At 38.0% G+C, this 72,089-nt stretch overlaps 2 protein-coding genes across 2 annotated transcripts; both read left to right on the top strand.

Moving 5' to 3' along the window:
- The first annotated feature begins 22,774 nt into the window (after positions 1–22,774).
- LOC129757217 (zinc finger TRAF-type-containing protein 1 homolog) lies at positions 22,775–58,889 on the top strand. Its single transcript, XM_055754360.1, has 6 exons — positions 22,775–24,068; positions 46,427–46,485; positions 46,587–46,978; positions 47,089–47,249; positions 47,326–47,528; positions 57,008–58,889. The coding sequence occupies exons 1-6, from the start codon at positions 23,562–23,564 to the stop codon at positions 57,033–57,035; spliced, it is 1,350 nt and encodes a 449-aa protein (XP_055610335.1). The 5' UTR covers positions 22,775–23,561; the 3' UTR covers positions 57,036–58,889.
- Positions 58,890–65,407: 6,518 nt separating this feature from the next.
- On the top strand, positions 65,408–70,246 carry LOC129753468 (uncharacterized). The gene is made up of 2 exons (XM_055749287.1): positions 65,408–66,693; positions 69,886–70,246. The coding sequence occupies exons 1-2, from the start codon at positions 65,408–65,410 to the stop codon at positions 70,244–70,246; spliced, it is 1,647 nt and encodes a 548-aa protein (XP_055605262.1).
- The last annotated feature ends 1,843 nt before the right edge of the window (positions 70,247–72,089 follow it).

Genomic DNA, 72,089 nt, shown 5'->3' with positions numbered 1-72,089 from the left:
TGCTATTGTATTGCCAGTCAATTTTTAGACCAATTCTAGTTAATTTTTATTGTAAATTTTCAAATAATCTTCGAAATTTAACATTTTTGCCAAAATTTTTTAAAATAAATAATTTTTATCCAATTTTTAAAGAAAGCCTAATACATCTAAACCTCAAAAAGTAAAATTTCAGGTTTTTATCGTATTAACCACTCTGTAGGGGGTCCCAATTCGAGAAGGGTGGTCCGATAAACTCGAAACTTTGATATTTTTCTTATATATATATTACAATGAGTCATTCTACTGATTTTTTGTCAAATCGAAGAGTCATTTTCACGGTCACTTGGTATGAAATGACACACATTTGACATTTGGATTGTTCCTTTCTATGTCGAAATCAGCAATCACAAATAAACTGGTTGCTTATCAAATGATTTTTTTTGGCCAACTTGAAATGTTTGTTACCGAAAATTAAACGACAAGTTTCTTTTCCCGTCACCTGATTCCAAGTCATATGATTCCCTCCAGTACATAAGGTATTCACGACTGCAATCATAAAACTTCTCCACATGCATCCAACTTATTTACGATCACCGTTTTTGCAAATGAGCTCTGTTGTGTTAAGATATACTCAAGTAGTATCTGTACGGCGGAAACCGGTTAAGTTGTTCCTCTCATCATCAGCTGTTGTGAGCACAACGATTCAGCACAACTTTTAGCAGAAACATAAAATTATAACCGTTCCACATGCACCAGCGCAGTCAGCGAACAGCAGAAGCTGTCGTCGACCCTTCGTTTTCCAAGATTTATTTTTCCCCCTTGATGCCGTAAGCTTCAGAGTGGCCTTTTTTCTTTCCTCCGTTTCGCATGTTGTTTACTTGGGGTTCTTCAGGTTGCTTGCAAGAAGGCACTTATTTATGTCGTTGCTGTTGTGCCTTTCGTCCCTCACAACCATATGATTCACCTTTTTTATTTGCTTTGCTGCTTCGTCGCAGGTTCTTCGACTGATGACGATGCAAACATTTATTTCCCCCATCCAGTCGAATGTGTGCGGTTTTGGTTTTACATAGCATGTATTTTCCGTTTTCCTTTGGTGCTTTGGTCCTGATGGGCTCTTCTAACTTCTGTCTGTAACTGTGACTAGGTCTCCGGTTTATTACGCAGTTAGAAATCCTCAGCCTCGGCGACGTTTGGCATTAACTTGGTGGAACATGCGACGAACATGAATTTGTCCGAGACTTGTCTGGTCTTCCTAAGGGTTGACTCATTGCGACGTCATAGTTCAGCAACTCGTACCACCTTCCATGAGCCGTACGCTCGTATGGCCGTGCCCTTGTTGAGTTTAACGTTTCGGGAGTCAAATTTGCTAATGAGTTTTGTATCTATTGGAAACTAATCAGGCTCATTAACATTTGTGTCATTAGTCTAGCGTGAGCACGATATCAGACATTAACAAACTGCTACCCATTTACGATTTGACGGTGAAATTGTAGACATTTGACGTTCGTTATAGTTTTTCCTAAAATCAATGTTTAGAATTGAAGTTAAAATAGTAAAACAATTCCTGTTTATGTTCGACAATCATACTTGACAAGACCTTGTCAAAGAATTTGTATCAATTAATCCAGTCCCTGACTTTCGAATGCTTTGTTGAAAGGCTTGCCTTGCGCCTTGTAACATGTCAGAGAATGATTCAGACGCGCATCGACAGAAAAAAAAGGTTATTAGACCAAGGTCTGGCTAACTAATGCTGAATCTGACTCTGTGTTGTTTGTTTTCATTGGTTGGCTTTTTTTGTTGGCTAAACGAAAGTTTAACATCGCAGTTTCGATCGCGGAAAGGCGGAATTCTAATTTACATAGGAATTTCACTGCTGTTTTAGCGCAGACCTTGTTTTGTTTACAATGGGTAGGAATGTTCCGTGTTTTTTTAAGTCTCGTTTATTCGAATGATTAGCTTGAAATGTTATGCTTTCATTGATATTTGTCCTTTTTTCTCAATGTTTATTTTTGTTCCTGTTCACTTTCTTGGTATTTTGTCTAGTTATTGAAGGGCTTTTGCCAATTTACTTATTACACGATGTCTTTACAAAAACGACTTTAATAATTCTTGAAGGCAAAGGTTAATATTGGAAATTTTAACGAATTTAGGATTTGACTAAGCGTGGTGAAAAAACAAATGTATGAATTGAACAACTTAATGTAGAAGGTTGAAACTTTTTTTAAGTTTTTTTTTAAATTTATCATACTGGTAACAACATTAACATACATTATAAAAATTAGAGATGTACCGAATAGTGGTATTCGGCGAACGGCCGAATACCGAATATTGACCTTTTCAACTATTCGGCCAAACGTATATTTGGCCGAATATTCTGTTAAGTTTTCAATAGAGATACTTCTACTTCTAATGCTATTTATAACAGAAATCTTCTATTTTTGCCATCTTAATGTCCCTCATGTTTTTAAGTCGATTTTTTCCAACCAGATGTATCAGATCTTTTTTAAGTAGAGGTCTCTTTGATATTCAAAATGACCTTTAGATGAAAGGACATCAGACGAATTGTCGCTTCTAGGACGTTTGTCACAAAAGTTTGAACTCCAGTGAAATCTGGGACAAAACATGTCAAAACAGGTGATAAGCTATTTGAAATTGCTTTTTTATATCGAATTAGATGAAGGTCTAATTTTTGCTAGATGTCATCAAAATAGTTGCCAAAAAGAACGATTGTCTTTAACTTAAAGCATACAATAATTTCTACGACAAGTATCCACATGGCCGGGTCTGAACGATTTTTTGAAAAACTTGTAAAAAAAAGGGAAAATCTGAACAGAAATTAGGCATTATTCTCAAACATAGAGGAGATGGGGGCATAATGGCCACCTTAAAGAAAACGCTTATTTAACCATAGAGAACAGCTGTTATATGTGAATTACATCATTGTTTCGTGTTCAGACACTCAAATAGTCTATTGCCTAATTGGATGAAACTTGAAAAAGTAGATAAAAACGTTTAAAAATGCATTTTAAAATTTTTTGCCGTAAGCTGAAAACCAGTCACTGTAGAGGCATAATGAGCATTTTCTGCCGGGAATTCTAGCAGCGAATTCGACTCGATGAAGTCAACTGAAGACGGTGAGGCGTAGATTCATCAAACAAAGCAATAACAAAATAATCTAGGTCTGTTTGTAGAATTCAAAGAATTAACACATGCTCATACATTATGGTGTTTTGTTTGACAGATGATGCTTAGATGCTATTAGCCGTAAAATGTAACAATAAAATAAATCAATCATGAATGGTATGTGCAAAAAAAAATCCCCTCGAACAGGAATCGAACTCGAGTCTATTGATTACCTCTCCGACACCTTACCAATAGGCCAAATCGACAGACGAAACAAGCCAAGCTGTAGCTCTATTATTCAGTTGACTTCATCGAGTTGAATTCGCTGCTAGATTCCCCGGCAGAAAATGTGTGAAACGATGTGTAGATCCTGTTACAGTGCGTACATTTCAGATCAAGATAATTTAAAGGTCATAAAAGCTTATTTGGTGGTGCTCAAAAATTATAATATTTTCGTCACTTGAGAACCTAGCTGGTTATTATTTAATATTTCTGTAAAGATGAAAAGGATATTTCTTTTTTGGTGAAAAATTAATACTATGGGTAGTACGAAACAAGTCCTTATGAAAATTTATATAAGAAAATACGTACTTATGTAGAAAAAAGGAGTGCTCATTATGCCCTGGGTGCTCGTTATGCTGTCATCTCCCCTACAAGAGGAAAAAGAAATAAAATTACTTGAAATTTAAAGTTTTCATCGAATTACAACAGCAGTGTTCAAATCGTATCTAACGAATAAATTTGCTCTAAAAAATCGTTTTGTAACAGAAAATTTAAAAAAACTTCAAAGAGATATTTGACTTTTTTTATTTGATTTAGCAAAAAATCTGAATTAACCCGGCTAAAATCCGGAAAGTTAAAAAAAAAAAAAAATGTGACCATCCCGGTCAGATTCAACTTTTCTTGTATTCTTTATTTGGTTTATGAGCAAGCCTGGATATATCAAGAAAATTTGGAATAAACGATAATCAAAGTATAAAGCTATCTACAGTGAAAAATACACGGATATATCTAAAATGTTCTATTGAATCCATAATTTTTTGATGATTTTGAAGGTTTTTCAACATTACCTTTGAAAATTTAATAAATTATCGAACACCCGTTAAAAAATTTGAGAAGTCTGCTTTTGTATAAATTTAAAATAATAAATATTCGGCCTATTCGGCCGAATACTTAGCTCAACTATTCGGTGAGCCGAATATTCGGCTTAACGGTTTTTTGGCGGTATTCGGTACATCTCTAATAAAAATAAAACAAAAATAAAAGTGCCATTATTGAAACATTTTGATCCTCTATTATAAACTTTTTTAAGAGTTTTGGACACTAGAAGAATCTTAAAAACTAGAAAATATATTAAAAATTGGACGTGTTTTTTTATCAGTTGAAGAAAACAGACTTGAGCAAATTTGGATGGAAGACAACAAAATTTAACAATGATGTCACGATTGCTTTCAAATAGGTCCTTTCTGATGATTTTTGGAAAAGTGCTGGCTTTCATTTCCCATGTTTTCTAGAAATTTTGCAAATTAAAGTGTTCAATAAGGCCTGAACAAATTCCATATTTTTCTTTTGTCACTTGAAGTTGATACATAACGTGGGGGGAGGGTTATCCGGATTTCTTTGGAAATAGTTAGGTTTTCCCAGATTTATTCGCTTTATTTGTAAAAGGTAACAAAAATCTCAAATTCAGTTGGTATTTTTTTTTTATTTTTGCATCCAAAAACGATTTTTTTTAGCAAGTTTTCTCTAAATAATCCTGAACGGTTCTTTGAAAGCCCAAAATACGATTTAAAACTGCTGATGTGTTTTGATAAAAAAAAGTAATATTTCAAGTGTTTTCTTCTCGATTTTTATTGGATAATTCCGTAGTTATGATGAAATTTACCCGGATATTTGGTTGCAAATTTTGAAATCAATTGCCGGAGTTGCCAGGTTTTTAGATAAAGTTGCTCTGATTTGTCCGGTCCGGATCCGTCCGGAAAAAAATCTGGCAACCTTAGTTTAAATAATGGCTTCAAAACAAATTTCTTGGGAAAATCATACTTTTTAAAAGCTGTGAATCAGGCGTAAGCAACTGTATAAAAAATCTATAACATTTTCTTCAATAATATATTCAATTTGTCCACGTTCAAAATAAATAGAGGCCCTCAGAGCGAAAAGAGTTTACACGGAGAAAAAAGTATGGTATTTCCAACAATAATCCACTTATATCAATCATATATCTGAATGTATTGTTGAAACATATAGGGGAGAGTGGGGATACTTGATCCCCTTTTCTTATTTTCACCATATCTTTCTGGAAAAATTTAGCAACTCGCCGTCTTTGACATTTTCTGACAGCTTGTAACTTCAAGTTTCTATGCTCCAAAAATAAGATCGATACTTGAACCCGTTGATGAACTAGAAGCATTTTCGTGGGAGTAAAAAAATTGCGATTTTCCTGAAGTTGAGGAGACTTGATCCCCTATTGAAGGAGACTTGATATTTTATTCAGGAAGCCCTAATCCTTGTATAAAAATCAAACAAAACCCCAAGATAGAATGTTAATTGACTATTTTGGTCATGTTTGTTCTCATTTCACAATTTATAGCAGACATAAGAAGAAAATTCTATAACTTTGTCTCAACGATATGAACATTGCATACTTAAAGGCGCTATTTTTTATAACTAAGAGAAAATTAATTATTTTTGTTCTTTTCTTCAGACAATTGTTTGATAAATATTAGTTTTTGGATAAATATTAGTAATTTCGTAATCAGCAATCATAACGATCAATTCAGAAGAAGAATATGCCGTTTGGAAGGGGGATCAATTGTACCCAACTCTAGGGGATCAATTATATCCATAATCAACATTTTAGAAAACTTTCTCTGAAAAAAGTTGAGAGTTTTCCATTGCTTTGAAAATATGGCATTATGAAGTTCATTTTACGCTCGAACGGTTGATACATTGGAACAAATATTTTTTTCGTAATTTTCCCATGTAAGGAACATTTTAAAGTGATGAAAAAAGATCTTTAAGTTACATTTTGTGAAATTTTTCAAACAAAGTTCAATTACTCAAACAATTATTTTGTTAAAAATTTTTAAACTACAAGCATTGTTATTTTGCTCATTTTGGCACATTTTTCTAGAACATTTGATCTTTGTAAGACATTCCAGTTTCGAGATATAGCTAAGGAATCAAGTATCCCCAGGGATCAAGTATCCTCATTTTCCCCTAATAGACAATCTGATTGATTTCGTACATTCAACTATAATAATATGATTCATTTTATTATACATATGATAGATTCAACTATAAAAATATAACTGAATTAATTATAAATATGATAGTTTCAATTATATTTCCATGATAAATTCAATGAGGTCAACTTTAAATATTGTAAATTTGAATTCTGTTTAAATTGGAAGTTATCATATCTTAAAATGTTTTTTTTAGAATAATTTTATGGCTACATTTTATTTTCTTTCAATTTACTATTTCAGTATTTTGCTAGATGTTTTAGCCGCCACAATGCTAGAAAACTGACCGGAAATTCCGATATCCACGTCCTGGTTCCTCCGCTGTTGTTTTTTTTTTGCATCCTGATACATGGTTGCCCAGTGCGTTTCAACTAATCGGTCCCGGAAGACGTCCTCAGAAGTCCGTGCTTCTGCTCCCGGCGAAGATTACCCTTGTTGGTGGAAAATTCACTCAACATCATGACATCAATAACTACTGTTGAAGTAATGTAGCAGTTCAATCGCCGGACCCTTACGCTTACGTTTCATACGCTGACTTACAAATGCTAGTTTCCTGTGGGATCTTGCCAGGATCACTTAAAGGAACGTCGATTTCACGGGCAGCCAGAGTAAAGCTGTGAACATTTAGTATCCTAACACTTTATTTCGGTTATAACTACGTTACTAGAGCTCGGATATGCACAAATTTAGCAGCGTTGTGTTGGTTATAATAAGGACTATCTTGCCTATTTTTTTTATTCATTTTTAAATTTAAGTGTGTTTGAGATATTCATGATGCAAAAAGACATGATAAAAATAATTTTGCACAATCGCCTTTAAAATTCATTGTCGATTTGAAAACTCATAAACTATTGATTTTTTCTGAAACTTTTTTTTTGACCAAATGAATAAGAAGTATAATAGGCCACTCCAGGATGCTCACGAAGTTCAAACCAAGCATCGTAGAGGAAGCCTTGATAAAGCTATGGTAAAACGTCTATGGTTATTGGGGATAACTTAATGCAGACTCCTTAACTATGCAGTAAATCCGTTTCCGGCAGGCAAAAAGTGCTGCCTGTCTGGTAGACACCCAGCAAATAACAACAAAAAATAAATGAGCAGTTCCATGAATCGCAATCTGTGCATCCGGTTTTTACGCGTTTTCTGATGGACAAAGAAATTTATGTTAAAACAGAATTTAAGAGGTCAAATTCCTCGAGATGCCTACTCATGAAAAGGTTCCAACCAGATTCCAATTGGGTTTTCCAGGTGAATTTGTGTGGTTTTGCAAAGGTTTTGGTTCTGTGGTAAAAATAAAAGATCAAAAGATAACTGATAAAAGTGTACAAAGATAAAAAAGAGATTTTATGATAAGGTAAGAGTATTTCTTGAAATCAACAGTATTTTTTTTTCATTAAATATCATATTAACACCTTCATTTCCCCCATAGAAAGTTTCGCGATCAAATGAATAGTTTTTTAAATACACACGTTTGTAACTACCCGGATTCTAAAAGATCATAGCCTTAGATGAATCTTTCCCAATTCCAGGATTGTTGGCCTACTACACAACCGCTGCCAGGAACTGGTAGAGGAAAATGTTTCCCGTCGCCGGAGAGCGCTTGCGTTTTGCCACCGACGACGTCAGGAAATGCCGGCTGAACCCTTAAAAATAGAACTACAATAGCTGCAGGGATCACGTACTGGTCTTGTTTTTATTTTTGCTTATGAACACGGATGAACACTATAGTATTCAAGTAGCACACAATCAATCATAAAAATATAGTTTAATTTACTATATTTATTATTGCACTATAAATATTTAGAATCAATCATACTTTTGTAGTTGAATCTATCATATTTACGGTTGAATCAATTATACCACTACAATTGAATTTATTGTATTTATAGTTAAATGTGAGACGTCAACCAGGAATTTAATGTTGAATCTAATTTATTTATAGTTGAATGCCTAAAATCAATCATAAAAATGTAGTTGAATCTATCATATTAACAAGTGAAGCATTACAGTTGATTCTAATATATTCATAGTTGATTGCGAAACGTCAATCATCAGTTTGTAGTTGAGTCTATTATATTTATGTTTATTTTATGTAAACTTTCATATGCTCAAAGTTGAAAAGGGAGTATATGAAAAAGGACCTACATAAGAGTTCAGTTACTTCAAATTATTTCTACCAAAAAATCACTGGTGTGTAAATAAAAATAGACAATGATTTCTTAATTTTTAGCTATTTTTTTAGTAATTCGAAAAACGCTCGAATAATGCATGATTTGTTTGTTCCACAGTACACTTACACCAGTAGGGGAAAAGTTCATATAACGCCCCATGTGGCTAATACGCGCCACTCGTGTTTTGAAGAATCTGTAAAATTTTAAGCGTGCAAAATATTACCGATTTGTTTCAAATGCTATGATTGGCCAGGGCAAGTATGCATTTTCCTTAAAATGCCCCTGCGTCGTGAAAATTCCACAGTTAAGGTTTTTCTTCACTTCGATCTAAATTTTAAAACACTTTCAATAAGGTGTCACCTAGCAAAGAAAAATGAATAAAACAATATTTTCTGACACATCGATAGAGGAGAATCTAAACTATGATTTTATGCTAAAAAATCATACAGAACTCGCTAAGTTATGCTTTTTATGACTATGTTTTATCACGGCCCATGCGCTCGTTATAACGCGCCAATCGTAATATGCCGAAAAAAGCATTAATTTTTCAAAACGGCCAATTTCCAAAGTTAAAAATCTCTTTTTGAGCGTTAGTTGAGGTAAAAAAATGAAGTTTTCATTTTTTTTCGATTTTTATTAGTCTATTTTGATTTTCTTTCTAATCAAAGTGTTTGTAAGTATTAGTGTGTTTTCGGTCTTCGGCTGCATTCGGGTGTGTTCGGCTGCTAGGTGCGTATTGAATATACAGCGGCGCGTATTTGCAACACAGTTTTGCTCTGTGGCTTTCAATATTATTTTGAAAATCAAGTTTTTAAAGCAACTGAATGAATTTTAGTGGAAAAAAATCATTTGTAGAAAACACTTTTCCTCAACGAATACACTAGTTTTTTACGCAAAATGTTCGTGGAAAATCAGCGATTCGCTTGGGTGGGGCATAATAGAGCATGTTCCTCTACCGGAATGTACAGAATGCATTCTGTTTTCTGTTTGTTTCTTTTAATGTGTAGGTCGGTCAATTTTTGTTATTTCCTTGGTTCGCATTTCATAATGATTTTCTTCAAAACAAACACGATTATGCCGTTTGGAAATGTTATTCGAAAATCAGAAGCGAGCAACGGCTGGTTTGAAAAACTGACACCGATTATTTGCACAGGAGTCTAAATGGGTGCTGAAATAATTAGAATAACTGTGGTATTTTTTCTCCGTGTATGATTGACTTAACAATGCCAAACAATTTTTCATATTCTATTTTTTTCTTCATATTTTTATGTTTGAACGAAAATACAATTTTCAGAAAAATATAAGGAAAACTGCAGAACACGAAAATTTAAAATTGTGTTTCCTCGAAAGTAGCTTTCATGCACTTATTAGAGTGGCGGGAATTCCCGAGAGTTTGAAAAGTTTGAGATTTCCCGATTCCCGGGAATCGTAGTTTCATTCCCGGGAAATCCCGACATGTATGATTTTTTTTCTCTGGAAAAACCTGAAAGCCTCCGGAATCATTCTTATAGTTCTTTTTGAAAATCTAGTCATACAAAACTCACTGAGTATATGCCGATTCTTGTGGCAGTAGACATTTTGCAGCCATTTGGTGAATTTTTTATTATTCAAATAGATAAGTTTAAAAAAATTAAATATATTTCCACAAAGTATTAATTGAACGAAAACCCACAATAGTTCGAAAAATATATTTAAAAAAATTTGTGCAGCAGTTAGACAGATTGTGTTTTCTAGAAAGTAACAGCCATGCACTTGTTTCCCTTTGGCTTTGAAATCCAGATGAATTTCAAAACCTCAAAATGAAGAATGCAAAGTTTTTTTCATATGAAGAGCAAATATGTAAAGTGTTCAGAAAAACGAAAAATTGTTGGAATAATCAAACAAACAAAAATATGTTTTCGTCAACCCCTAATAGCATGGATGAATTCTTCATTAGACTTATTCAGATTATTTTATAGTTTGTAAGACTGTTTTTAATTTATCATTGAATAAGAAGTTTGATTTATTTGATTAAAAATAAGATTAAAAACCATATGAAGAGTAGTACATTTTGAACAAATTATGAGCTTGTTGGTACGATAGGTCCAATAAGTTATGTATATTTGAATCGAAGTGCATAGATTTTACATGTTTTTGAATATTTCCCGGGACAGATTTTCCGATTCCCGAGAATGGGAAAATGGCCGGGAAATTGACACTCTATTCACAAAATATGTACAAGTTTGAGAAAATCTGTGACAAAATTAAAAAAAACTCTTTGATCTGTGATACAGATTCTATGACGAAAGTTAGGTCTAAACTCTGTGAAATTAAAGCTTTTTGTATGATTTCGCCAGGCGTGCCTAAACCTAATCCATGTTATTCAAATTGTTTTTGTGGTTTTGCGAAGTCAATTGAAAGAAATCAAATTCTAAAAGTTGGGTATAAGACAATTTCGCAAGGCTAACGCTTAATTGATGAACTTGAATTCAACGGAACATATCATTCCATTTTTCAACCCAAATCGAATATAGTTTTTAATAACAAGAAATATAGTGTCAAACGGCAGTGTAAAAGTTGTATAACGAATTTTAGTAAAATCAAAAACTTTAAGGACGGCAGATTCATAAACATTAATTTTGAATGAAAAAACTATATCAGAGTAAGCAATACTAGGAAGGAATTCAGTTTGTTCACAAACACAGATGAAATCAATTAAGAAATCTTGCGAGTTTACTTATAAGGACTTTATCAAAAGATGATTCAAAATAAAATTCTTTATTAATTCTTTTTTAATATTTTTGTCCCAAATAATTGTTTAGTAAAGTCTTTTAAAAAATATAAAAAGTTAATTTCAGAGTAAATTTCATAATTTAACTTTGAATTTTCCACCTAGTGAAGGTTTCAACTCAGTTTTGAGTCTCTATAAGAAACTTTCAATGAAGTTGCTGGTTAGTCAGACTTGTTTGCCTCCGTACTATTCGTACCTATTTCACTGAAAATTATTTATAAACAAGATTTCCATTTCCATTTCAGCTTTGAAATCCAAATTTGAGATTTATGTTGCAATTCAAACTTAAAATTCGAAACTTATGCAGATAATCTATTGAAAAAAAAAACCCAAATTCACTCTTAAAATACACATGATTTTTCACTCAAAAACAAGGATCCAGTGATTTTCTTCCATTCAAGTGCGACATATACATTTCACTTGGCAGTCACTTAAATTTCAAGTAAATTCATCCACATTCACTTCAGTCGTCACTTGAATTTGAAGTGAGAAAAAATATTCACATCTTCATCACTTGAATTTCAAGTGAATGTCGGGTTGTAATTGTGTTTATTTTCAGAGTTCAAAATAGCAAATTCAAAAGAGCAGCGTTTAAAGCTTATGCTGGATTTGGATTTTCCCAATTCTTTACCAGGCGATTTTGGCGGTAGTTTGTGTTAAACGTAATGTAAGAAAAAGTTATTTAAAGGTGTTCTCATGTTTCAGCTTGTGGGTTGAACTGAAAATATTTTCTGGTTTGCAGCAGCGAAGATTTAGAAGTCGCACTATCCGCAGTAACCGATCTGCCTTGGGATTACGATGGAATTTTCCAATCAATAAATTTATGGCGGAAGCGCAATGTTAGTATTTGAAATCGAAGTGGTGTTCTATAAATGTTCTTTAATTTGAAAACGCGAGAGATAATTAACTAGAAACTTACATAGAAATTTAGATAAATTGCACTCGTCATAGTGTAATTCACTTGACCGGTCACTTAAGTGAATTCACTTGACCCATCACTTAAAATTCAAATGAAATAACGTATGGCGAGAATTTACTACAGATGTCACTTTTTTTTAAGTGAAAATTATTTTGCGTGTAATTCATTAGAGCAAGTTCACTGGTGTTGGGAAAAAGTGGTAGAAATTTTGTCACTTTTTGCACATTGAATTGAATGCACATTTTGAAAAATTTGTCATGCAAAACATTTTCAAGATCTGTGGCCTTCAAGTTTTTTAACAACACGTGTTGTAGTTTCGCATGCTGTGATGCAAAAATAGCAATATTTCTTCTATCACATACGGCTGAAATAGAAACAGTGTTGTAAAAAAATACAACGCCCAAGGATCTTGAAAACATTTTTGCATGGTAAAATATTCAAAATGTCAAAATTTCTACCACTTTTTCCCAATACCAGTGAACTTGCTCTTACGCAACAACCGAGTATTTTCAAACTAGTCTTGAGAACTAACAAATTACTATTTTTAAGTTTTCACAGTTATTTTCGAGTTGTTGCTTCATTTCCAACTCACAGAGAGACCCCTTCTTTGTTCAATTATCATCAGCACTAGCCTGACCGATCCGTGTGCTATTTCAACGTATGTATGTTGTTGTTTTTCAACATATTTGTTCTATTTTGATTTTTCTTCTTGCGAGCACTATTTTACCACGACGGACGTTAGACCAGCGGCAGCGCTGTGATCCGCGGCAGCCAGTAGAATCCGTAGGGAGTGGCACACAGTGGCAACATCGCAGTCAGCAGCCAGATGCACAGGAAAATTCAATCTACACCATCGGAAATCGTACTGGGAAAGTATTTATATCGGCGCAGCAGCATTTCCATGCGATTCTCGTATAATAACAAATACAAAAAAACAGTAGCAACAATTAAACTTCAACGGAAGCAGCAATGGTTAAGATTTTGATTTTTTTTAAATTTTTCCAGCACTTTTCCATACATGACTCATTCATTGCAGATTTTTGTTTTGCTAAAATTTAACGTTAGCCTCAATCATCATTTTAGGGTAAAACAAAAGAAACATTAGTTAGAAGTCCTAATTTACTGCCCATGGGAACTCCTAGCTAAAGAGTGTTAAATTGTTTAAATAATATGTTAATTACTTATACATAAATCTGAGAATTTTTGTGTTGATTTTTGACTGAAAATCTGATCACAAAACCGCGATCGCGTGGCATATATTCGAAGGTGTGCCTGCCTTCAAACCCTTCAAACAGTAAATAACCTTCGGTACACCAACAACAAATCGCTCAGCTGGTTGAAGAGCAAAAATACAGCGCACCAACACCAAGGCTCAGTTTGTAAACAAAGCTAGTCAGTCAGCGAAGATAGAGGTGAGAGATAGCGACACAGGGAGTTGAAGAAAAAAAACAATCATATGGATTCCCCCTCATCTACGAAATGCTTCTGATCTGTCCGACCGAATGCCTTCTATTCGAAGCATATAGGATTTGTTGTGTCGTGGCATCATCGTCATCCTCACCATAATCATTGCCTGCGCTCTGCACACAGGTTGATGATGGCGATGGCCATGGGTTTATGTTCGATTTATGCGCAAGGTTTTGTTTTCTTCGTTTCTCCCTCTGACAGATGGAGTAAAGCCTAGGTTGAAGACTATAAGAGTTAAAAAGAGACGGTACGAAAACAACCAGTACATAAGCAAGTAGCGAGCATTCTTGCGACGTAGTTTGTTCTTTTTCTTTTTTTCAACGTACTCGAACAATTTCAAGGGAGTGAGGGATTTCCAGGGCCCAGCGATTTTTGATACGGGAACATATTTGTAAATGTATTGAGGGGGATTTAAAGGGGTCAGAATTTTTATACAAAATTTCAAGTGGTGGTTGAAAATTTTGTTTATATCGATTAACCATTTAGTATAGAAGTTTGAAATTTTTCTAATTAATGTTTCAGTATGCATAAAACTTCAAACAACATTACTAACGCTCTCAGGACTGTTTTGTGCAATAATTGAGAGCATCATACAAACCTATACAAGAGATAATCCGATCAGAGGCGTTTGGTGTTGTAAACTTTGAAAGTGAAATTTAATCTTGATTAATGATAACTATTCAAAGTCATAAACTAACAGTTAATCGACTTTCGAAAAATCTTGATATAAAATTAGTGTTATTTTTCATCCTATCTACATTTCACTAAACTTAAGTTCAAGAATCAAAATTGACTCTGGCGATTGGAATCAACAGAATAGTTTACTTGTATAAACAAGATACTTTTTTTTTTGTTTCGATTACAGTCGTTTTAACATCTTTATGTCATTCGCGACTTAAATCAACGATGAAGTTGGCGGACAAGTCATTGAAAAATTTATCCGGTACAACTGTGATCGATGACTCTTGGGCTCAAACTCACGGACATCTCCTCTGAAAGCAACTGACTTGCCAACTGAGCTATATCACAAGCCCGAAACAAGATACTGAAAAATCAATTTCTGTTTGCGAAACGTTGCACAATGGGAAAAATTTTAACTAAAATCTGCAAAAATCCGAAGCCGCAGATTTTATAACCTGAAAAAAAAACTTATCTTATGTGTAATTTAGTGATTTTTAAATAGTTGAAAACTGCTGGACAACCTTTGAACTACAAACACTGCTCGATTTTGGCACATGTTTTTTAAACCAACATTACTTATCATTTTTCGCTTTTACAGGACCAATAGAATTTAGACAAACAACAGAAATGTTGAAAAAATTTAACAACTTTAACAAACATAATAAAAATTGCATAAAGTCCTCAAAAATTACAAAAGTAATAAGAAATTTTGTTGAAAACGCAGGTTTCAGTGGTGGAATAGAGTTATCTTTATTCATGTTTCGTCAGTCTAGTCATTAGATAAATACACAATTCATTAGCGATTGCTATTGTCTCACTCTCCACAATCATCTTCCCTAACCGGGAAAGTACTTATTAACACGTTCGTCGCCAAGAGTGGGTGACGCAAAATACGTCTAAATTTGAAAAGTCAAAACACAAAATTTAAGATATATTTTTTAATCAAAATTATCTAGGATTGTAACCATATTCTTCTCCGTTCTCTAGCCAAAATTTGGAGCCGAAACGATATTTCCTGTTGATGATATGGCCTTTCAAAGTTGGACATTTTTTGAGTGGGTGACGCTTGGCGACGAACGTGTTAAGAAATGAGTATTTTCCCGGTATGAGAATGAGTACTTTGATACTCTTACACAGAATATCTGGCAATACTATTGTGTTACCACGAACCCAATTTGAGTAGTCTCGCTTAACCGTGTGATGATGTAAACATTTGTACCGTGTTTACACATGACCTGTCATCAGCAATCATTGATCTATTGTTCTCGATGGCGAATTGGACATAGCTAGAGGAACCAAAACAAACAATATTTTGGTTCTGCTCGTGGCAGCAGACGCTTCGTGAACGCATCAGCTGGTTGATCCTCAGTAGAGGTGTGTCTTAAAGAAAGCTGACCGCTTCTTACGATCTCCCTGATGAATGCATACTTCACGATGCTCAAGAGATTTTTGCGAAGCGGCCCACCACACCAAAAGGCTCCGTTGAGCCCCGTGGTAATGGACGCTTTCTGTTCTCAGCATGCCTGATAGCAAAAAAGAATTATCAACAACAATCTAACGCGAGCAAAATATACTCATGTTAGTTAGTTAGTTAGTTAGTTAATGATCCCGCGCCGATCCTCCGGTGCATAGGGCCGTGGTAAAAGACCTCCACTGTTGACGATCCGGAGCCAGCGTCTTCACTTGGTCCCAGTCAAGATTCTCGTCGACAGTTCGGATTTCAGCGGCTAGGCTTCGCCGCCATGAGTTTCTGGGTCTGCCTCTTCTTCGATGACCTTCTGGATTCCAATCTAGCGCCTCTCTGCAAATCTCGTTTTCATCTCTTCGCAGCGTGTGCCCAATCCATCTCCACTTACGTTCCCGAATCTCGATTTCTAGCGCCTTTTGATGACACCGGCGATGTAGTTCCTCATTCGAGATCCAGTTGCCAGGCCACCAGGCGCGGATGATATTCCGCAGGCAGCGGTTTACAAATACTTGCAGTTTTCGTCACCGTATATGTGCACCAAGTTTCGCACCCGTACAGCAATACGGATTTGACGTTGGAGTTGAAGATTCGAATTTTCGTTCGTAGAGAGAGAGGAGACTTCGGAGACTCGCAAACGCAAATCGGGCCTTTCTGATCCGTGTTTCGATGTCTCTTCTGGTACCACCATCAGGCGTTATCTGGCTACCAAGATACTGGAAGCACTCCACTTTCTCAACTTGTTGCCCAGCTACCATGAAACTGGAGGGATTTCCTGTGTTGATCTCCATCGACTTGGTCTTTCCGACATTGAATTTGAGACCTGCTGCCTTGGAACTTTCAGTGAGGTCGTCGAGTTTGCTCTGCATATCCGGCTGTGTTTGGGCGAGCAAAACAATATCGTCAGCCAGGTCAAGGTCGTTCAGTTGCTCCATTGTTGAAGGATTCCACGGCAATCCTCGGTTCGGTGCACAGTCAATCGATCCAATCAGAATCTCATCCATTACGATTAGAAAAAGTAGCGGTGATAGAATACATCCTTGTCTCACTCCAGCAGTTACCGGGATTGGTTCGGGCAAGACACCGTCGTGCAAGACCTTGCACGAAAATGCCTCGTGCTTCGATGAGATGGACTAGTTTCTCTGGGACCCCTCGTCGCCTTAGAGCCGCCCAGATGTTTTCATGGTTAAGTCGATCGAATGCTTTTTCGAAATCAACGAACACCAGCAGAAGAGAGTCCTGGAATTCGTTGATTTGTTCCAGTATGATTCGTAGCGTTGTGATGTGGTCCACACATGATCGTCCGGATCGGAATCCAGCTTGTTGCCGTCGGAGTGTAGCGTCGATTTTCTCCTGGATCCTGTTCAGGATCACTTTGCAGAGTACTTTGAGGGTTGTACAGATCAACGTTATGCCTCGCCAGTTACCGCACTCTGTCAGGTCTCCTTTTCTTCGGGACCTTTACGAGGATACCCTGCATCCAGTCGGTACCTGAGCTAAACAATAAATTACGGTTATTATCTGTGAAGTTCAAATTATTATCGAACACGTACATTAATGTTTGCAAGCTGCACAATTTAGATAAAGGCAAAACATTATGAGATGTATCACTAATCACTAATCATACTTCTATAGCCAGAACTTATGTCTGAGTCCCAAAGATTAATAAGTATCTTATTATTCTTCTTGTCTTTGTTCATGTTTTTAATTATTTTAACATAAAAACATTAAAATGATCAAAAACACAAAATGGTTGGGCCTACCATAGAGCAGAGAACGCAGAGACTTCTGGAACACAGGAACAGGAAGAAACGTGGACCACCAGTACCATACGTTTCGAATGGGCAGTATTGTTGGAAGCATGCTAAGAAAAATGCTCCTTGATGAAGAAACCATGTGCAATCTTAAGTAAAGTCTGCTTCATTTAATATTGGAACACAAACAATTGCGTGTAGTTCAGTCATTTATTAACGAATTCATAATTTGTTTTTCATACAAATGTAATACGGAACATTAGGCGGCGCACACCCTTTTCGTCCACCGTTTTGGCGATTTGATTCCACCAGTTCTTCATTTGAGTCATGTTCCTAACAAGTTTTCCCTTTGCCTTAAGCCTCCGCTTCGTGATTGCCCAGTATTTCTCTATCGGCCGGAACTGGGGGCAGTTTGGGGGGTTGAGGTCCTTCGGTATTACGCTGACCCCGTTCGTTGCGTACCATTCCATAACCGTTTTGCTGTAATGGCAGCTTGCGAGGTCCGGCCAAAACATTACTGGACGGTCGTGGGCACGAATAAACGGCAGAATCAGTTTCTGTAGGCACTCTTTTTTGTAGACTTCTGATGTCATTGTCTTGTCAGTGAGAAAGACTTTGGTTTTCTGTCCACAACTGCATATCCCCTGCCAAATCATGTACTTGCGGGCGAATTTATCCGCAAACACGAACTTAAATTTTGCAGGTACATCCCCCCCAGCCGTCGCCAAATAAAATTTTTGACCAGGGATTTGCCCAAAGTCCGCCTTCACGTAGGTCTCATCGTCCATCAGAATACATCCGTCGAACTTGGTCAGCACTTGGTCGTACAGCTTTCGAGCACGGATTCTGGCCACATTGTTCTGCTTCAGCGTCCGATTTGGCTGTTTGCTGGCTCGGAATGACCTTATTCCTTCCCGGAGACGAATTCGTCGCACCGTACTGTGAGCGGCCTGGAACTTATTGGCCAAATCGCGGTCTGAAAGATTGGGATTCCTCTTGACGGCCTTGATGACTTTCCCACGCAGTTTCCGGTCGACAGTTCCACTCCGACGCTTCGAATGCGGCTTCCGAGCCGTCGTCAATGTTTCCTTGTACTGCTTGATAACACGCCATACGGTATTTCTGGGCATTTTAAGCTGTTTAGCTAGCTTCGATGCCGACAACAATGGATTTTCAAGAAAATTGTGCACAATTTGATCTCTCCGTTCGGCTTCCATGGCGGTTGTTTACAAAATGCTATCGTTTGGTGTTATGACATAAATACATGGTGAAAGGTAATGAATTTCCCGACACGTGGGTGAAAAAAGTTTCCAAATCCGTCCACTAGGAGCGCCACAATGAGCAAAAGAATTTGTTCCAATATTAAATGAAGCAGACTTTAATGTTGCCAATCACTAGGATCGTTCTGGGGCTGGAAATGATTTATTTTGTACACAGAAATCCCAAAACCTAAATATTTTGAGAAATGTATTAAAAAAATCTTTAAAAATCTAAGCTTTTTTCTTGGACTGTTTTGGAATTCAATGTACAATTATTTCTGGTCTTCGACCAAGGATAAAGCGCCTTTACTCGCTCTTGAAAATAAAAAAGAGATAACGAAAAATATTAATAGAACAATAAACCTTTCGAGATCTCCTTAGAGCTCGAAAAGTTTTTAAAAAAATTTCAATCGTATAATCAATATTAATCATTAAATTACCCCGAAAGTTCTCCACAAATCATAAATTTGGAGTTCTTAATAGAAATGAATTGTTTCCTACCTGTAAGGTAGCTCTTAATGATGGTATTATCAACACCTCTTACACCATACCGATCAAGTTTTATGAGGAGGATTTCGTGATCTAAAGTATCAAAGGCTTTTTTCAAGTCTAGAAACAATCCTCCAACAATTTTTTTCTTGTCTATATTTTCTATGACATTCACACATAGCTATCAGTGTACTGCAGCCGGCTTTGAAGCCGTATTGCAGGTTGTATAAAATATTATTTTCATTAATGAATTGGTTTAGTCTGCTTATTAGAAGTTTTTTAAAAGCTTTGCTAAATACGCTTAGTGTTAAAATTGGACGGTAATTGTTGATACATGTGGCATCACCTGATTCAAAGACGGGTACAACTTTTGCGATATATAAAATTTCTGGATAAATAACCGTTTTCAAAATATCATCAGCATATCCGATGAGTGGTTTCGATTTCGCGTTTCTACGGAATACTAACGCTGTATCGGACGTACCTCGAAGGTATCACAGAATATGCTTCAGGCTTTGCCAATGCCTATCCGCCGGGCTGGCCTGGTATTTGCTCAGTGCGCTAACCGCTGCACAGATATCTGGTCTTGAAGGTATCGTCAGAATTTGTAAACAACCAATCAATACTTTGAACGGTTGTTCGGTGATAACCTCACCATCGTTCAGCTTCGTCCAGCGAACGTTTGTGTCAAGCGGTGTACTTACGGGTTTACAATCGGCCATACCGAATCGTTGCAGAACCTTCTCGACGTATCCTGATTGTGAAATCTCGATGACGCTATTCGGGAAGTCTCGCTTGATGGTCATCCCCAAGAAAGTCTTGATTTCCAGGAGTTCCCTCATCTGATCCAGATAACCTCTGAAACGTCTTTTCCGGCAATCAGGATGTCATCCGCGTACAGGATGAGGGTTAGTCCTCGCTTACAGGATCGATAAACGCAGCAGTCACTCCTCAACGGATAGAAACCAAGCCTTCTTATATCGTCGTCGAATCCACTGGTTCCAAGCACGACCCGCTTGCTTCAAGCCGTACAGGTTTTTCTGTAATAAAACTACCTTTGATTTGCTGACGTCATCGTTTGGCAACTGCATGAAGATAACCTCTTCTAAATTTCCATTTAGGAATGCAGTTTTCACGTCCATCTGATGAACGACCATGTCAAATTCGTTCGTCAACACCAAGACGGTTCGGACACTCTCCGTCTTGGCAACCGGTGCATAAATTTCCCAGTAGTCCAATCCTGGTCTTTGGGAACATCCTTTCGCAACCAATCGAGTCTTGTTGCGACCATCGTCCTTCACGGCGAACACCCACTTGGACAGGATGGGTTTCCTGTGACCCGGGGGCAAGCTAACAGCTTCCCAAGTCTTGTTCTCCATCAGGGCTGTCATCTCCTCGTCGATGGCGATCTTCCTCTCAGTGATGTTCGCCACGTAGCGCTGTGTAGTTCCTCTTGTTCGCTTACTTCGTCTCAGGGCCGGTTCATGGGTGATGGAATCTTGGTCATCGTCATCGTCCGGGAATTCCGCGCTGCACTCGTAGTCGCTCTCGCGTTGATCGTCAACAACCGCACTATTAACCATAGTGTGATCGGGATCAGCGGGCACATCGGCTAACCGCCCATATGTGTTTTCTATTGTTGGTACATTGGCTGATCGTTCGAATGTATTTTAGGGTGCTCGCACATCGACTGGCTGCTCGGATGTGCGCTGTTGTTCTGGATCATACACATCGGCTAACCGCTCAAATGTGATGGCCTCTGGTGGGTCTTCGACAGGCTTCTCAATGCCCTTCTCTGGCGCAGCACTGCCACGCACTGGCTCCAAAACGCTGGTTTCATCGAAGACCACTTCACGGTGAATCTCGATGGATCGGCTCGAACCATTCCAAAGCCGATATCCGTTATTCGTGTAACCCACGAATACCAGACGCTTCGATTTCTGATCAAGCTCCTGCCACTTTTCCTCGGGAATCTGTGCGTACGCTGGCTGGACAACCGAAAATGCGCAGGTTGCTCAGCTTTGGCCTTCGACCGTACCACATCTCGAAAGGAGTCTTGTTGACCACAAGACCTCTTGTTGGTGATCTGTTTGTGAGGTAAGAGTACGCAGGTACGCTTGTCTACCTGCCATACAGCTTTCGCAGACAGCTTGTTTCTCCACCTTGGATGGAATATGGCAGATACCCTATACACCATATTGTCACGGACCATTCGCTGCAACGCTCCAACGCCAAGATGTCCGAGTCGCATATGCCATTGTTTGATTTCGGTTAGCATGAAATTGAACATATACTCGAAAACAACAAGCTTACCGAAATTTTCAAAAAAAAAAAATTCACATAAAATCTCTAAATCTCGCTGTTCTTTCGGGAGCTTCCAAGGGATGTCTTTTTGATTCAATTGTGTTAAATTTTTTAATTAACAATCTTTGTGAACTAAACGTCTCTATATCAGTTGTCTATGCAGAACTGCAGAAATCCGAGTCATAAAGATAGGCAACAACGAAAAAGAAAAAAAATAACCAATAATATTTTGCAAATTATTCAACCAAGTGCATGTATGAGGTGAATGAATGTGACTATAATTCCAGTAAGAACAGATTCAGTAATTACCCGAGATATTGTGTTACGGAAGACGGCTAAGAATAAATGTATGTACAAATTTCATCAACTAGTTTTGAATCTCGGACTTTGGCTTCAACTTAGTGCCCGAATTTAGTGGAGTCTTAAAGATTCCGAAGTTTAACAGTAAGCTTTACCTTTAACATTTTGCTCTAATTGCGAGCCATTATGCAGCAATTAACTCCAGTCAGGAGTCAACTCTCCCGTTTTCGTCTCGAATCTCTGTCGACAGTGATATTGTTGACACATATCGGTGGATGTCGTCTAGCCGTTTTTCAACCATCCATCCCCTAATTACACCGCAGTGGCCTTCTCTTCCAACTGATCAGATGTAGGTACATATGTAGGTAGGTAGCTGCAGTTGCAGAGCAAAGCTGAACCGAAACAAAACAGAGAGCCAAGTCGATCGTTCATTGATGGAACTGGATGGATTTTCTCTCTCCTGTATAGAATCAACTCAAGTATGTCTTCGATGTTTTCCTCCTACTTTGCTGTGTTGTTTTGGGTTGTGGTTCTGTGGCGAGAAGTAGCCTGCTTGGGGAAGTTGCAAGGCCCATCATCATCATCAGTTCAGTAATCATCAGCAGAAGCAGCAGCACACCAAGGGGGAGAGAACAAAGAAAAACCTCTGATGATAATGTTGGAAATGGATGCATTATATAACGGGGTTGAGCACACGTACTGAGACACGACTACCAACAAAATGGGAAACGAGCTTCTGCGAGAGTGTTGCTGACGGATTGTTGAGCTTGTGCGATCAAGTTGTTGTTGTTGTTGAGTGGAGCAGTAGCAGCAGCAGTCCCTGTGCCTAGAGCATCGCCAACTCTCGAGCGCATTGCGTAGTTACAATTTGTCACTTTGAACATCCAGACGTGTTTTGTGGTTTGCTCCGCAGAGAGCACTTGCTACTTGCTAGGGTTTTTTTTTGATACTATATCTTGCTCTTGCTCCTACTAGCTAGGGTTCTACTGCGTTTCTAGTGGTAGAGTGTACTGTGTGTTGGGTGTTGAGCTGGTCTGTGCAGTGCATCGATATTCAGAAATTTGCTGCAGCTCTCCGTTTATGAGAGTGTGGTGACTCTAAGTTTTCACGAAAACGTATGTGCTAAGTGCATTACCTCTGCTGCTGGGGAACAACTTCTCAGCTGTGCTGTGGCTGGTGTTGCATCAGATGAAAATCTTTCGAATGTTCCAGGACGGTTTTTCTGGTGTTGTTTGACTCGAAAAAATTGTGCGATTGAGCGAAAAGCTGGGATTGATTTTTTTCTATATTATTTCATCAATCGGGTTGCTACGAGTGCGAAAAGCAAGAGGTTGTAAGGCGTAAAAAAAGGAAGTTGGGGAAACGGGGTAGGCGCATGTTTTGCGTTTCTTTGTTCTCGTGTTGGGAAATTCTTCTTGAGCCTTGGTTCGATATTTAAGTAGGCGACGGAAGTTAGTTGGTTAGTTTTGAAAACGGGCTGACATTTTGTTGACAGCAGAAAAGAGAAGAGTAGAGTGTTGAAAATTTTATTTTCTAGACTTATTTTTTTTGCGATTTTTGCTGCCAAGTTCGGAAGCGTGAGTGAGTGCATGAGCTTTTGAGAGAACTCGGGGGAAAAATAATTGAAGCAACAATATGGCAGACAGTCTAGTTGAAACGCCAGCATCCAGCTCCAGCCATTTGATGAATCTGGGCGGAGGCATGAATCAGATGCCAGCAGATTTGCAGGCTGGTTCCTCGTCCGGGGCTTCGTCGTCGGCAGCCTCGGTTGTGGCCACAGCTTCCACATCATCGTCCTCGACACTGCTCATTTCGGTGGCCGCAGCTCCGGCCCACGGATTGAATTTGTCCGAGCAAATCATGGCGGGTGCCCATCAAGAGTTGAATTTGAGTCTGGGTGGAAGCAGCAACAGCAATATCAATACTGGTAGCAATTCGGCAGCCAGTCAGTTGGAATCAAGTAAAGATTCTGCCAAATCTGGCCGCTCGATCGACCATCCGGACGACGATGAACCGGAAGCCAAGCGTAAAAAAATCGATAAATCTACGACGAGCAAAATATTTGAGAAACTGGAAGCCCGTCTCGGGGGAATTCTTTGCTGCGCCGTCTGCCTAGACCTGCCAAGGACTGCGATGTATCAGGTAATTCTATCGATCCGGCCCCATGCGCTTTGGGGACCCTTATCTCCAACAACACACATACCCCAAAAGTACCCTCACAAGGAAAACAAATGCACACACCTTTTTGTATATTCCCTCATAATGTACATCGACCCCAATAGAGGCCTTTTCAAAATGGATTTTTCCATTGCTCCTCGCCAAAAAAAACATTCTTCATACCCATCCCGCCGTCAATCGTGCCTAGGCAATAACAAACTCCAATCGAGCAGAAATTGTTCCCTTTCGCGAAACTTGGCCCTACTAGATGGGTCACAAAAAAATTCTCCCCGTATTTGGGTCGCTGTAACACTTTTCTTTCTTGTGAGCTTGCAAGTTAGCCTTAATTGATGGGTTCGAGCTCCACCCCATTTCCTCCTAAACCTCTTTCCACCCTCTCTCACCTACAACATTTCCCACCCAACTTCCGCCTCATCAATAATAGTAGGTAAAGAATAAACAGCACTAGAGGCAAATACTTGCTGAAAAATACAACCATACATGTGCAATGGTATTGGGGCAGGCACACCAACACAATCCGAATAAAGAGTTGGGGAAAGACAGAAATCACATACCCAGGCTGCTGATGTTTTGCGAAAATTCACTGCCCCGTGCTGATGCCCCCCCCCCCCCCCCCCACTCCCAATTGCATTGATTCTTGTTGGCCAATGATGGTTGACTGCACTTTGCTATTTTACATCTCCCCTCTTCCTTAAACGTGATCCCTGGGCGCGTGTCCTCCCCCTTTGAAGTCCTCAAAAAGAAGCATCCATCCGTTTTCTTGCTCGTGCATGTTTAAACATGTACCTACGACATGAACCGTTAGATGGGTAAAGGTTTCGATGGCCATGGGAAGGAAAAATACTTGAAAAGTCTCACTACAGCTAGGAAGAGACGAGAAGAGTTTGTTTTGGTCTTTCTATTCATTGCTCAAACTTTTGGGGACTGAAGGTCTCCTCCAGTTATGCAACAAATTAAAATCTAGTTGAGATTTGTGTGATACCAATCGGAAGAGATTTTCGCTTTTCGGTTGGCGTTTTACTTAAAAAAATATAAATTCTTACGGATCTTAATAATATTTAGAACAAGCGGAATAATTCTTTAAATTGTACTTCAAAATTTGGCTCAGTGTATTAAATTGGTCGATGAGCAATAGTCGTTACACTGAGAAAAAAAAGATGCCAAAACTAGACATTTTTTTACAGATACCAAATTGTTTTGCGGTTGAATTAGAAAAACAGAGTTTTCTCGTTTTGAAACTGAAAATTACGTTTAGATGGGTTTTCATTATATTGTTTACAAATGTGGTATTTTACACTGCATAGACGTTTTTTCCGGATTTCTACTATATGTCTTCTAGTCTCTCGACTATTTACCATTGCATAATACAAAATTTGTATTAACAACTTGTTGGTAAGAAAAGAAAAGAAAATTTACATAACTAATATGGAAAATTTACCGACAATACCAAAAAAAAATTTAAACTGAACTTATGAAACAACGTATTACTTCAATTTTTTTTGAAAGACAGTTCTCGTTGACTAGAAAACCACCTTTTCCAATCCGATTATTGTTGCATAACACTGGAACAAAGCTTGCTATAAATGCTACACGTGCAAGACTGAACTGCGTAACCTTTTCAGGGTTAAGATTATAATCCTTTTTTTATCCTTTTTCAAGCCTCGAAGGCCCAAGCAGATAGTAGGGAATCTAATCGTATTTTAGATAATTCCTGAGCCCATAATGTTTTATCTAATCAAAGCAATGCAATTCAACGTCAAGCTAAGTCGGCTCACAACGCATATTAGAACGTTATGCCCTCGGAATGACAACGACCGACGACACGAAAAAACAAACAAGATAAAATTTCAAAATATGTAAATTCCACCGAGATAACGAGCCAGCAAGTGTCTGTCTCGGAATCAGCTTTTCTAAAGTTAAATCATTATCATGGTTTGTCGGACTTGGTTTTCGTCTGCTGCGTGAATTGGTGTCGTTTTTTTTTTGTTATTCAAGAATGAAAAAAGAACCAGTCTATCGAGATTCAAAATGTGGTGGGTGGGTAGAAATATGAGAAAATCCCTGAAAATGGAAACCAAAACATCCGAGTGGTGCTGCGCAGAATGGTGCGTTTCTTTTGGGACGATGAGGGACATCTAAAATATTTGCCACGATGACGACGATGACGAGCACAACGACTAAAATCGACGACGACGACGACCAACATCAGTTGTTGTAGGAATACAGGTTTTGTTGAATTCGATAAAAGTTCGGTACCCACATCACGTCCATCCACCCGCACCCACCTGAATAAATCAACAGTAAGGTAGCATAAGAGATAAAGAGCAAGAGAGAGACGGAGAGAAAACAATCCACGGGACGAGCGAGAGCGAAACATAAACAAAACATGAATCAACATCGCCCCAAAACACAACTACACATTTGCTTTGGCAAATTGATGATTGAACGGAAAATTTCCTTCCGAAATTGTTTTGTTTTCAGGGAGCGCTGTAGGAACAAAACAATTCTTTTGTGTTTTTTCGACGATTTGCCTAGGTTTGGTTGTTTTTGAGAGCCGCCGAAGGTCGTATGAATTCAATAACCTAGATTGTGAATGTTGCGCAATACGTACTGATCCGAGTTCAACTTCCACCATTTTGGCTGGAATGGTTGACCTCCGGATTGCGTTTCCGTTTGTTCTTTCCCCCGCACGATCCCAGGGACCGGAAATGTTAAGCTTCCTGAAATGAGCATTGAAATGAAGCAAATTTGACTTTGCTAAAGATTCTCGCCAAAAGCATTATAATTTTTTAATTGAGTGTTTATAAGCAAAAGATAATTGACACTTGGAAAAAAATCAAAGTTGAAAATTCTGGAATTAATGTGTGATTCAGCCCATTAGGGTTTCAGGAAGCAAATGTTTTTCTTATTCAATTGCTAAAATTAACGAGCAGCTGTTCGGCGAGCCTCAGGGCCTCATCGTTTTAACCTTGACGAGCCATGGTGGGGCTGTACCTAGTTGAAGTAGTATATTTCCCTGTTAAGTCGCTCAAGTGGCAAATCTTCCGTTTTTTCAGCCACAATAACCTGCCTCTAAAAGTAGTGGGTAATATGTTGATTGAATTTAATTGAGTTTTATGGCGGTGGCGATGCAACAACGGTCGAAATAAATGCCTCAACAACATTCAAGTCTGTCTCTCTCTCTCGTGCTTGATAGTTTTGCCAGGGATTCAACACCGTATCTACGCCATTGAACGGGGAATGGCGATGACGAATCCCATTCTGAAAATGGGCAATGCAAATTCCGCAAGTGAGAGAGCTCGTTCAGGGTGTGTTTGTCAATGAGAGCAATGTTGTGTTGTTGTGGCAAACAGCAAAACAGAGAGCGAGAGCAAGTGAACGGGTCGTTTAGTAGGAGCTGCTAAAGTTGAACAGCTGATTTAGAATTGACTGGTCATTTTACGCCCTGTATGTGTTGATAAATGGCTGGCCTGGGATTTTGTGGAGACGACGGTGAAAACAGGCTTGAAAAACGATTGAATTAATCTCAGCTGTTCGCCAACCGTATCTAAATTTTTAGTTTAAATTTTTTTTTCACATAAACATTGCGTATGTTTCTCAGTGTTTTTCTTTGACAGTTAGCAGTGAAGTATGGCAGACATTTTGTCGCCAATGTCCATGTGCTATATTATCTGGGTAAGCTTCACATTCACTGACTATAATTTTGAATAAAATTCTAAAAATCGAAGTAGTTAAGAGATCATCTTGGTGTGAGTTTATGTATATTTCCTAAGAAGGCCCAACAAGGTTAGGAAACAGCCAACTAACTTCGATAAAGACGGATTAACATCCAATAAGCCCTCTCTCTGTTTGTTAAACGATCAACATTATGCCTGACTTACAGAGTCTGTTGGATAAGATAGTGATTTGCTACCCACACCGTTTCAAGGCTAACAGGCTTTAGGGCAGTTTGTGTGATTAGACGCGTGTATGATTTAAAGACGGGAATCCGTAACAAAAAATTAAGACGTAATAAACTAACGGTCTTGGTGAGTGAGCACTTATCGCCCTTATCGTTCGTAGAGCCTTTTTACTCGAATAATGGAAATGGATGGAAATGTTTTTATTTTGACTATCGGTGCCTGGTAGAAAAAACAAAACTACCCACTTTTATGAAGTCATTGGGGCAAGTTTCTGAAGTAAGTTTCCAACACAATAATTGTTTAGTACCAAAAGCCAGAAGGTGATAATTGAGTTGAGCGACTAAAAAATTTTGACTTAAGCAACAGAAAAGGAGAAACAGTTCACCGCGAAGCCAGAGGTTTCTCTTCATAGTTTATTCAAAACTAAGCCGGCTTCTGTCTGTCTGTCTAACTCTATACCCTAACCTATAATTAACGTGTTTCTGTTTCCGCTGCAAGAGCTTCGAATGAGCATCGACTATGTTATCGCCTAGCCTTAGGGTGGAAAACTGGGTGCAATAAATGAAAGTTTTCAGCACTTGTTGAACCAGATGGTGACCACACTATTGCTTTCTTCAATCTTCAATCTCGATTGGTAATGGATTAGGAAAGTCTCCCAACCGATCACATTTGAGCGTGGTCGATTATTTCGCTTTGGTAAGAAAACAGCTATCACCTCGGAAGGTTAAGTAACCTTTTTCGTTGTTAGATTTACTGATTGAAAAAGGTGAAGGAGAAATGTTTCAATCGATCAGCGCCATTTTTGTTCAATTTTAAAATTATCTGTCAAAAAGTCTCCAACAAAAAAAAAACTCTCCACAGTACGACTTTAATTCTGTGAATTCTGCCTAACGAAAAAAACCGAACCCATATCGCTCAACATTTCTCGGATTGGTTCCCCACGTGGTTTTGTCCATGTCCAAATTTAGAACGTTTTTCTGGGCTTACTGAAGCGTAGAAAAAGGTGGCGATGGTGCTGCTTCCATATTCTATTATTAGAAGCACGTACTGAGAGGATGGGAACTTTGCCTTGACGTGGTGAACCTTGTTTCTATAGTTTTGCTGAAAGTCACATCATATCGGTTTCGTCCCCAGCCAATAGTTCGTTCTGTCTGAACTTTACTGAGAAGAACATTCTCTCAGCTGGATGAGTTTAATGACCACTTAAATGGGTACCTCATATCGAGTTGACGCATTGGGAGGGGAAATGTAGGTCGAAACATTTCATGCTCCGACAAATTCGAACGTTCGTAAACTATCCGGTGTCGATTTCCGGCCAAGATAGCTCTTTCATGAAATCAACAGAAACAACAGAACAGCACCCTTGAAAAATTAGGAACGAAAAAACAAACGCTCTCAACTGACGGCTTTCGAGAACCATCCCAGTTCTGTTACACGCCCCCCTACTTGAAACATGTCAAAAATGATCTAATTTAGATTGTGGAGAATCGCCAATATGTCTGGCTGCTGGCTCCTAAACTCACGAATCGTCCCGTCTGGCGCGGCCCAACATCAACTCGAATGGAAATCACACAAACGGAACAGAAGTCTGAGTCGATTTTTTACACAAAAAACAGAGAAAGAAACTGAAAATAAACCTTTAAATTTTTCAAAAAAATTTGAAATTTTTTTTTCAGGTTTTCAGATGTTTGTTTCGTACAGAATTTGTTTTTTGGTTTTTCGTAACAAAAAAAAAAGTTTTGTTCATCGACCCAGCCTATCAAATGTGGCTCTTGAAAGGCGATAAATTTATATTTACTGCTGCTTGCTTCTTCAACACGATTGAATTTGAACGAACAGACGATACCTACTGTTTGGAGTGAATTTCTTTATTCGGAATGACTTTCCAATAGTTTTGAGGTTCAAGAGCGAGCTTATGATAAAATTTGATTTGAAGTACCAATCCTGCTCCGAATTTCGAACACAGGAATTTTATTTCAGTGCCTTTGGCCTTTGTCAATATTTTTTTTTTATCAAATTTAACGTCACGATCATTTTTTCTGAATATTCCCAGAAAATCTTGTGTTAAACTAAAATTAACCAAATTTGGAATTTTGGGGACAAACTGAAGACTCCCGGCGCAAACCCGTTAGAAATTGAAAAAAATACCGTATCCCGAATGGAGTTTTATCATCAAATATTGTCAATGAAGTTGAAATCCGAAGTTTTCACGCTGATGATTGGCAACCTTGTCAACCAGTGACGATGAAACATTCATCAAACACCTCGGCAATCGGCAACCCTTTCATTTGTTTGGTTCCGACACTTGGAAGATGTTTGATTGATGTCTGGTCAACATGAAATGTCGTCAGTGATGATGTTGTATTTGCTGTTGTTGACGAAAACTCTGGTTTGGGGATTCAGCGACAATTTTTTTTTGTAATTCCTTTATTTGAAACGGCTCACACCTTGTGGCTTTAAGGAGCCAAACTCGATTTGTTTTTTTACAATTGTTTGCTTAGGAATTCAGCGACAATAAAAGCAATGAAATAATCAGGCAGTATTTAGTATAAAGAATGTTGTTTATTTTAGCATAATTCCGAATCGAAATACAACAAGATATTATTTTGTGTGTCCCTACAGTTTTTGTCGAAATTTAAAACTGAAAAGCAGCAAATTTTACTACTGAAAACTGTAATACAAAAGTATAAGCACAAGACCATTTGGTCGTCTCAAACTTCCGAGAGCAAATTTTCATATAAACAATTTATTTTGACAGCAATATCGAAAAAATACTGAACTATTGATATGGCCGATGATCCCTTTTCCTAACTTGTAACTTCAAAATCCCACATTTAGGGATCGACTGATCGATTCAAAAAACTTCGACGTGCAAAACGATCCGATGTATTTTTAATAATTTACATTAAAAATATGTAGGGGAGAGTGGGGTATCGTGGGCCATGGGGAAACGTGGGCCACATTTAATATCTCAAATGTGTGTTGAGATAAAAATCTCAAACCAACTGTTATCGTCGTCGCTTTGCGTGAGCATATATTCCTATATATTGTTGACTGAAATACGCATCATATGCTTCTTTTATTTATCAAGATAAAAAATGTTAGAAAAATTAACTTACATAATTAAAAAAAACACCCGCTAATTTCATCAATGGGGAACCTAAAGTGCATAACAAACATATGCTCATACGCTTATGATCTTAGTTTTGTCTTGATCTTTGACGTGGAAAAGGAATTTTTGATGAAACATCAATAAGTCACACAAACGCAACCAATTTGCAAATCATAGCTTGTGGGGAATCGTAGGCCACACATCTTGAATCACCTATATTTTTATGTTTTTATACACATTCAGAACTTAAAATACGTTTTACCTATCTGCAAATTTTTCTTATGCCAAATGAAGAGTTATGAAAAATATTTTGTCCATCCTATGTAAAAAATTTTGCCAAAGCGTTCGCCAGCCAGGTTTTGGAATCTATGCGATCATACACAGCTCTCTTTTTTATTTTATCATTTGAAGTTGCTTTAAAATAACGAAATGAATTAGGAGATCATAGTTTTGGGCAGAGCAGACATTTTTCAAGCATCATAGTTGACATGGTTGCTGATTTTCCTTCATCGTCACGTTTCAAATCTCATTTGACTACTAGTCAAGCTTCAAGGGACTGGAAAAGCTTGACTATCGTCATGGATTTCTGTTCACGTGACGGATGTTATTTTTCAAACGACGGTCGTCAAGCAAGTTGACGGCGTCGGTTCAAAGCATTTTATGTATGATTCGAAAATTTTTGTGTATTTGGATTGCTTGTCGGGCGATTTGCCAGTGTCAAAAACAAATGCAATTCGGATTCAAAAAATACTACCAATTGCGGAATTACAATATTGTAAAGGAATTTTTATATAGATAATTATGAAAGGCAATTTTTTTGCGCATAGTCGATATTGTCCTTCTAGTCCCTAGCGAATTCTCATCGGTCGTGACAGTTGATGTTACGTTCGAAAATGTCCCGATCCCGAACTATCCTGGACTGATCTGCAAAAACGGAAATGATGATCGTTGTTTTCAAATTTTTTTTCAGCCACGACCATAACGTAACTTTTGTTTTTCGGCGTCGTCGTTTTTTTTTATCTAAACATTATTCCGTCACAGTCAAAAAGACGACGACGGGCTGAAGGCGACTATGATTATTCCGACGCTTCATTTGATTGAAGGTTGAGGCGAGATTGTTTGCTTGGTTACTCATTTGAAGGCGTCTGTTATGAATGCGACTGCTTTAACTTTTTCACAGTCACAGTTTTATGACTGGTGACGGTGAATTTTGTATGCTCTGGTTTTGAGTCAACTCATAAACATTGCATGTTATTTGGTCAATTTGGATTTGGTGGCCCACGATTCTCCACCATTTTTCAAAATCCAAAAAATATAGCTTTTTTTAAACAGTCAGAATTTGGGGAAAATAACTTATTAAAAATAAAAAAAATACCTTATGATACCTTGACAATGTAGAAAACCATACCATTTTTTATTATCATTTTATCTTTTATAACAAAAAAGTTACGGAACAAAGAAAAAAAGTGGCCCATGATTCTCCACTCTCCCATACATATTCTCAACGCGGTTTGAGCTCGCACCTTCTTCCTTAGCTAGTTTTCTGATTGAAAACCCACTAACAGTGCCCCATGTGTGCAAAATCCGTTTTCTTTGCTCGGGAGTAAGGCCACGAATTTTCAGATTTCTGCGCAAAAAACGACAAAAAATGACAACGCTTTCTTCACTCGGATGTAAACAACAGTACGCAGCCAAAATTTGGTTGAACACTGCACGTTTTTTGACGGTTATTTGATCGTGTACACTGAAAATCGAAAATACACAAACTTGAGAACTGCCACCCGCCAAACCTAAGTTCAAGATTGACAACTTAAGTTTGTGAAAAAATCACAGCTTGCCAATAAGCCAAACTTGTCCTTCAAGCGAAGAACTGTTTTTTTTGGGGGGGTTTTGTTGTACGCGCATCTGATTCTGTTACCTCCATCGTGGCAGATTTAGGTTTGGGGGGTAAGTTCAAAGCGAAGAGCTGTTTTTTTGGGGGACAACTTTTATTCTCGCTTCATTCGCAGAAAGTCTCACATATACGATGATGTAGCTGCCTCTCTCAACAACTCTTCGGTGGTCGAGCGGTTAGCATCCTGAGATGGTAATCGCAAAGCCATTGCAGGTATGGGTGTGATTCCTGTACCTTGCGATATTTTTTTTTTATTTTGATTTCCATTTTATTGTGGTATCAGATTTTGGGGGATGAGTTCTCCTTTAAGAGCTTAACTTTGTACTATGCCACCAATAGCCAAACCTGTAGGGAGGGAGTTTCATTCGGGTTGGCGGGGAAAGTTCTCAAGTTTGGGTATTTTCGAGGTTCAGTGTATTTATAATTGTCGGAACATGCTATATCACTTTATCCTTCTTAGCACATCTGATGCCATTTTCCATGACTTTACTTCATTACCTATTCACGTTTTCTTGAAACTATGCTACTTGAAACTATACTACTATACTTATTCAATACTTCTGAGATCGAAGAAATTCTGGCTTGTTGGAAGGGTTTATGTTCTGTCTAAGCACTATTTGGACGTTGTTCGTGATACACCCCTCTGTGGAGTTTTCCGTACCCAGCAAACATAGAATCGCGTTGGAAATGATACTCTAAGTCGTTAACAATGTTAATGCGAATCGCAAATCCCAACGAATAAGTAAATGATCGTAAAAATGGTTCCTTGAAGTCGGTATAAATCGGATATGATAAAAAGTCTCCCATGTTTGCAGATTTTTAGGACGCTTTTACTCAATTTATTCTCCCGCGCGGGCTTCAAATGAGAAAACTGCCTCGTTGTTCGGATTACAACTCCTTATTTTGCCTACATGAGTTTTTAATATACATTAGTCACTTCGGCGTAGAAACGAAAGTTTTGTTTTAACGATTATACGCCGAAGTTTCTAATGTCTTACTAACTATGGTAGTTAGTAGGCTTGTGCAAACTTTCAAATAAAAGAAATTTAACAATTTTTGTCAGTTCATTAAAATAGCCAGCACTTTGGAACTTATTCAAGCATATTCGAGCAAGGAGATGGGTATTTTTGAAGATATCGGAGAGTTTGAAGAGATGTTGGGAACAATAAATGGGAAATGAAATTATTCATCGATAGAACAAAATAACTATACCTACTTAAGATTTGTTTGAATTTCCACCAGCTGCGAACGTACCTAAACCAACGAAATAAAAACAGGCGGCAAAAGCGCGAACCAAATGTGCCAAGGCAATGAGTCCTACACTTAACTACAAAGAATTTTGGGAGATGCTTGGCGAAAGAATGTATTTTGATGAATTTTAACTTATTAAAATTGTGCTTTTATTCAATAAACAAATTTATCGTAATTAATGCACATCATTTCATTTTAATTTAAAACTGACAATGTTTTCTTTATGAGATATTTTCCATAAAAAACTCATTAAGAAAATAATATTTAAAAAATGTATTGATTTTTGCAAGTTTGCTTCTTTTATTCCATCATGAAACAACTCCACACTCAAAGTACTTCTGCGTGAAATTGATTAACTGGAAAATGTAACAACCTATTTTGTAAAAATATATTAATTTGTATAAATTTACATATAAAATTTCATAAAATAAAAAATGATCACCTTAAAAAAAAATTAAAATTATTTTATATTGGACCCCCTCCCATTTACTAAGGTGGGAGGGGTGTCTTTTCTTTTAAAATATCTTCATGTCAAAATAGGTATACGTTCTAAATTGTATGATAATCGCTTCAAAATTATTAGAACTGCTAGAGTTTTCCATATCTCTCCCATGGATTAACGGATATTAGTCACATCGGCGTCAAAGTGGCACATTCGTCACTTCGTCTTTTTGAGTTTACTCGAAAACTATATGGAATATCAAAAAACTTTTCAGAGCATTTGAAAGCTTTTAGAAAACTGTATAAAATGATGTCAAAAAGTAAAAAACGATAAAAATGGATGTTCGTCACTTCGTCATATCTCGGCGGTATAGTTCTTATAGCTTTGGCCAGAAGTTAAAAATATTTACATATGTATATAAGGGTGGCAATGGATGTATGGGAAACATTTCATGATCGAATTTAAGAAACCGACCCTGTACATTTTGAAGATTGAACCGAAAAAACTGACCTGTGCAAAATTTCAGCTCGATCGGACTTGATTTCGAGGTGCCTCAAAGACTCTCAAAAATCACCAAAGGGGAGGAACCAAAAGAAAACCGGAAAAATTGATTTTTTAAAGTTTATGCTGAATGACTTAAAATGCATAAAACGGTTAGATCTATTGTTGTTTCGCAAAATAATTTTTTGCCAAAAATCGACTTTCTGAAAATCTACGGCCGATGGTTCGTGAAGGCATTCAACCTTCAGAGACGTACAATGGTTGTTAATCTCTTCAGATTAACTCTAGCATTCCCTCTGAAATATTTAGTTATATATGGAAACAAATTTTACCTGACGGCAACTTCAGAGATTCGAACCCAAAAGTTTTCTTGCAGATACCGGGATTTTTTTTGGGGGTTTTTAACTGGCTATCAGTTTCGGGTTTTTTTAAGTAGAAACGACTGTTTTTTACTCAATTTTAGCCCCTGATGAAGATCCAATAAGGATCGAAACGTTGGCGTAAAAACAGTCGTTTTTACTTAAAAAAAAATCCGAGACTGCTAGCCGTTAAAAATTCTTTAAAAAATCAACCAAAACAGTCGTTTCATTCAAAAAGATACCGGGAATCGAACCTAGCACCCCTGAGTTACCAGACTCGCGTCAGTATCCGATAGACCACATCAGTGCTCACCATCGGATTTCGACGTTTTATGCATTTTTAAGTCAAAAGGCATCAAAATAAAATTTCGATTTCCGATTTCCTTTGGTGACTTTTGAAGGGGGAAAACCGAAACTTTGAGTGCTTTAAGGCACCCTACATCCAGTTAAATTGAGCTGTAAATTTTGCACAGGTAAATTTTTTGGGGTTAATTTACAAAATGTATGTGGTCGGTTTGCGAATTTCGACATGACCCATTTGGCTGCCAACCTAATGTAAATTGCCACTTCGGTAGGTGAATACTATTTTTCGGGTTTATTTTTGACGATTATTCTATAATCTATATCGAAGTTATTGAAAAATATACCTACAAAGATATTTGTTGGATGATTCAAGATGTAAAATCCATCAGCTGATATGCATTATCAAAAATAGTTTACCGTAACGACATACTCGTCCGTCTTTTTTCAAGAAATAAAACAGTAATGTTTGGCATTGAGTTTGTTCATTGGATATAAAGACTGTTCCAGAAATTATAAGCACACATTCAAAATAATAAAAAAAAACTGTTTCATTAAATTTTCTTAATTTTATTTGGCACACTGTATCGTTATTTGTGTTCTACCCAACACTGTACTCTAATTTGATGAAAATCTTTAATCAAAGGCCAGGCTTCCCACTTTTCCTCGAATATGACTCTTAAGCTTCTGTACAGTTGCATTACCCACCATTTTCACCAGTTTTGGCCAATCCTTTTTAAATATTTCGATGTCATCAGCTGGTTTTCGGTGAAAATGGCCTTCTCCGTTTCGGGGATATTCTTGTCCTTGCGTACAGTCCAATTTCACATACGTTTCGTCGTCCATGATAATGCAGTGCTTTAAATACACCCAGAACTTTTGCAAAACATTGAATCATAAAGTTTCCGGGCTCTTGGTTTGACAAAAGCGGCCTGATTTGGGTTCCTTCTAGGCTTTTTCTACTTCCGATACGTCTTGAGCCTAAGTTGCTTATTAGCACGCGTCACTTTGAACGTCTAGGTCCCGAATTTTCTCGCCACATCCCGACCGGAAGCCGATGGTTTCTGGCACCCCGGACCTTTTTGTCGATAGGTGCACTTACAGGACTCGATTTTCGACCACTCCTCGGTTTATCCTCAAATGTACAATGCTCACTATATTTTTTAATAGCTGTCCGTACCGCTCCGACGCGAACATCCTCTTCTTTGGCCAATTTTTTCATTGAAATTCTACTCACAGTACACCTCTTGTGCACGATACTTTTTCTCTTCTGCGAAGTAAGACCACGCATTTAGAAATGTAATCACAAACTAAATGTTTTTTTTGACGTTTTCACGTTCAGAAATGTGTAAACAAAAGGACGCAGCCAGTAGAATTCGAAAAAAATAATTCGATTCAAAATGACCGTTAACATTGGGTGTGCTTATAATTTATGGGACAGTCTATACATAAAACCATAGGCTTAAGAAGATCCTCAAGAAGGAACACGACAAGACAAAAAACCGCTTTCTTATTGTAAACAAACTTTAAAAAAAAAGCTTCCCATTCCATAATATTGGATTGACAGATTAGACATCTTATATATAAAAATGGAGGCGTTTTCTTTGTAACACCATCACGTATGAATGGTCTGTCGGAATTAAGTGAAATTTGGTATCCGTGGGTTTTTTGGGTCAGAGACGGTTTGTATAATAGTTTCGAGAATCTCACTTTTTATGGAAGGGGGGTCCCCATACAGAATTATCTCTTTTCCACATCTTATATATAAAAATTGAGGCGTTTTCTTTGTAACACCATCACGTATGAATGGTCGGACGGAATTGAGTGAAATTTGGTATCCGATGGTTTTTCGAGCCAGAGATGGTTTGTATAATAGTTTCGAGATTATTTCTTTTTATGGAAGGAGGGCCCCTATATAAAATCAACTAGAAACGGGACAAAACTCGAACCATTTGAAGACGATTTTCATGAAAACCGATTCACGAGCACGAAGAAGTTAAAAAACTGTGTAACAAAAAATAATTTTGGCTTTCGGTGCCCGGAATGAATGAGTCGCAAACTGATAATTTGGTTTTATGTTTTCCCATTTTTTATATTTTTACCCCCACTAAAATAAGCAAAAAACGACTTACGCACATTTAATTGTTGTCAAACGTCCACTATGCCGTGTCCTGCCTAGCCACACTGCGGGGCCTTTCCAGAACGATCTTGACGCAAATCCAGTGGGAAATGTCCTCCCGGTTTCGTGATGTGCTGATGAATTTGGTTGGTGGCTGGATGAGAAACCTCGATGTGCTCCCGTAAGTTGACGATTCGAGGAACGCTGAACGCTGATGGGTTTTGCAGCGATGTGCCAACCGATAATGCCGGAACCCCTTTCCGAGAAGGCCGAGTTCCCCCACTCCGTGGCTGGAGTGCATAGTTCCGCCGTAATCACTTCCGAGTTCCCGCGAGTATGTTAGAAAAGCCGTCGTTTCTTCTCGTGGCTTGTTGCTGCCCTGCGGTGGGAGGCACATGGCAAACACAGGAGTTGCACCGGATGCTTGATTCCGAACCGATTATCGGACGAAATCCATCGCCGACAAACGACGTAATTCGATGAGGCTTTCTTTTTGGTTCACTTTTCTACAGCCTCGGGGCTCCTCCTTTCGTCTCCGCCGAATCCGTCGTCAAATGGATGGCGATTTCCCACGATTCCCGAGTGTATGTGATGATGAGAGAGTGCTAAAGCAATGACAAAAGTCGGAGAATGGCCAAGATGTTCTTTTGACACGTGAGAAAGCGTGTAGCTACCTGGGGGTGATTCCTCGGAACGAACGACCGTCTTAACCGGCTCTTACGAAGCAGTATTCGCGGGAGATAAAGAAGGGGTCCTGCGGCACAGGATTTTTGTGGTCAGCAATGCCGATTTAGCATGGAGCGCTACTTACGATTTCTCGACCTCTTTTTTGCGGACCTCCACTTGATCTGACACTGCTAATGCGCCGTATTTTTTCCGGAATCGATGTTGGCCCAAGAAAGCGAAACTAATAACGGGAGGGCATTAAGGCAGAAACACAATGCAGCGTCGGTCGTCGCGTCACGTCAGCGGTCAACGCTGTCGATAAGTACTAAAACGCGGACGCGACGCACCCGACGATTTTTGCATCACGCGTCCGCGTTTTAGTACTTATCGACAGCGTTGACCGCTGACGTGACGCGACGACCGACGCTGTATTGTGTTTCTGCCTTTATTTTAATTACTCAATGGAGCTTTTGCTCAGGCTTACCTGAATCAGTTTGCCTTTTTATGCCCTTTGGGCGAGAGCTTGTTCCCGGACACGAGCTGCTTCCCCGGTAGCACACTGACTTCTGACTTTTTCTTTTTCCGGAAACGCAATCTGACAGCGACACTGCTGCCAATTTTCTTGATTATTTTTGTAGTCCGACATCCGAGCAATTTTTTGCTGCAGTAGGCAGATGTGTGGCTGAATAATCTGTGCGGGATTCTCGATTTTCGATGTTATCTTTGTTCCGAATTTTCGTTTGTTGATGTTCGAAAAGAGATGATTTTTTCTTTTTGTATCTGCACGCTACATGCTTATTTAGGAGGGAATGGGTAAAAAATAAATAGTTTGCGCAATTACTCAAAAGACGTATCGAAAAATTCAAATGTAACAACTGTAAACATTTTCCAACGATTTATTAAGTAACGGACAAATTGGCATCAACAACTTATTCATTCACCGTCACCTTCTCGAAGGTAGGTGTCGTTTACTGGTTCGATGAATAATATCACCCCCTTACTTTCAACTCAATTCTAAGCTGAAGGACAACTAGTTTCCGTGGTGCAGAGAAGGCGGAGTTCTATGATTCCAAAGATAAAATAAGATTTTCTAGCTTTTTTTTTCATTTTCAGCTCCCTAAAAGTAAGAGGTGGGAGGGTGCTTTATCAGAATTGTCTTCCATTTATCCATACTCTACTCTAGAATTCTAGACTATTTAAGGGAAGTGGTTGGAAGTTCTTGAATCCAGCCCACCACACTTTCCATTTCGGAAAACCAGCACTAGACGGTAACGTTAGGAAGTTGTTTGGAAGAAAAAAAACAAGTGTTTTCACACTCACGTTATCTTTCGAAAAAATTAACATCTCAATCCGCTCTCCAACCTTGGCGAATGGATTACACCCGGTTTTATCTTTTTATTAGAAACCTGATCAAAATGCTCGCCCAAGACGCAGGGAAACTCAAACTGTTACACGTGCCACTCGGAATGGCGACGTAACTTTTTTTTTCCTAGTTTGTCCGGGCATGTGCGATGACGATGTGGATGTGATGTTGGTGCAGTTGTTTGTTTTTGTTAGTTTCGTTTATTTTGTAGCAGAAGTTTGCTCCCCAGGCTGGTAGCTCTCAGCTTTGCTGTCCCAGAAATATAGGGTACATCGCTCGAAATCGCTCGCCTAGCCTAGACTAGACTGCTCGACTGTGGGCTGACTAACGACGAAACGACGAAAAGACCTATCTAACTCTATGCAATACTCGTAAGTCAAAACGACTAAAACCTCTACAACAAACAGTACACAGCTGATGGAGATAACTGAACCAGAGAGAGAACGAGTGTGCCAAGTAAACGTGATGGCGTGCGGTTATTTTCTTGCTTTTTTCATTGAATTTCCGAGAAACGTGTTACGGTCCAATGGAATGTAATCGTTCTGTAGGGAGAGGAGGCGAAAAGTTGAGGGAAAAATCTAAAACTATAAAAATAAAAATATACGTGGTCCACGTGACGTCGTCGACGATACGACACAGCCTGGGATGTGTGATTTCTGTGTGAGGTTGGACACATTGCGAGATCTGTGTTGATCCATCCTTGATTTAAAGCAAATATGACGAATCGATCTAAATCTGATGAAAAGCGTTTCCCTTTCCTTTCTATCCCGATTCCCCTCCATGGAAAATGGTTCTTCTGATTAAGTTTAGAAACATACAGAGCAAATACCGATGAACTTTGCGAGTTTTGCGTATGCTCAAATTGGGGAAGACAGAAGTATGTATCTACATGTATGGAAACTTGAACCTACAGAGAGCATTAGAAAGGTTTCAGCAAATTTTGAACCACATTTCAAAATCAGTCAATTAGGGCGTCCTACCATAACAATGAAGCAGTTTATTAATCTGTGGAGAACTCGAAAGTTGGTTTCGGTTGCAAATTTGAACATTTTTGTGGTCGGCCGACCACGAAATTATGTCATGATTGTGATGAGAAGGTAATCGATATGCCGGACTCCACTCCATTTATTAAGTTTGCGAATTTGGAGGGCATCATAGCACAAAATCTGATATAGCATAGGAATGATAGAAATATTTTGTTTTTGTTAACATTGTTTCAACTTCTAAGTTGAAGCGGTCCGGATTTTAACTAACATTCCTTTGTATGTTGAATACAGTGTGCTTTTTGGCTCAGTGTGTTATAGAAGAAAGTCGTACAACAAACGTTTTCAAAAATTTTTTTTTGATTTTTTGTCAATGATCAATCTTAAAATGAATTTGGTGAAAAAATCAACAAAAGAAAAATACTTAAAAAAAGGCTGAACGTATGAACGATGCAAAAATAAAGCGAGAAGTAACATTTGAATTCAAGACAAATTACGGAAAAATAAGAAAAACATTGGATAAAACAGAACTCAAATAGGAATATCAAATTAAAATAGAAATTTATCAAATTTAGAAAGTTCCTAAGGATCAATTAGTTCAGAAACCTTGATTAAACTCACAATTAAACATATCATAAGGTTATTTGATTATGCCTGTGTTATGTCTTTGAAGACCGACAGTGAAAAACATGATATTTTAACATAAAAAAAATAGAGTGTTATAAAGCTCTAGAAGAAACTTTTAAAGTGGATATAGACTTATATTGGTAACAATTCTGTAAATATAGGAAAATTTGGATAAAAACGACACTGACAAGAACAACAGACTGATATGTGTTTGTTATACACTACATAATTTATTAATTAACAATTTCCAGTTCCCCTGAAAAAGACTACCAAAACTGGTCGAAACGTCTGGTATTTCAAAACAATGTTGTTTGATACACTTAAAAGATAGAAAAAGCCAAAAATATTTAATGAACAACAGCCGTAACATTAAAACTAATCTTAAATAATAGTTGATATATATTGTGCTTGTTAAAAAATGATGAAACGAATTGTTGTAAAAAGCCAAAGCGCGTTTAAAATTTTATTACTTCTTTTTGTAGAATTGTACTATCTTGTACAAAAAACTTCCCCAGGGAAATAAATTTATTGATTTAATTGAGCATCTTTTTGATGACAAATTTCCTCGAAAAATTGAATTTTGGTATTGAAGATTGTAAGTTCTGGAAACATAAGCAAAAGAATTAAGTAGGTAGATTTAAGAAGAGAGATTTTTTCTTTCTAAAAATATTCAAGTTTATCAAGATTTCTGCCTCTCGAATACTTTCACAGAGGATTTGGGATTTCTGATTTAAAAAACTACTACGCTAATAGGAACAGAATGAAGCTTTTGTTGATTGAAAGTGTTAGAAGATTGAGAATTCTGATATCTTAAAACAACCTGCTAATAGAATAATTTCAAACAATTCGAAATTTTCAATTATTTCAATTGAGCCTTTCAGGATCGAAACTCATAAATTTGACTGAGACTTCCTGTAGCCCTTTGCTTAGAGAATGTTATTGTGTACTAAACTGAAACTCAGCTTGTTAATCAAAACTTATTATCGAATTGAGACTTCCGCAAAAAATAGGGAATCAGAAAAATGGCTTTTTTTGAAGTAAAATTCGAAACGAATTCAGACTAATAGGAAAATCTCAAGGGATTTTAAATTTTCACTTATTTGTATCGAGACTTCTTAGGATAGAAAATCATGAATTGTGCTGAGACTTCCTGTAGCAGAAAATGTTCAACTTGAAACTTCTTATAGACTGTGACCTTTGCTTAGAGAATGTTAGTGTGTACTGAAACTCAGCTCGTTAATCAAAACTTATTATCGAATTGAGACTTCCGCAAAAAATAGGGAATCAGAAAAAAGGCTTTGTTTGTAGTAAAATTCGAAACGAATTCAGACTAATAGGAAAATCTCAAGGGATTTTAAATTTTCACTTATTTGTATCGGACTTCTTAGGATGGAAACTCATAAATTGGACTGAGACTTTCTGTAGCAGAAAGTGTTCAACTTGAAACTACTTATTAACTGTGACCTTTGCTTACAGAATGATAGTGTGTACTAAACAGAAACTCAGCTCGTTAATCAAAACTTATTATCGGATTGAGACTTCCGCAAAAATTAGGGAATCAGAAAAAGGCTTTTTTTTTGTAGTAAAATTCGAAACGAATTACGACTAATAGAAAAATCTCAAGTGATTTAAAATTTTCACTTATTTGAATTGAGACTTCTGAGGATGGAAAATCCTAATTGGGCTGAGACTAGCAGAAAGTGTTCAACTTGAAACTTCTTATTAACTGTGACCTTTGCTTAGATAATGTTAGTGTGTACTAAACTGAAACTCAGCTCGTTAATCAAAACTTATTATCGGATTGAGACTTTCGCCAAAAATAGTGAATCTGAAAAAAAGCTTTTTTTTGTAGTAAAATTTGAAACGAATTCAGGCTAATAGAAAAATCTCAAGTGATTTAAAATTTTCACTTATTTGAATTGATAATTCTTAGGATGGAAACTCATAAATTGGACTGAGACTTCCTGTAGCAGAAAGTGTTCAACTTGAAACATCTTGTTAACTGTGACCTTTGCTTAGAGAATGTTAGTGTGTACTAAATTGAAACTTAGCTCGTTAATCAAAACTTATTATCGAATTAAGACTTCAGCAAAAAATATGGAATCGAAAAACAGGCTTGTTTGTAGTAACATTCGGAACGAATTCGAAGCGATTTTAAACTTTCAATTATTTCAATTGAGCCTTCTTAGGATGGAAAATCATAAATTAGGCTGAGATTTCCTGAAGTAGAAAGTGTTCAACTTGAAACTTCTTATTAACTGTGATCTTTGCTTAGAGAATCGGATCGGATTGAGACTTCCGCAAAAAATAGGGAATCGTAAAATTGGCTTTGTTTCTAGTAAAATTCGAAACGAATTTAGACTAATAGAAAAATCTCAAGCAATTTTAAATTTTTACTTATTTGGATTGAGCCTTTTTAGGATGGAGAATCATAAATTTGGCTGAGACTACCTATAGCATAAAGTGTTCAACGTTAAACTTCTTATTCACTGTGACCTTTGCTTAGAGAATGTTAGTGTTCTAAACTAAAACTCAGCTCGTTAATCAAAACTTATTATCAAATAGAGACTTCCGCAAAAAATAGAGAATCAGGAAAAAAGGCTTTGTCGAATACAGGTTCTTTTGATATAAAAACATGCGGAGCCGACTTTCTAATAAAATATTAGGATAGATGTGGAATGAGCCATATTTAAATTTTTAAAGTTTCTGTGGATTGAGACTTCTTCCGTATTCTTTTTATTGTTTCTAGCTTCTAAAGTCTAACAAAAAAATTATGATCAAAAATATTTATCGCTTTATTCCGAATTCACTCTTGTGCTGGTAGAAATTGATAAACAAAAGTGTGACTTCTTTTGATTGAGAGTTCTGCTGATAGAAAACAAAAAAAAAATGGAAACGAGAGCTTTACTTGGAGAGAGAATTTTTAATCAGATTGACACTTATACAACTATACAACAATCATCCAAGACTTTTGCTAATAGAAAATGACTAAGGGTAGTGATACTACTGAACATTAAAAAAGTTGAGGTTGATTAAGACTTCTGTTGATAGAAAATCAGATTGAAAGCTTCGGTTATACAAAAATTTAGATCAGAACGATACTTTTAATACTAAAAACAGTTGATCAAATGAACTGAGACTTCTGCTGAACTAAATATTAAGAAGATTGAGACTTCCATATGTAGATATATTCATAGATCTGAACCAGAGAACTGAAAATTGAAGTAAGTTTAAAAAAGGAATCGAAAACGAATTTAATATTGGAACGATGATTAAGAATAGGATATTGAAAATTAAGAATATTCGGTTTGAGACTGTTACATGTGGTATTCGAAATGAGTGAGTGGAAGTTTATTTTTTACGTTTTCAATATCTGGGAAATTCTGGTATTCTAGAGTGTGTTGGCAATCTTGATTTGATGTTTGAACGCAGAGGTGTTTGCGAGTGAGTTGAAATTGGCCGAGTGTGACAAAATGTTCCAAAACGATCCCATGAGTCCTTCTTTGAATGAACTTCCGTTCCACAGCTTGAGGCGATTGGCAAGAATGATTGGATGGTTTGAATGGGCAAGAATGTTACCGAAGCTAGACCTCCCAGCGGACATTTGCTGGATTTGGCATACTTGATAAAATGTGTGAGTGATAAAGTATGCATTACCGATTTTAGAAGTGATCTTATGATCTCCAAAATCAAGGATTCAAATCTAGCTTCTTCGTTCCGGAGGTCATAGTTTTTATTCCTTACCTTTAGATTATCGAGTTAGCATTTAGCATTGTAAACAAATGAAGTTAAATCAAACTAGCTAGTCAAGTTGTTGTAAAATGTTTTCACTTGATTTCTTTCGTGATAGATTGGAATTGTAGCAGTGTTGAGACAAAATAAAATCAAGATTGAATAACTTATAAGTAAATCATCTGAAAATGTTAAAAGTAAAAATAACGCTTAGTTAGGAAGAAAATATTACTCGTAGATACTTTGACTGACTGACAGTTGAATCGATCTTACAATCATTATAAATATATGTGTCACTGTCAAAAAAATATGGAAGATTTATTCATAAAGAGTGTGAAAAAAGTGGAACAAGTGTTTGTACAACCCGAAAAAAAGAGTAAATAAACGACCGAAAATCTTTTTTAAAAATGGAAATCTGTGGTCTATTTTTATTTCTGCAAAATTATGTAGGGTCTCACTTGGGAATTCATGGTTTCATTTTTCGTCTCCCCTTGTTCTGTTTCGTTTGGGTATCTAGTCCGCCATCAATAATGCGCTCTGTTAGTAAAACTTCGTTGTCTCGAACTAAATAAAGTCACCTGTCCCAAATATCACATGGTCCACCCGAGCTTCGAAAGATAGCTAAATCGACGTTGATCGTAAGAAAACAAACAAAAAACCTGTGTTTGGCTGAAAAGAAAAGAAAGATAAAACTCCTTCTCGAAAATCGTCTTGCAAACTGCCACTGCAATTCGAAAAACACGTTTTTAATCAACGCTATTTTCCTTTTTTCTTTCTTTTTCTTTTCCCTACAGGTTGGGTTGTTTTAGTAAGTTTTCCCGAATTTTTCCCTTCTACATTTACAGCTTTTCAGAGCCTTTTAATCGCTTACCCTTGTAGAAAAAAATACAGAAACATTTTTCTACCTTTATCAAGCAGATTACCAATTTTTCTCCAGTTATTTTTCAAAATTTTTAATATCAAATTTATCCAAAGCAGGAACCAGGAAGGACTTGCACGCAAGATTGTATGAAATCCATTAACCAATTCCGTTTCTTTTCTCCTTTTCGCTCGCCTCTCGTTGGCTTGCAGTGCTCGATGGGCCATTTGATGTGCGCTGGATGCTTCACACACCTGCTGGCAGATGGCAGGTAAGTATTGCGACCAATCCGAGATCTGCAAAACTCTTGTTGAAAACATTGAACGACTATGATCATCATTTTTCATATTTCGTTTACGTTTCATCCTGTAGACTTCGTGATCAGAATGCTACATGCCCCAACTGCCGTACAGAGATAAGCAAGAACAATTCATCTCGTAATTTGGCCGTCGAGAAGGCCGTTTCGGAACTGCCCAGCGAGTGCCAATACTGCGGCAATGAGTTCCCGAACAAATCGATCGAGTATCACGAAAGCAACGAATGCGAGGAACGTCCTACAGATTGCAAGTTCTCCCGTATCGGATGCCAATGGCGTGGACCAATCCACGAGGTCCCGAACCATGAGACCAACTGTGCGCATCCGAAAAAATCCGGAGCCGAAGTTATGGTCGCTCTGCAGGCCCACGATGCTCGTGCCGCTGAAGAGAAGAAGCTTTTCCTGACCTTGATCGATCTCTTAAGCTATGAGAAAATCATCTTCAACGGTAGAATACCCTTCGTCTCCCCACGAATACTGCGCGCTTTATTTTTTGAACCCCCCTAAGTAACACTTTCTCCCGACTGCGGTTTCTGTTTCTGCTTCGTATCTTTACAGATCTTCAACTAAAGCCATACCGCACCGATGAGTACGTGCATCGTTTGTACTACGAGACTTCGCGGTTCTCAGCCTTCAACCATCAGTGGGTTGTCAAAGCAATCATCAACAAAAGCCAACGGGATCCGCACCAATCGTGCGAGCGGGATATCACTTATCAGGTTACTTTTAGTCCTAAAACTAAATCCTTCACGAACATCCAATCTTCTAACATCTACCTCTTCCCAAACTAAACAGTTGATTCTGAAGTCGAAAACGACCAGCCCGCTGTCGATGCATTTCTTCGTGCTGCGAGGCCCCTTCTCGGACATCAAGGTCAGCACCCAGATCTACAAGCACGATTTCACCGAGACGGAAACGGAAAGCCCGCTGGCCCTGATGCCGCTGCCCGATACTTCGGAATGCAACCGGCTGCTGGCGGCCAAGGCGATCAATTTCCGGTAAGTGTTGTTTCCATTTTTTTTCCATCACTATTCAGCCTTATTGTTTGTAGACATATAGGGGAAAGTGGGGAGACCTGATCCCCTTTTATTGTTTTTATCAAATCTGTTTGGGAAAAAAGGCCAATAGTAATTCCGGGATCGAAAAAGGGCCTTCTTATATTTTCGTATGAATTTATCAAGGCAAAAGTACACGAATAATAGTGTATTTTCAATGGTTATGTTTTAAAATATGTAAATACGTTCAGTGAGATTACTTTTAGTTGCTTTGCAACGCAAAAATTGGTCGAAATATCGCTTCTGTGGTAAGTGGTCCAAAAGGCGAACAGTCATTCCGGAATTCCTAAAGGGTGCTCGCATTTTGGCGAATAGATAAAATAAGAAAACAAAAGGGCCAAAAAACCAATTTATTCATTTTCACGTAAAAATCGTGAAAAACTTGTATTCACCTATCGCGGAATAAAATTGTGTTTATTTTTAAGGAGTTTAGGTTCTTAAGAGTTTAGGTAGGTTAGGAAAATGATAAGAAACAGTGAAATAGGCAATTGATTATATTTTCTTAAGCTTCAAATGCGTTTTTCTCAAAACAGAAGACTTGGCGTATTGGCCCTTTTCAAAAATCGATACCGAGTTTTTTCAGTTATGTTAAGGGAGATTTGATCCCTTTTACAAGGAGACTTAGATTAATCCACTGACTATATGGGGTGCGCCATCAGGGTGTATCCGTTTTAAACATCGAATAGCTCCGCCATTTCCGACCGATTTTCATAAATAAACAACATTCTTCCAGGATATTTTACACAATTTATTAAAAACCAAAATTTGAATACAACGCACAGTGGTGCAGAACATCAATCTAGCTGTACGAAATTAATAGCGCCCAGGGATGAAGAGGTAGACATTTGATGTCTTCAGCAGCATTGTTCAGTTTTACAAGGAGCATATTCTAGTATTAAAATTTTTACCGACTGGTCCACCGATAGCGAGATAAAAATGCTAACTTTTTTGTTTTTCAAATTATGTCTTTGATGTCTTTGACAAAGTTGTTTATCTGATCAAAATACATAAGTTTGTTGAATATGTCAAAGTCCTCTCACATCACCCTCAGGAGTTACAGTCAAAGTAAAAAAAATCTATTGAAAAAACAGTTTTTTGAACCTGACACGTTGTAGGTTGGATAAAATTGTTCGCTGTCTTTGAAACAAAGTTGTAACCAGCCACGATCTACATTTGTCTCATACATTATGATGGGTTTAGAAGTTGCTGAAGCTCTATAGAAAGTATTTAGTGTATTTTATTGGCAATTTTGGAAGGCTCGTCCATCGAAAAGTGCACATTTTCGCAACACCCCCTTTTTTGTGATTATTTTTGATGATAAGCGGAACCATTTCCATCAAAAATTAGTGCGGAAATCGGTGGAACTAGTAGAGATTTGAATGATTGAAAATAGACATTTTATGAAAAAGTTACCTATTTTACTTATAGAAAAAAAACGTTAAGACATTTAATTGATTAATAAAGTGTTGCAGTTTTCTTTTATATAGTTGGTTTGATTAAAGACATTGAAATTTGATTTTTTAAATCATTTAAACCTAAAAAAAAACAAATGGAACTTATCTGTTAAATTTGGTAGAGCACTAAATTGGTATTTGATATTATTTAAATGAATAATAGAATTTTCTCATTACAATATAACTGCTTCAACTGGTTCCAAGTAACTGTATCCAAGTAACCAATCTTACAAGCAATTCGCTTTTGTCTTTTCGTTGAGTCATAAATTTGAATAGAATTTAAATGCTTTTTAATAAAACAAAACATATTAAAGAAAACTGCAACATATAATTAATCAATTAAATGTTTTAACGTTTTTTTCTATAAGTAAAATAGGTAACTTTTTCATAAAATGCGTATTTTCAATAATTCAAATCTCTACTAGTTCCACCGATTTCCGCACTAATTTCTAATGGAAATGGTTCCACTTTTTTTTTTTTTTTTTTTTTTATGGCGTTTAAATAGCTCGGGGAGCTGACGCTGGAAATGAAAATTAGAATAGTTTGGAGAAGAAAATTTAAAGTTTAGAGAAGGCAGCGTAGAATAGTAAGCGATCTTGAGACGTTGGTTAAACCATCAAGCACTTCATTATATCCATGGAATATGGATAAAATGCAGTTCAAGATAATAAACCAACCCCTCCCGATACCAGTTGGAGGAAGGACATGGGCGGGTTCGAGACTGGCCTCTACATACTCCCCACGCATCTAACTACATTTAATTTTTGTGTTATTAAAGGAATCATTTTAACTTATCTTATATGTTTTTCCTTCCTTCGTCGTCGTCTGTTGAACGTCTGCTTCGTGTCTCCGCCCCAATTCCACTGGTATGTGTGATGGGTTTCGTGATAGTTGTCTCGGGGTCCAGTCATCATATGACTCCGAATCGTATGCGCAGGGGTATATGAAAATAAAAGAAAGAGAAAAGGAGAGGAAAGAGAAATATAAAGGAAGGAATTAGTTCTTGCATGAAGTAATTGAAGTGTTATTTGCTGTTTTTCCCTAATTTTTTGCCTTTCATTTTCTAAACTTTGAAATTTTTGTTTTTCTTTTTAGAGTTTTTCCATTTCATTGCTAATCATACTATTTTACCAAAATATGGATGTGAGAGTTTGTTTTGCTTTTTGGAGCAAGCCTATTTCAAACTAATAAAAATTCTAGCTTAAATTAATAGTAGAAGTAAGCTACCTTATTCCTATCACAACATCACAAAATCATGAAAACTTACCAGAATATGGATATAAGAGCACATCTTACCGTTTGAGCAACGCCCTACCCTACCTACCTCACATAGTTGAATGTTAAAATCCATCATAATTTAAAAAAAAAATCTACATAGGGGTTCTATTAAAATATACCGCATGCCTATTGTAAAATGCCCGAAATCAGTAATTAGGACTACCTACTCATTGTTATTCTTCAAAACCGTACATTCTAATATATACTTCCATAGATGAATTTCAAACTAAACCGAAAAACGTACAGATTTGCTAAAAATGAATAATTAAATAAAAAGCAAAAAAAAACGTCTTACCAAATGAAATATAACATTTTCCAACAACAGCATTCCCATCCAATGAGCCTCTAGTTCTTGTAAAATGCTTGATTTAAGAATAAGCCAACGAAATTCATAAACCGCAAATACACATTTACTAGAGCATTGGGGAGGCGAATACCATAACCTTTACCTAACATCGTAATACTTTTCACACGTTTTCTCTATTTTTAATTCTACAAGACTAAACCATCTAACTACCTAGCCAAACGAATTATGCCCTATTGAAAGTATCAACTTTTATTATGGTAAATTGTGATACTTTCACTACCAAATGTTGCGATTGTTCTGCGGAAGGGAGGGCAAGTGTTTCAACTCCCATTCATCTTATCAACATGGATCATGAAAAAAAAAAATAGACATCTTTGAACCTACTGCTGAATTTAAACTAAATAAAGATGTCCAGCTCCTCTTCTAATTTAGGCCATATTATGACACCATGTTTAACAAGATTGTGTGTAACGACACTGTCAGGAAAATGATGGGTTGATCCATCATTTTCACAAACATACACACCGCAGCCGTTAACCCATTGCAACTTAGGGTACGGTCTAATGGAAATGGTTCCACTTATCATCAAAAATAATCACAAAAAAGGGGGTGTTGCGAAAATGTGCACTTTTCGATGGACGAGCCTTCCAAAATTGCCAATAAAATACACTAAATGCTTTCTATAGAGCTTCAGCAACTTCTAAACCCATCATAATGTATGAGACAAATGTAGATCGTGGCTTGTTACAACTTTGTTTCAAAGACAGCGAACAATTTTATCCAACCTACAACGTGTCAGGTTCATAAAACTGTTTTTTCAATAGATTTTTTTTACTTTGACTGTAACTCCTGAGGGTGATGTGAGAGGACTTTGACATATTCAACAAACTTATGTATTTTGATCAGATAAACAACTTTGTCGAAGACATCAAAGACATAATTTGAAAAACAAAAAAGTTAGCATTTTTATCTCGCTATCGGTGGACCCCTCGGTAAAAATTTAAATACTAGAATATGCTCCTTGTAAAACTGAACAATGTTGCTGAAGACATCAAATGTCTACCTCTTCATCCCTGGGCGCTATTAATTTCGTACAGCTAGATTGATGTTCTGCACCACTGTGCAACGTTGATCAAACAATCACCTCCATTTGCTACGCAAAAAGCAGTACTTTTGCTGCCATATTGCATAACATTGGTTAGCATTCTGGCTTTCTAGAGGCTCTCGTATATGAGCCTTAAGTTCGAGTTCTTTGGTTTGCTGGCGTAAACTCATTCCGATCATGTCATGACAAAAATATTCTAATAACGAGAATGCAAGGCTAGCAATATTCAGTCAATTTCGTTCGATTCGATCAACGTCTAGTAGTCAATGTCGTCGGAGGAATATCAAAGTCGTCTACGAATTGAATGACCAAGCTACAATGTCAGTCAGACAGTAATGTCATCATTGAATGACATTTTTGTATTCCACTCGCCTTACACATACCGCCATCTTTCTATTTCTTTTTATGGCTGTTTTGGAAGAAATTTGCGCTATTAGAGCAAGTTTACTGATGTTGGGAGAAAGTGGTAGAAATTTTGACACTTTTAGCACATTTTGAAAACTTTACCATGCGAAAACATTTCAATATCTGTGGCCTTCAATAGTTTTTACAACACGTGTTGTATTCTCGCATGCTGTGATGCAAAAATAGCAATATTTCTATCACATACGGTTGGAATAGAAACAGTGCTGTAAAAAATACAACGCCCAAAGATCTTGAAAACATTTTCGCATGGTAAAATTTTCAAAATATGCTACAAGTGTCAAAATTTCTACCACTTTCTTTGGGCATTTAAGGATGGTATTCATCACTGTTAATGAGTCGGAGCGATAGAACATATTGACGCCTCACTAACAGTAATGAATACAGCCGTAAAAAAAGTTAGCCTAATTTTGAAACTTAATAATTTTTTGTATCTTAACTCTTATCGAAATGCAGTCTTCGGATGAGATAGTTTTCATAATTTAGGCTTTAAGAAAAACCGTTTTTGAAAGAAATCGGCCGACGGGAATCAAAGTTATTGATGAAAAACTGGTTTTTCATGTTTCTCCCGAACAAAATGTCTCAAAACCCCATACAACCTTCAGGCTCGTTGAGCGACCCCTTCCCGTGATCCGATCTGGCCCAATTTTGGCATGAGATCTTGTACTAGGCCTAGGATCAATTTTAGTCTACAGCGCATAACTTTTTCGAAAGTCGGGTCATTTGGGGCACTCTAACCCACACAGATGTGCAACATATAGCTGCTGCACTTCAGCTGTTTTTTTTTTTTCTAAGTATTCAATAGCTAATCTGCAGCGTTTTATCCGAAGCATGTTTTTTCGAATCATATTTAATTTACGTTACAAGGTACCCAAAACTATACATTTTTTGCAAATCGGTGAGAATAAAGAGTTCGGTATGGAGTGTCAAATTGACACTCTAGATCTCATTTTTTGTCCGTTCTGGTAATTGTAACATTATTGTAACAACAAATCACTGAGTAAAATTCTCTGACGTCCTGAATGTTATCCGTAGTAAATGGAAGTGTTCAGTGATACTTTCAAGTAATATGGCGTTATTACAAATATATGTTGTGTAATTTTTATTAACTCTCTGGAGCCACTTCTCGATCACATAAAGCATAGCATGATTTGTCATGATTTGAGTCATAATTTTATATGAATAGGCGTTTGCAGCGGATATTTAAACGAGCTAAAAGGATGTTTCTAAAATACAAATGAGGATGAAACTTGATTACTAAACTCTTGAGAAAAATAAGTTTACATCAAACTTGTTGCAGCTAAAAGTCCAAAACATTGAGAAATCTCAAATCTCGTCAGTCAATCGCGGGATAGATGTTCCGCCTCTGTCTAGCTGAAACGACAAACTAAGTTAAGCCTTTGAATTATCACAAAAATAATGATTCAGATTATATTAAGGAGGGAGTAGGGTCTAACGGGTAAACAAAACACCATTTTGACGAATTTTTTCTAGAGCTATCGTTCAAACAAATGTATTCAATTTTTTTGCATTATACAAAGCATTGTTAAAAGAACATTTAGTAATTTTTTCGTAGAAAAATATTGAAAAATTAGCCGGTGACGGAGCACTCTCGAGGATGCCTTTTTGAAAACAGGATTTGCGGTGGACACTGTATCTCAGCACAGAATCATCTGAAGTCAAAAAATCAGAGCAAAATATTTTTAATAGATGTTTTTCTGGACTCCAACGATTTTATTAACCTTAAAAAAAATTTATGAAATTTTTGTGGCTGTTTAAAGTAAAAACTACGATTTTTCACGAAAAAATCCGCCTTTTTTATCTGTAAAATCTCCCCAAAGTAAAAAAAAAAAGAAAATCGTTGGGGTTTGGTATTTTATATGTAGAAAATATGTTCCAAATTTGAAAAGAATCAGTGAAGTAGTTTTCAAATGACGATGTCCACTGACTTTAAAAATGTGCTTTCGAGAAAAACGCGTTTGAAGTTTCTGCTCTAGAATTCTTGCAGTATTAAATAAGAGGAGATAATGGCCTATAATTTCTACAGTTTTGATTCGATTGACTTGAAAATTTGACACAACATTCTTGAAATGTTTTACAATAAGAAAATAAAAAAATCGATTTTTTGAAAGTGTTAGACCCTATTCCCCCCTTGATAGAGGGTAAATGATTATTTATTTTCATGAAATTGGATTGATACGAAAAATGGCAAGAATCGGGACAGATATCGGATTATTTTCGTAATATTTCAGTCAAATTATATTAAGTGGACCTGAACACCTGCCGTGATATGCCGAAGTGACATTTTTAGTTTTCGCCAATACGAGAATTTTTCCCTTTTTCCCATTTTCTACTTCTCCGAGACTTTTCTTGAAATATGATACTGCATACAGATCATATTTTATGAAAAGTCCCAGAAAAGTGGAGCATGGGGAAAAAAGGAAACGCTCTTATTGACGAAAACTAAAAATGGGAAAATTGGCATATTTTATGGAAAGCTTCAAAGGTGCGTTCTAGATCAGAGGTGAGAAACCTTTTGAACTAACGGGTCAATTTAAATTTCAAATCTTGTCGGCGGGCCGCATTTAAGATAACTTTTTTTTAAAATAATTAGCAGAGCTTAACGTAATTTTTTTTAACTTAAAATTTTTGGCAAAAAAATCTGAAATGAAACGAATTAACGTGTTTAAAAACAGAAATTCAACACGACTTTTTAAATACCCGATATTGAAAATGTACATCACTAAATCTTTGTTATTTTGAAGTTCTCTCAATTTTTTAATAATACTTCTTTGTAAACATTCGTTCGTACAACTTTCTTGTTAAAACCGATGGTATTATTCGTCATCACTTACATTTAAAAATCTTCTAGAGCTTACCACAGTGATAACTCAGAGTGTGAAAAATATATATTTAAAGAAATCACCGTCTTCTTAGCGTTGGACGTTGAATCGCTTATTGAAGTTTTGTGATTTTTTTCCACAATTAAAACTTGTCCTCGAAGCCTAGATTTTTTCCCACAAACGATAAAAACCCCGTTTTTAAACTGAAGACAACTATTTCAAAAACTACATTCTTGATTCTAGATTACTTCCAAGAATTTTATAATTTTTAATTTTAGTTAGATATTATTGGGATAGAAATGAGAATTATGAGTGAAATAACTTAATTTATCGATGTTTGTTATAAATGTTCTATCAAATTTCTGAAAAAAAAAACATCACAGATATTCGTCAAAGAGCTTTTGGGTCGAATAACAAAATTTCAGTTATCTATTGTTTTTATCGAGAGCTAATAATTTTTGTCGGCAACTTTGATGCCGGCTGATTCATGTTGATAAACAATCAAAATAATTTACGAAAGCTTAATTATGAAATTTTTGTTATTTTTGTCAATATTCAGAAATTAAAAAAATCATAAAAGTTTGCCCCCGTGCCAGTGGAGCAAACGAAAACGGTAAAAAGCCTTGATTGTTTTTGGCGCTTTCCTACTTTGGGTGAATTTAATGAAAAAAAAATGAAAATTGAGAGAAATGACTTTTATTGGATACGATTGAAAACTGAAAAATTAATTATCAAATTCCACGAAAACACTTTTTTGAAGTTTTTTGTGGCACTAAACTGAAATGCCATATATGGCATGAGGTATGATCTGTGAGTGAATCAGACGTTTTGAGGCTACACTACACACTACTCAAAATTGTTGGTGAAAATTGCAAAATTATGTAACAAATACTAACAGTTGCAAATGGGACTAATAGACACTGGTATAGCTAATATATCTCTGGAGCCACTGTTAAGTCGAAACTTGCAATTTTATAAATTCCCTCAAAATAATTTTGAAGGGGTCTCAATTGCTCGGAAAAACACCCGGAAATAAAATAAATTTATGAACCACCACATTCTTATAGTACACTGCTGAACTTTAAATAAACCGTATACAGAAAAAAACATGACTTTCTTCGAAGCCTATTTTTTACATCACCAGAGGAGAAATCGTTTCGAAGACGCTCCAAAATAATTGCTTAGTAGAAAAGAATAACTGAAACCTTTTAACCTCCAGGACAAATACGCTATTATCGGGCCGGATATCGTTGAATACTTGTCGTCTAATAAATTACGATTTCATGTTAAATTAAAAAAAGTTTAAGTAGGAAAATTTACTCACCAATCTAAGTTTGATCATCTTCTGTCAAAAATTGTGACTACTGACCGTTTCCGTCACCTCAACAGCTTCCTCCAAGCGGGATAAGAAAATACGCTTTTCGTCATTCTCAACACTTTCCTGACCTGGTATTCAATTTTCCTCAGACATTTTACATTTTCAAACTTGCAAAATGGATCTGATTTTCCTCAGACACCTCACACTTTCAAACTTGCACTACCCAACGAAACTTCCGGTAATCAGAAACATTGTAGCGAATTTTGATTTCACTTGCACATCCGCTGGTGTATCCTGCAAAAGAAAAAAAAATAGATAAATTTAATAATTGTATGTGCTTCCTGTTGTTTTTTCCCTCTCAGTCTCAGTGAATGGTGCAATTAAAAAAAACTGACAGCAATTTTTTTTTGCAGGTTAAGAGCTAAATCGTATATCGCATGCTCAACATATTAGAAAGAAGAATTATCAAACCTAATCGCTAGTGCAATCTCTCAAAGTGGGTCCGTCAAAACATAAAAAAGTTTCTTATGTCTCGAACCAAAAAATTAGAACTATCTCCAGCCTCCGACAAAAACAAGCTTGTTGGAAGGAAATAAATTTTGTATGATTTTAGAGAATAAGCTCGTCTATTTAGAACAACCATATTCTAAATTTAAAATACCAATTAATTTTTTTTTCTTTTATTCCCTTCCAGGTTGATCATGTTCTTAGCATCCAAGTAAGCACCGCGTACGGCCGAAAGGCGCCCTCGGATTTCGAAGGACGCGGAACCTGGAACAGGTTCAGCAGCGCCCCCGTAAGATGAGATGATTTATTCTCTCCGGGCTCTTGAGGGAGTGGCTCAAAACATGTTGCATCAACATTTTTTCAACAACACTGCTTTGATTGTGTGTGTTCCGATTTTATTTTTTACGATGTTAAATTTTCGAAAGCTTTAGTTTAAAATACCGGGAACCGGAAAAGAGTTTTTCGGTTCAACGGCGATGGCCGATTGGCCGTCTTTTTTTAGTTCGTATGTATTCGTTTACATTTAATATTTTAAAGCTATCTCTCCCGGATATCGGAATCCTAACCAAACATATGTATATTTTAGTGAATTAGTCAATGAGTTTGCAATACTACTATTTTTAGTATATATATTTTTGTAACCCTTCTTAGTCTAGGAAGCGGATAGGCGGAGCGCTATGGAGCTGTGCTCTCGCTCTCTATTTATTATCGTTACCGTTTCGATGCTTCTTAAAAATTGCTTATGTTTTTTACATAATATTTCAGTTCTGCTTTGCAATTTTGGAACAGGAGAGACAACTTTTGTATCGCACAAATAAATCGAAATCAATAGTGTACACACAAACCAACAACAGGATAGTTTTAAAGACAAACCACTTCAACTATTTAACCAATGTTATTCAATATGTAGCCAATAGAATGAATGCAGTGCATCTCTTAGACATACCGGACACAGTTATCGGTTGACGACAACGAAAGCAACTAACTTACTTACTAGGTATTTCCGTTTCTGCAGAAATTCCATGTGATCCGAGACACGTTGTGTAGAATACATTCTTTCCTTTTTCTCTTAAAATCGTTACCTTTAATGTATAACGTTCAATCATGCGATGCCATTTTGAAAGTTGAGTAGAGAAAAAAAAATCTGAACCAGAAACCGCGAGGGCGCGCGCCATATTTTGAAGCAAACCGATGCATTGCATAAGGCAAACAACACGGCTTAAAATTCGTTTGATCTAGCGCATTGTAATGTATAGTTTTTTTGCCAATGAGATTGTGTGATAATTGGAACAGGTTAGAACTGGAGAAACCCCCAAATTCTGACTTGTCCCTCGGATTCGTCCCAAAGTGAAAGTCTTGATAAAAGTGCATGAATGTAACCTACGTTTAATGGCGGTAGAATGCAACGCAAACCCATTTTCGCTAGTTCGTAAGCAAAGAAGCAAAATTATTATTCACAGAACAAATAATATGTAATATATTTAAAACAAAACAAGAGAAAAAGCTACAAAATAAAGCTTTCCACAGAAAACCACCCAGCCGGCATTCGGCTACGTGACTTTGCTTGGAAAAAGGATACCAATAACGATACATGTGAACCTATAGAGGACATCTTAAATGCTCCAGAGAAGCCGCGTAAAAGTTTCTTCGATCGGTACCAGCTCAATCAATCGTGAAGGAGCAAAGCAAATGGCACATTGCAATTTACAAGATTCATGAAAATAGAACAACACACATAACATATGTTCATGTTAGGCTTCATATAGTCGCGAACCCATTTATTGACTTCTTGGCTGCTTACCAGCTTTGATTACAAAAGGAAAAAAAATCGTCATCTTGCCGCATCCCTGCGGCGGATTTGTTTTATTTTTCATATTTTATGAGATTCGACAAATGAATAAATGAAAGATATATTTATAGTGTATCTCGCTGTAACATAGTGTTAAGGATATTTCTCATCGTGCGTAAGATGTTTCGCCTTTTTCATTTATTTTCCCACATAAGCATATATATTTTATTTACCAATTTTCTTGTTTTCTGTAATAAATTTAAATTTACTCTAATGATAATTCGATGGGTTATTCAATCATCCGAAAGAATCCTTAAATAAAACACGAAGTCTTTTGAAAGAACAGTCTCTAGTATAAATTCGAAAAAGATGTTTGTTATTTTCAATGAAATATGGTAGGCTAAGTTTCTCAAACAGAGCTGAAAATTTTACCAACGAGAATCGTTGACCGCGGAATTTTATCCTTGATTGAAAGCCGGGCTCGAAACTCTTAGCGACGAGTCGCAGAAAAACAAACGGTTGAGAATCTTTAAAAGCAAAAGTAATAGATAGAACGGGAAGAATGCATGGTTGATTCAACGATGTTTGATATCCTATTGTTTAGTCCGAGAAATTGGAGTACGGTTGCTATGGACCGTGTCTTAAAGGGTGATACGGTCAAAATTTGGTCAATATCAACTTGACGTATTTCTTTCAATTTTGCATTTAAAGAACCTGAACACCCCTCATTTTGAAGGTGTGTGTGTAGAATGTTGCTCCTATTTTGATTTTTGAATTCACTCTTCAGTTGTCAAAATGCCGTCCAAGGAAGAAGAGCAGCGTTTCAAAATCGCTAAAAGTTGCCAAATCAACCGTTACAAATGTAATTAAAGTGTTTGGGGAACGTTTGTCGACAGCCAGGAAGTCTGGATCGGGGAGAAATCGAAAACCGGAAGCCGCTGAGACGACAAAGAGAGTTGCCGGTAGTTTCAAGCGAAACCCTAACCTCTCTCTCCGAGATGTCGCAAATAAGCTGGGTTTATCGTCTACAACCGTGCATCGAGCCAAAAAACGAGCCGGACTATCGACTTACAAGAAGGTGACTCCAAATCGCGATGATAAACAAAATTCGACGGCCAAAGCGCGATCCCGGAGGCTGTACACGACGATGCTGACGAAGTTTGACTGCGTGGTAATGGACGACGAAACCAACGTCAATGTTCGGAAAATCGCTCAAGAAAAGCAATCAGGATTGGTTTCTAGCTAGAATACTGATATATCCGAGTGCTGTGATACGCACGTGGAAAAAGTACCCTTCTAATATATGTCGAAAATCAACACTAACTTGATACAAGAAAATATACCATGCCCCATCGAAGGCTACCGTCGCTCTTCGTCACGTGGCTAATCGACGGTGATCGACATACTTGGTGATAGATTTTGAACGTCGTTCCCTTAATCATTCTCGAACGTCTATCCTCGGATCATTGTTGATAATGTTCGTTATTGATAGACGATTATGAATGTTTCAGAAGGAAAAATCTGGAGAAATACCAGGACCACATGTTCAAAAACGTCGTAGCACATGCTCGACAGTTCATTGCGGTTACCTAGTCATGCTTTTGTCCTTCTACGCAAAGCGAAAAATAAAAAATCATCTGATAGCCTACATAGGTTCAAAGTCATCAAGGAAGGAAATCAGCATCGAGACGTTCGATAGCTGATAGTCTGCGTCCTTCTTTACCGCATCATGTATCGCAAAAGTTTTTCAAATACAGAAGCGTCGTTGTCATCCATGATTATTTGTATGGTTGAAGAAGGAAACCCACGTCAAAGCCGACTTTAAGCAGCTTCCGGGACAGGGGTTTTATACGGCAAAAGGAAGGGGAAAGGTAGCAGATATTTTCAAGCACATGAAACTGTCAAAGTTTGCGAAGAAATATCTGGTTTGGCAAGCCATCTGTATCTGTGGTTTGAAAAGCAGCATTTTCATAGCTTCCGGGACTGTCAACCAAGAAATTTACGTGAAAGAGTGTTTGAATAAACGTCTGCTGCCTTCCCTGAAGAAACATGGTTGTTCCGTACTGTTTTGGCCGGATTTGGCATCTTGCCATTACGGTAAAAAGGCCAACGCCGCCAACAACGTGCAGGTGGTTCCCAAGGACAAGAACCCTCCCAACACGACTTGGGATCTGAAGGTTTTTGGTTCGATTCCCGAGTCAATAAATTTTAATTTTTTATTTTGATTATCTCCAATTTATAAATGGTTGCTGTAGCTGCTTCTTCGAGGCGCCACTACCCAGTAAGCGCGTCCTCTCAAAAATCGACAGAGCATGCAAAAAATTGAGAGTTGAGTCACCGAACTTAGAATAAAACGGTTAATTTCGGTGACACTACAAAGATCGCAAGAATTCTCATTCGGTTTGTCCTGCCGAGATACCTAGAGGCAACGAATACGAATGCGTACATGCGAAATCAGTTTGAATCGTACTCTCGTACGGTGTGGTCGCACATTATCCCCGTCTTTTTTATATGCGTGCTTTCAATCGTAGCAGTCGACTTCGCTCGCAGACAGGCAGACACGCGTCTCGAAGAGAAACATACAAACACGATTCGGGTTGTTTTCGTGTGTTTCTCTGGAGGGCGTGTCTTAGCTTAATTCGTGGCACTCACCCAAGGCACGCGTATGGTGTGTTCCTCTCTAACGATGTGATGATGCAAAATCGCCAGAGAGATCGTTACGATCCCTCTGGCGATTTGAGTTACCTCTCTGCCGATTCAAATTTACTGGGTAGTCACTTTTTTATGCCATAATGAGTATGATATGTATTTGGTGAAGAAAATTGTTTCAACTATTTTGTTTTTTTCCCGTTTTTAACAGTTGTGAAGAAAAAAAAATGCATTCTTTTGAGACTAAAATCATTTTAATTTTGCAGCCCAGTTTCGCAAAAACGTTCCTGACTTTTTTTAAATTCTACACACAAATCTACGGACATCAACAGAACTCGTCGAGCTGAGTCGACGACCCATAATTAATGATCTCTTAAATCGACCGATAATTAAACCTGTTAGAAAGACAAAAATGTGTGCTTATTTGTCCGAAATCAATCGTCTGGACTGGACGCGCCCTACTTCATAAATCATTCTTTCTATTTTCTACTTTCATACATTAGAAAATGAAATAAGGTACACCGGGGTAAGTGGGGACGGTTTTTCATATAGTTCAACTTTAAAAAATCATTTAAAAATCAGCAGTGGGTCAATTTTGATAAAATTGCGTTCAATATGATGCTGAACATGTTGTTCACAAATGCTGAAGAGATGAGCTTGATAGACGCAAAGCGAAAAAAGTTCTCACGTAAATTGTAATGGACTGCTGGTGTCTTCACTTACCCCGCTTTATGGGGTAAGTGGGGACGGTAGATTTTCCCTTTGATTTTTCAGGAAATTTTCAACAAATTGTGTTTTTTTTTGGTTGAATACGTTACTTTATTGCTCGAACCGTCCGAAATTTTGAAAAAAGTTCATGGTACTATTAATAAGGCATCTTTCAATAATTATTGTGTATAATCCGATATTATCGAAAATATATACTTATTTTAGAAAAAAAACAAGTACTTTTCCCAACTTTTCATGATCTGAATGCTAAATAAAGCTAAATTGTATTAAATGAAGGAGAGAAAATTGAAAAAATGTGTAAACATCAAGTCTTTTTAAAGCCGTCCCCACTTACCCCAGGTAGGGTTTGGAGACAACATTTTAGATTTTTGCAAATAAACCCTTTTTTCTCAATTTTCAACCGTCGTTTCTTTTCCTAACTGGCTGTTTCGAATGTGAGGATTGTTTCAATGTAGAGTTTTTCGTCAAGAGCCAGCTAGTTTACGAGAAATTTGCGATTGAAAAAGATGTACATCAACTCCACATCGTAGTTAAAAATAGACAATTTACAAAAAGTCAACGCAAACATCCGCAATTGTCGGAACCATAACTCTTTTACAGTTATTGGATAGATTACAAGTAAATTTAACATTCTGCATCAAAATTTTGAGAAAATAGTTCACAGTATTGTTTTAACAGCCACCGTCCCCACTTACCCCGGTGTACCTTATCATATTTGTCAAAAAGAGCATTTTCGTTCTTGTTTGCTTGATTTGAAAATAAGCCAACGAAATTCATAAAGAGCAAATGCTCATTTACTAGAGCGAGAGTCATTACCTATACCTAATCTAGTAATAAATTATGTTTTTGAAATCAAAGCAATCAAGATATCAAACAACCGTTAGTTGTCAGTGAAAACTTTTCACTTTTACTTTAGTTATAAACCACACTTCGTAGAATAAAGACCCTTCAAACCATCCTTCCCTCATTATTCAAGAGGTCATGGGCTCCCCTGCTAATACTGTTTGCGGAATTCCGCAGTTCCAAGGTGGACCTGATTTTCAACATTGGAGTTTCCGGGTTAAAATGTACCTGGATTCGGTTGGTGTCCTAGGAAACCGACGTCTCGGCCACTTGGGCCAACAAGGAATGCAGGCATTGATGAGGAATGGCCTGGTTACGGGTGCCGATTTTCAAGGAGAGCAGCTGAATTTCTGTGACGCTTGTGTACAAGGGAAACAGTGTCGTGATCCCTTCAGCGGAACTCGTCAGCGAGCATCTAGGGTTCTAGAAAGAATCCATTCGGACGTTTGCGGGCCCATCGATCCCCCGGCCTGGGATGGTTCCAGATTTTTTGTATCCTTCATCGATGACCATACGCACTTTGCAGTCGTGTATTTGATGCGAAAAAAATCGGAAGTTTTTGGAAAGTTCCAGCAGTATGAAGCGATGGTCACGGCAATGTTTGGCACCAAGATTTCAAGATTGACTACTGACCAAGGCCGTGAGTATCTTTCTAATGCGCAAAAGGACTATTATTCCAGAAAAGGCATCCAACTCGAGACGACGGTGGCGTACACTTCTCAACAAAACGGTGTGGCGGAAAGGTTCAACCGAACCATAGTTGAGAAGGTCCGTGCGATGCTTATCGATGCGAAGGCTCCCAAGCAGATGTGGTGTGAATCGTGAAGCTGTCCTAACTGCAGTTTACTTGGTCAACCGAAGTCCGACAGCAGCTCTCACCAAGGCTACTCCTGCTGAGTTACCGGTTGTGGGACCGGAATTCAAGAAAAATCGTCATTGCTCGTGATGTGAGGTTTGACGAAAGCAACTTTCCGTTCGAGAAGTCTCCCGAAGATAAGAAAGTCAAGCCGCTGATGGTGGTATTCCCTCACGAGCAAGAGGGGGAAGTTGACATCCAAGTCCCTGATGCAGATGAACCCCTAGTTGCTAAAGACGTTGCAACGGCGTCTGATGAAGAAGAAGAGTCAGATGAACCTGATTTTCATGAACTGACTGATGAAGATGGACATTCCGACGAGACTGACGATACCGGAGCGCACCCTTCGCAATTAGAACAGCTCGATGCCGGAGGCCAAGCGTTGCTGAGGCGCAGCGAACGGGAGCGCAAGCTCCCCGGTAAGTTTCTCGACTTCTTTACTGGGTTTAGTGCAAATTCTGTCGCCTCGAACATTACAGACGTTCCGGAAACCTTCAAAGATGTCGCGACCAGAGACGACCGTGAGGAATGGCTGCGTGCTGTGGAGGACGAACTGAAATCCATGGATGCCAACCGTGTGTGGAGGCTCAAAACTTGTCCATCGCATGTGAAACCACTGAGGTCAAAGTGGGTCTTCCGAATGAAAGAGAACGAAAACGGCCAAGCAGTACGATACAAGGCACGCCTCGTGGTAAAAGGGTACCTGCAACGCCCCGGAGTGGACTACGAAGAGACGTATGCGCCGGTGGCCAAGCTCACGACGATTCGAACGGTTTTGGCGGTTGGAGTGCGCTACAGGTTCAAATTCCACCAAATGGACGTTAAAACGGCGTTCCTGCATGGAGATCTGCGTGAGGACATCTACATGGCTGTACCAGATGGTGTTGTGGCTCCAGGAACATGGTTTGCAAACTCCAAAAATCGTTGTACGGGCTGAAGCAATCACCACGCTGCTGGAATGAAAAATTCAACGGACAACTACTGAAGCTGGGATTCGTTAGATCACGCCACGACTATTGCCTATACGTGAGGTACAAGAAAGAAGATTGGCTGTACATTATTTTGTATGTCGACGACCTGCTGATTGCCGGAAGGAAGTTGGTGTCAATCCAAAAACTCAAGAAAGAATTATCAGCAATGTTCGAAATGACTGACTGCGGTTATAATGAGTGACTTTGTAGCAGTGTAATTCGTCTCACTGATCGGTTTTCGCGTGATGAAACGAGTGGCTTAAGCGCCACCTCTATAGAGGACCACTCGTCGTGTTGAGATTGCCCGGCGAGAATCCCGACCCCAGGGCGGGTTTTCTTATTAAGATCCTAAAGTGGATACGAATCGATCGGTTAGACCAGAACACGCAGGAAGTTTTCTCGAAAGACAAATTCAAAATATCGTCGTTCTATCCGTTTCAAAAACGCTCAACTGCGCTTCTCATCATAGGTCGAAAAGCGGCCATTCAAATTTCACCAAACACGTGATAGGAGCAACAGTGAGGAGACTGTTTTCCCGAGCAGTCTGTCCCAGACTAAAAAAATCAATTAACAATTAACGGATAGAACAAACGAAAAACCCTTTAGATTTAAGGACAAATGTTGGGAAAGCACTAGCGACTAATTTAACATAAACTCATTGGTGGGGAGAACTGCGATCGAAGCTCCCGTAACAGCAGAAAGGCCACAGGTGGTGGGGTGTTACTCGCCGTAAGGTCCAAATTCAGAGCCATGCCAATCGATGATGAATCTTGGCATAATCTTGAGATGGTGTGGTCCCGCATCGAACTCGGCGACCGGAAGCTTTACGTTGGCGTACTATATTTGCCTCCTGATCGCTCGAGAGACGTGACCTTAGCTGAATCATTCTCTAGTTGCATTTCTAAAATAAGCTCTTTCTGCGCTCCAGAAGATGACATAATCTTCTTAGGCGATTTTAACATGCCAGGTATAAAGTGGTGTTCCAGCCAAGCTAGCTTCCTGTATCCCGATCCTGAACGCTCCACTTTTTCGGCTTCCTCGAACATTATTCTAGACTCTTTGAGTACAGCAACCTTACGTCAGATCAACAGTGTTGTAAACGAGAACGGCCGGATGCTTGATCTTTGCTTTGCCAATGACGGATTCCGTTTACCAACTATCGAATCAGCACCGGCACCGCTAGTTAAAGTAGGCCCACATCACCCGGCTTTACTGGTTACAATTAATATCTCTAGATTGTGTAACCCCGCTGATAAACTCACACCCTTCTACTTGGACTATAAAAACGCCGATTTCGATATCATTTCTCGCGTACTGGCCACTATAGACTGGGAATCCGAACTCGAACTAGCTAACCCTAATGCTGCAGCCGAAACTTTCTCGCACATCCTCAACTACGTTATCGACCGTCATGTTCCGAAACGCACCGCCAATGCTAATCCTCGGACTCCATGGGCTACAGCAGCTTTACGACAACTGAAAGCGACAAAAAGGCGTGCCCTTCGAAATTTCAACAAGCACAAATCGCCGCATACCAAGGAAGAATATCGCAAACTCAACTCCGCCTATAAAAAAGCCTGCCAACGTAGCTATCAAAACCATCTTCGTCGAATTCAGCAAAATCTCAAGACTAGCCCAAAATCCTTCTGGAATCACGTTAAAAATCAGCGGAATGAACCTGGAACACCGTCCTGCATGTTCTTAGATGGCATCATGGCGAACTCTGACTCCGGAATCTGCGATCTCTTTGCCAATAAATTCTCGAGCATCTTTGATACATCTTCAATAACCGACGACCAACTGAATCGCGCCATCAGGAGTGTTTCACCACTGGGCTTTTCTTTAAACGGTATAACAGTCGAGGACACAATCATCTCTAAAGCAGCCACTAAGCTCAAAAACTCCTTCTCTACGGGCCCGGATGGGATACCAGCTACCTTCCTGAAGCGTTTTATGCCTTCTTTGCTGACCAGGCTTATCTTCCAAGCTTCGCTCGACCAGGCCACCTTCCCCTCACTGTGGAAAGAAGCTTACATGTTCCCGGTTCATAAAAAGGGAGATAGGAAAGATGTTAATAATTACCGAGGAATTTCAGCTCTGTGTGCTATTGCCAAACTTTTCGAATTGGTGGTTTTAGATCCCATTTTCATGTTCTGCAAGCACAACCTCTCCAACGACCAGCATGGATTTATGCTCCAACGCTCAACTACAACTAACTTACTAACATTTACCTCGTATGTGCATGAAAGTTTTGCAAAGAAATCCCAAACTGATGCCATCTATACCGATCTGTCTGCCGCATTCGACAAGGTGAACCATGATATTGCCATCGGAAAGCTCGCGCGTTTAGGATTTTGTGGATCTCTCATTGGCTGGTTCCGCAGTTACCTTACGGGACGTAAATTGACAGTTCGTACGGGTAACTGTTTTTCCAGGCAGTTCTCAGCTTCATCAGGCGTGCCTCAGGGAAGTCACTTGGGGCCGTTAGTATTCCTAATTTACTTCAATGACGTGCTGCAACTCCTCGATGGACCAAAATTGGCGTATGCCGACGACTTGAAACTGTACTACTCTATCAATGGCTCCGAGGATGTGAACTTCCTGCAGAACCAGTTTAACCTCTTTGCCTCCTGGTGTGATGCCAATCGCCTACCTTTAAACCATGATAAATGTGTAGTAATATCATTTTCCCGCAAACGACGCCCGCTCTCAGCCGTTTATTTCCTTGGAAACGATGCAATCTCTCGAGCTCAACACGTGAAAGATCTTGGTGTGATCCTCGACGCGCGGCTGGATTTTAAGAATCACACCAACTATATCGTTGACAAAGCCTCCAGAAGCCTGGGTCTTCTTTTCCGCATGACGAAGACTTTAAGGACATCTACTGCCTGAAGAGTCTTTACTGCAGTCTGGTTCGATCGATCCTCGAATATGCTTCTGCGGTTTGGTGCCCATATTATCAAAACGGCTCTGATCGCATCGAAGCCATCCAACGACGTTTTTTGAGGTATGCCCTTCGACACTTAAACTGGCAAGACCCTTTTCGACTTCCCAGCTACGAAAGCCGCTGCCGCCTGATCGACATCGACACGCTGCAAGCCCGCAGGACCGCCACTCGTGCTTCTTTCGTCGCTGATCTGCTTTCATCAAGAATCGACTCTCCTGCACTTTTGGAAGTTCTTCCACTTAGCGTCCGACCTCGTGGTTTGAGGAATCGGGATCTTCAGCTCTTCGTTCCTGGTAGACTAAACAATTACGGGGCCAACTCTGCAATAATTGGCGTCATCAAGACTTTTAACCGCTTCTCAGAACATTTTGATTTTGACGTTTCGAAGGTTTTATTCCGAAGAAGAATTCTTAGTGTTCTAAGTTCAGTGTAGATCTGTATTTGTTGTTAGTTTTTAATTTTAAAATATCATTTGGATCAATATATGATCTGTTGATTTAATAATAAATAAATAAATAAATAAATAAAACTGTATGTATTTACGAGACATGAATGGTGAGAACTATGTACAGAGTGACATTGTAGTTTTTATTTAACCTAGGTTACATAACTATTTTTCTATTTGTTCCTCCCTTATGCTTTCCCTCAAACTGTGTGCGGTTTTCAAATTAATGATTTCAGGCCAGATTAATCAATCACGGAACCATGCATTTTTCGATCATGGTCCGGAAACGTTTCGTGTGTGGATTTGAATTATTAGCAAATGATCATTTGTTTATATAATTACATGCGCATGTTTTTTTATGGGTACTCACTCTTCGTTGGTCGGTAAAGTAGAGTACTACCTTTTCGGAACGCTTTGATCGACGGCTCACGTTCCGGGAGGGACGAATTGACGGTCGTGTCCAACTCCTTTTCCCACTCGGATTCGAGTCGGGAACCAAAACTTCGAACCCCTACCGGGCTGCCGGAATTAACGTTGGGGACCGGCGGTCGACGAGATCCTGGGCCAGGATTCCTGGCTGCCGCTTCTGCGTCGCTAGAAGTGCGGCGGTCGGTGATCGCTATATAGGTAGAACGTCGAACACGTTTTTTTTAAAATTTAACCACACATTATACACACACGTTTTTTTCACATCATACCTTTTTGTATTTTGCTGCCTCGCACACAATTTACCACCCACACTACCTAGCTAGCTAATTAGTGATAGCCTATTAACGGAAGGAACAGAAAACATTTAGAACTTAAATACTAAAGGGCACTTCGCTCATTTTTACATTTAAGACAACGCGGAACAATGTCAAAGGACTCTCGCTGCTGCTGATACCACGGTCGGGGTCAAAGTGAAAGAACGCAGATCGCGCATGTCTTCTTGTGTTACACGAAACGGAAGTCAATGACCTCCGAAAGGCGTCATCGATTCTTCGGACAACAATACTCTAAATTTGCCCCCGATCCAAAAGAGTTTTTCTCTTTCCCTCCTTTGATATTCCGATCGTCCCCGATGACCGATCCACCCTTGGATTCACGAAGTTACAAACAAATACAAACAAATAACTATACATTCATATACGGAAGCTGGAGTAAATCCGGTAAACTTCTCAGTGAGACGAGTTCGAATGGATGGGCGCTTTATGTGTTTCCTTTTAACAAAATGTTTCTATTATCTAACTTAAGGCGTTTATATGACTACTGTACTAAATGAAAAACAAACAAGTAAACTAGAATTTTACGTCGATTTATTTATGCTCCTTTTACGAAATGTGACTATGTTACACGGTGAAGCTTGCCATTTTCTCGGAATAAAGTTAACCTACGAGCAAAATGCAGGATGTCTGTCGCTATCACAGGAAGCTCAGGTAAGGAAGTTATTGCAGCGATTTGGTATGGCCGACTGTAATGCTTGCAAAATACCCATGGAGAAAGGACTACAACTGAGCCGTGAAGGTCCAACCACGAAGGAACCGTATCGAGAGCTGTTAGGCAGCATTATGTATACCATACTATGTGTACGACCGGACATCTGCTTTCCGGTAGGATACATGGGACGTTTCCAGTAGAATCCTACGGAGAGCCATTGGCAGGCCCTAAAGCGGATCGTCCGATATTTACGAGGAACGCCCCAACTTTCTCTGAAATATCAACGTGACGAAAACTCGGAAGCTCTGATTGGATTTGCGGACGCAGACTGGGCCGCTGATTCGGAGGATCGTAAATCGGTGAGCGGTTTCACAGTGGTTTCACGTTCAAGGTCTTCGGTTCAACGGTTTCTTGGTCCAGTAAGAAGCAGACGACGGTGGCGATGTCTTCAAGCGAAGCAGAATATGTAGCCCTAAGCGCAGCAGCAGCAGAATCCATCTGGTTGTCCGGGCTCCTCGAAGACATGAAGGTAAAGGATTTCAAGATGCCGGTCACCATTTACGAGGACAACCGAGGTTATATCGGTATGGCCAAAAATCTCGAAACGAAGCGAACCAAGAACATAGACGTGAAGCACCATTTTATACGAGACCATGTTGCAGAAGGACGATTGCAGATCGAAGCCATTGGAACACAAGACCAGTTGGCCGACTTGTTCACCAAAGCTTTGGAAGCAACCCGTTTTCAAGAGCTGCGATCCATGCTAGGACTAACGGATTGAGAGGGGGTGAAATCAAAGCAATCAAGATATCAAACAACCGTTAGTTGTCAGTGAAAACTTTTCACTTTTACTTTAGTTATAAACCACACTTCGTAGAATAAAGACCCTTCAAACCATCCTGAGTCCCTCATTATTCAAGAGTTTTGAATCTGAATTTACAAAATGTATGTGAAAAAAAAAATGATTCAGAACCTCACTTATTATACTTCGCATATTTCTGAATTTAAATTTTGGTAGAAGTTAATAATTATTTTGATTGATTTAAGTATTAGACGTCAGGAATAGGTCACCAATTCTAATAAATAAGTAGATGACTATCACAACTCTTGATTTTGACTTGTGATATAGGCGGCATCCATAAATTACGTAACGCAAAAAACGCACTTTTTTGACCCCCTCACCCCGTATGTCACAAATCGTAACGCTTCGACGTACCCCCCTATGAAAATTACGTAACGCTGATAATTACCCCCCCCCCCAATCTTATCATGTTTTCAAATACAGATTTTCGAAGGTAAGAAAAGTTTTTCACATAAAATTTTTACGTTATTTAAAATGGAATTAATATCTATCCAAATCGCTTCTTGATACTCATATTGACACTCTCTGGCAATATAAAATGATTGTCTTATTACTAGTTTCTCTGTGCTTGTTAACTGATGATCTATCTTGTTTAATTTTGTTCAAGCAAATTATACTCCACTTAGTAATATTCGTCGGAATAACCAAAATTGATTTTTTTTTAAATCAGTTGAGGAAAAATAGTAAAATTTCCGTCTTAAGGTTGAATTGAGTTTTTGGAGGTAGATGTACAATATTCGGTTTTCCAACGGTAATTTCACGGATATTCAATAAACATTTTATGGAATCTATCTCAGAATCTATAAAGAGGAAAGGTTACAAACCAGTTCAATCATGTTTAAGCTTACACATTTTAAGCTGATTTTGGTTTGCTTATAATTGTTCAAAAATTGCATGACATCAAAATAGCTGCGATTAAACTGATTTTTTTAAGGAAGACATCGTTACGTAACGATGAGCATACCTCCCCCCCTCCCCAATGTCACAATTCGTAACGCTCGAGCTTACTCCTTCGCCCCCTAGGAGCGTTACGTAATTAATGGATGCCCCCGTAGCTCATTTGGCAAGTCAGCTGCTTCTGAGCTGATGTTTGTGAGTTCGAGCCCAAGAGGAAACATCGAAAACAGAACCTATAAGTTTTTCAATAATTGTCCGCCAACTGCAAAAAAGTCGCAAATGCCTTGATATGGTAAAACGACTATAATCAAAACAGAAAAAAATCTTTGAGTTGAACGATCTAATTTCATATTTTAAACAATTTTTTAACGGTTAAAAACAGGTTTAAACATTTTTTAAAAATGAGGTTTTTGTCAAATTTGCCGAATGAGTATAATTATGACAAACGACTTACCCATGGTCACCCTATATGAATGCTTCTCGCACATACGCGACGCCGAATACATAACCTGAAACCGATCACTAATCACCCCGGAAATAAACGGTTCCCGAATTTCAAATTCAGTTGTTTCACACCACGAGCACAAAAGCGGACACGCACAATCGAAATAACCTGCGCCGCGGGTTCGGATATATCGAAAAACACATTTCATGATTAAGAAACCCCAAAAATCCGGTAAATCCGCACTGAAACACGAAATTTGAAAATTTAATTTCAAACAAAGGCGTTGTTGTTTGGTGATGCGCGTCGCGGCGAGTTGACTTCCGTCCGGATGGGCTCGTCCAAGGTGGGTATATATTCAGGAGGTGTTCCCGAATAACGAATTCCCGATTCAGCCATTTTGGCTATGTAGGCTATGCAACT

This window comes from Uranotaenia lowii, chromosome 3, assembly GCF_029784155.1.
Source record: "Uranotaenia lowii strain MFRU-FL chromosome 3, ASM2978415v1, whole genome shotgun sequence".
Taxonomy (NCBI): Eukaryota; Metazoa; Arthropoda; class Insecta; order Diptera; family Culicidae; genus Uranotaenia; species Uranotaenia lowii.
Note: the sequence above shows the minus strand (reverse complement) of the source record. Positions and strands in the feature narration are given on the sequence as shown.

Excerpts from the sequence above, each read along its gene's own strand:
- LOC129757217 (XM_055754360.1), top strand. The coding sequence starts at position 23,562 with ATGGCAGACAGTCTAGTTGAAACGCCAGCATCCAGCTCCAGCCATTTG. Across the intron at positions 24,069-46,426 it reads CAAGGACTGCGATGTATCAG|TGCTCGATGGGCCATTTGAT; the intron begins GTAATTCTATCG and ends GTTGGCTTGCAG. Across the intron at positions 46,486-46,586 it reads CACCTGCTGGCAGATGGCAG|ACTTCGTGATCAGAATGCTA; the intron begins GTAAGTATTGCG and ends TTCATCCTGTAG.
- LOC129753468 (XM_055749287.1), top strand. The coding sequence starts at position 65,408 with ATGCCAATCGATGATGAATCTTGGCATAATCTTGAGATGGTGTGGTCC. Across the intron at positions 66,694-69,885 it reads CTGTGGAAAGAAGCTTACAT|TAAGAAGCAGACGACGGTGG; the intron begins GTTCCCGGTTCA and ends TTCTTGGTCCAG.